This window comes from Leuresthes tenuis, unplaced genomic scaffold, assembly GCF_036924035.1.
Source record: "Leuresthes tenuis unplaced genomic scaffold, fLeuTen1.0.hap1 SCAF_18, whole genome shotgun sequence".
Lineage (NCBI taxonomy): Eukaryota > Metazoa > Chordata > Actinopteri > Atheriniformes > Atherinopsidae > Leuresthes > Leuresthes tenuis.
In genome coordinates, this window is record NW_027325372.1 from 25866096 (window position 1) to 25937940 (window position 71845).

Sequence of the window (71845 nt, forward strand, 5' to 3'; positions counted from 1 at the left end):
AGAGGTGCAAATGCCAACCATACATACCTAAAAGGTGGAGCGGAAGTATTCAGCTGCAAGTAGGTGTGAATGTTCGACCATAATTTGTAAAAAGCGGGTAAGAAAAGGTTCGAATGCCCGACTATATATTAACAAAAGCGGGAGGAGAGGTCTTCGGATGAGAGTGGGTGAGAATTTCCAACCATAATCTATAAAATACGGTGAAAAAAAATATGTGAATGCCTCATAGAACACTAAAAGCGGAAGTGTTCGGCTGCAAGAAGGTGTGAATGTCCGACTATATTTGGTGAAAAGCAGGTGAAGCAAGGTCTGAATGCCCAACCTTACATCATCAAAAGCGAGATCAGAGGTGTTTGGCTGCAAGAAGGCCATAGTTTGCCAAAAGCGGGTAAGGTGCGAATGACCGACTAAATATCAACAAAAGTGGGGGCGGAGGTCTTCGGATGCAAGTGGGTGTGAATATCCAACCATACAAGTATGGTGGAGAGGAAGCTGTGAATGGCCGACCATAGTAAAAGGCGGGTGAGAGAAGGTGCGAATGTCAAACCATACATAATCAAAACAGGGAGCGGAGGTGTTCTGCTGTAAGAAGGTGTGAATGTCCAACCATAGTTGGTAAAAAGCGGGTAAGAAAAGGTTAAAATACCCGACTGTACACAATCAATAGCGGGAGCGGAGTTGTTCGGCTACTAAAAGGTGTGAAAGTCCGACCATGGTTTGTAAAAAGCGGGTAAGAAAAGTTGCGAATGCCCGACAATGTATGATCAAAAGAGGGAGTGGAGGTTTTCGGCTGCAAGAAGGTCTGAATGTCCAACCATAATTGGTAAAAACCGGGGAAGAAAAGGCTCGAATGCCCGACTATACACCATCAAAAGTGGGAGCGGAGGTGTTCAGCTGCAAGACGGTCTGAATGTCCATCAAAAATTGCTAGAAAACATGAAAGAAAATTTTCGAATATCAAACTGCACATGATCATAAGCGGGAGAGGAGGTGTTCAGCTGCAAGAAGGTGTGAATGTCTACCCATAATTACTGAAAAATGGGTAAAAAAAAGGTGCGAATGCCCAACCATACATCATCAAAAGCAGGAGTGCATGTGTTCGGCTACAAGAAGGTGTGAACGTCCAACCAAAGTTTGTAAAAAGCAGTTAAGAAAAGGTTCGAATATCCAACCATACATAATCAAAAGCGGGAGCAGAGCTGTTCGACTGCAAGTAGGTGTGAATGTCAGATCATAATTTGCAAAAAGCTGATGAGAAAGGGTGAGAATGCCCGACTATACACCATCAAATGCGGGAGCGGAGTTGTTCGGCTGTGAGTAGGTGTGAATCTCCAACCATAATTGCTGAAAAATGTGTTAGAAAAGGTAAAAATGCCGGTCCATACATAATCAAAATCGGGAGAGGTGGTGTTCAACTGCAAGAAGGTCTAAATGTCCATCAATAATTGCTAGAAAACATGAAAGAAAATTTCTGAAAATCAAACCACACATGATCATAAGTGGGAGAGGAGGTGTTCAGCTGCAAGAAGGTGTGAATGTCCACCCATAATACCAGAAAAATGGGTAAAAAAAAGGTGCGAATGCCCAACCATACATCATCAAAAGCAGGAGTGCATGTGTTCGGCTACAAGAAGGTGTGAACGTCCAATCAAAGTTTGTAAAAAGCAGTTAAGAAAAGGTTCGAATATCCAACCATACATAATCAAAAGCGGGAGCAGAGCTGTTCGACTGCAAGTAGGTGTGAATGTCAGATCATAATTTGCAAAAAGCTGATGAGAAAGGGTGAGAATGCCCGACTATACACCATCAAATGCGGGAGCGGAGTTGTTCGGCTGTGACTAGGTGTGAATCTCCGACCATAATTGCTGAAAAATGTGTTAGAAAAGGTAAGAATGCCGGTCCATACATCATCAAAAGCGAGAGAGGTTGTGTTTGGCTGCAAGTAGGTGTGAATGTCCAGCCATAATTACTCACAAACGGGTAAGAAAAGGTAGTATTGCCAGACCATATATGATCAAAACAGGGAGCGGAGGTGTTCAGCTGCAAGAAGGTTTGAATGTCCGACTAAAGTTCAAATATATTAACAAAAGCGGGAGGAGAGGTCTTCGGATGAGAGTGGTTGAAAATTTCCAACCATAATGTATAAAATGCGGTGAAAAAAAGGTGTGATAGAACACTAAAAGGTGGAGCGGAAGTGTTCGGCTGCAAGAAGGTGTGAATGTCCGACTATATTTGGTGAAAAGCAGGTGAAGCAAGGTCTGAATTCCCAACCTTACATCATCAAAAGCGAGATCAGAGGTGTTTGGCTGCAAGAAGGCCATAGTTTGCCAAAAGCGGGTAAGGTGCGAATGTCCGACTAAATATCAACAAAATTTGGGGCGGAGGTCTTCGGATGCAAGTGGGTGTGAATGTCCGACTACATTTGGTGAAAAGCAGGTGAAGCAAGGTCTGAATGCCCAACCTTACATCATCAAAAGCGAGATCAGAGGTGTTTGGCTGCAAGAAGGCCATAGTTTGCCAAAAGTGGGGGCGGAGGTCTTCGGATGCAAGTGGGTGTGAATATCCCACCATACAAGTATGGTGGAGAGGAAGCTGTGAATGGCCGACCATAGTAAAAGGCGGGTGAGAGAAGGTGCGAATGTCAAACCATACATAATCAAAACAGGGAGCGGAGGTGTTCTGCTGTAAGAAGGTGTGAATGTCAAACCATAGTTGGTAAAAAGCGGGTAAGAAAAGGTTAAAATACCCGACTGTACACAATCAATAGCGGGAGCGGAGTTGTTCGGCTACTAAAAGGTGTGAAAGTCCGACCATGGTTTGTAAAAAGCGGGTAAGAAAAGGTGCGAATGCCCGACAATGTATGATCAAAAGAGGGAGTGGAGGTTTTCGGCTGCAAGAAGGTCTGAATGTCCAACCATAATTTGTAAAAACCGGGGAAGAAAAGGCTCGAAAGCCCGACTATACACCATCAAAAGTGGGAGCGGAGGTGTTCAGCTGCAAGACGGTCTGAATGTCCATCAATAATTGCTAGAAAACATGAAAGAAAATTTTCGAATATCAAACTGCACATGATCATAAGCGGGAGAGGAGGTGTTCAGCTGAGAGAAGGTGTGAAAGTCCGACCTTGGTTTGTAAAAAGCGGGTAAGAAAAGGTTCGTATGCCCGAATATACACCATCAAAAGCGGAAGCGGAGGTGTTCGGCTGCAAGATATTGTGAACGTCCGACCAAAGTTTGTAAAAAGCAGTTAAGAAAAGGTTCGAATATCTAACCAAACATAATCAAAAGCGGGAGCAGAGCTGTTCGACTGGAAGTAGGTGTGAATGTCAGATCATAATTTGCAAAAAGCTGATGAGAAAGGGTGAGAATGCCCGACTATACACCATCAAATGCGGTAGCGGAGTTATTCGGCTGTGAGTAGGTGTGAATCTCCAACCATAATTGCTGAAAAATGTGTTAGAAAAGGTAAAAATGCCGGTCCATACATCATCAAAATCGGGAGAGGTGGTGTTCAGCTGCAAGAAGGTCTAAATGTCCATCAATAATTGCTAGAAAACATGAAAGAAAATTTTCGAAAATCAAACCACACATGATCATAAGTGGGAGAGGAGGTGTTCAGCTGCAAGAAGGTGTGAATGTCCACCCATAATACCTGAAAAATGGGTAAAAAAAAGGTGCGAATGCCCAACCATACATCATCAAAAGCAGGAGTGCATGTGTTCGGCTACAAGAAGGTGTGAACGTCCAACCAAAGTTTGTAAAAAGCAGTTAAGAAAAGGTTCGAATATCCAACCAAACATAATCAAAAGCGGGAGCAGAGCTGTTCGACTGCAAGTAGGTGTGAATGTCAGATCATAATTTGCAAAAAGCTGATTAGAAAGGGTGAGAATGCCCGACTATACACCATCAAATGCGGGAGCGGAGTTGTTCGGCTATGAGTAGGTGTGAATGTCCGACCATAATTGCTGAAAAATGTGTTAGAAAAGGTAAGAATGCCGGTCCATACATCATCAAAAGCGAGAGAGGTTGTGTTCGGCTGCAAGTAGGTGTGACTGTTCGACTAAAGTTTGTAAAAAGTGGGTAAGACAAGGTGCGAATGCCTGACAATGTATGATCAAAAGCGGGAGCGGAGGTGTTCAGCTGCAAGAAGGTCTACATGTCCATCAATAATTGCTAGAAAACATGAAAGAAACTTTTCGAAAATCAAACCGCACATGATCATAAGCGGGAGAGGAGGTTTTCGGCTGCAAGAAGGTCTGAATGTCCACCCATAATTACTGAAAAATGGGTAAGAAAAGGTGCGAAAGCCCAACCGCACATGATCATAAGTGGATGAGAAGGTGTTCGACTGCAAGTAGGTGTGAATGTAAGATCATAATTTGTAAAAAGCGGGTAAGAAAAGGTAAGAATGCCCAACCATAAATTATCAAAAGCGGCAGCAGAGTTTCGGCTGGTATTTATCAATGTCTAGATAGATTTCAACAAAAAACAACGTTGTACTTTGCAGTAAAAGAAAGTGCAAATCAAAAGTTTTCGGAATCCGAGAATAAGCTTATTTTCTGCACGATTTCGGATTTTATGTATAAAATGAATTTCTTCACGCAAACTAAGTTAACACTGCTTTGTCCTTCATATGTACCCATTTCTACATATATTTCAAGCATAAACTTCCTCATATTACCCTGAATGAGAAAGAGCCACACTTGTGATTAAGCCATACCTCCCTTTTGAGGAGTTCTGCATGATTTGGGATTTTATCTATAAAATTAATTCCTTCACTCAAACTATGTTAAAACGGCTTTTACCTTCATATTTATCAATGTCTCGATAGATTTAAACAAAAAAACAACGTTGTACTTTGCAATAAAAGAAAGAGCAAATCAAAAGTTTTAGGAATCCGAGAATAAGATTATTTTCATGAGTTCTGCACGATTTCGGATTTTATGTATAAAATGAATTCATTCACTCAAACCAAGTTAAAACTGCTTTTTCCTTCATATTTATCAATGTCTAGATCGACTTCAACAAAGAACAACATTGTATTTTGCAGTAGAAGAAAGAGCAAAACTGAAGGATCAGGAATCCGAGAATAAGCTTCTTTTCATACGTTCTGCATGATTTGGGATTTTATGTATAAAATGAATTCCTTCACTCAAACTAAGTTAACACTGCTTTGTCCTTCATATGTACCCATTTCTACATATATTTCAAGCATAAACTTCCTCATACTACCCTGAATGAGAAAGAACCACACTTGTGATTAAGCCATACGCCCCTTTTGAGGAGTTCTGCATGATTTGGGATTTTATCTATAAAATCAATTCCTTCACTCAAACTATGTTAAAACGGCTTTTACCTTCATATTTATCAATGTCTCGATAGATTTAAACAAAAAAACAACGTTGTACTTTGCAGTAAAAGAAAGAGCCAATCAAAAGTTTTAGGAATCCGAGAATAAGCTTATTTTCATGAGTTCTGCACGATTTCGGATTTTATGTATAAAATGAATTCATTCACTCAAACCAAGTTAAAACTGCTTTTTCCTTCATATTTATCAATGTCTAGATCGACTTCAACAAAGAACAACATTGTATTTTGCAGTAGAAGAAAGAGCAACACTGAAGGATCAGGAATCCGAGAATAAGCTTATTTTCTTATGGGCAAGTGGGAACTGCTTTGTCCTTCATATTTATCAATGTGTAGATGGATTTCAACTTCTTCTACTGCAAAGTCCAATGTTTTTCTTTGTTGAAGTCGATCTAGACATTGATGAATATGGAAGGACAAAGCAGTTTTAACTTGGTTTGAGCAAAGCAATTCATTTTATAGAAAAATCCGAAATCGTGCAGAACTCATGAAAGCAGGCTTATACTCGGATTCCTGAAACTTTAGATTTGCTCTTTCTTTTACTGCAAAGTACAACGTTGTTTTTTTGTTTAAATCTTTCTAGACATGGTAAATATGAAGGACAAATCAGTTTTAACATAGTTTGAGTGAAGTAATGCATTTTATAAGCAAAATCCCAAATCATGCAGAACTCACGAAAAGCTTTTTCTCGCTTTTCACTGCTTTTTACAAACTTTGGTCGGACGTTCACACCTTCTTGCATCCGAACACCTCCGCTTCCGCTTTTGATGATGTATATTCGGGCATTCGAACCTTTTTTTACCCGCTTTTTACAAACCATTGTCGGACTTTCACACCTTCTTGCAGCCGAACACCACCTCTCCCGCTTTTGATGATGTATGGTCCAGTATTCTTACCTTTTCTAACACATTTTTCAGCAATTATGGTCGGACATTCACACCTACTCACAGCTGGACACCTCCGCTCCCGCTTTTGATCATACAATGTCGGGACATCGCTCCTTGTCTTACCAGCTTTTTACAAACTTTAGTCGAACATTCACACCTTCTTGCAGCTGAACACCTCCGCTCCCGCTTTTGATGATGTATAGTCGGGCTTTCGAGCCTTTTCTTACCCGGTTTTTACAAATTATGGTTGGACATTCAGACCTTGCAGCCGAACACCTCCGCTCTCTCTTTTGATCATACATTGTCGGGCATTCGCACCTTGTCTTACCCGCTTTTTACAAACTTTAGTAGGACATTCAAATCTTCTTGCAGCTGAACCACCTCCGCTCCCTGTTTTGATCATATATGGTCTGGCTACTACCTTTTCTTACCCGTTTGTGAGTAATTATGGCTGGACATTCACACCTACTTGCAGTCGAACACAACCTCTCTCGCTTTTGATGATGTATGGACCGGCATTTTTACCTTTTCTAACACATTTTTCAGCAATTATGGTCGGAGATTCACACCTACTCACAGCCGAACAACTCCGCTCCCGCATTTGATGATGTATAGTCGGGCATTCTCACCCTTTCTCATCAGCTTTTTACAAATTATGATCTGACATTCACACCTACTTGCAGTCGAACACCTCTGCTCCCGCTTTTGATTATGTTTGGTTGGATATTCGAACCTTTTCTTAACTTCTTTTTACATATTTTGGTTGGACGTTCACACCTTCTTGTAGCCGAACACTTCCACTCCTGCTTTTGATGATGTATGGTTGGGCATTCACACCTTTTTTTTGCCCATTTTTCAGGAATTATGGGTGGACATTCACACCTTGCAGCTGAACACCTCCTATCCCACTTATGATCATGTGCGGTTTGATTTTCGAAAAGTTTCTTTCATGTTTTCTAGCAATTATTGATGGACATGTAGACCTTCTTGCAGCTGAACACCTCCGCTCCCGCTTTTGATCATACATTGTCAGGCATTCGCACCTTGTCTTACCCACTTTTTACAAACTTTAGTCGAACAGTCACACCTTTTTGCAGCCGAACACCACCTCTCCCGCTTTTGATGATGTATGGTCCAGCATTCTTACCTTTTCTAACACATTCTTCAGCAATTATGGTCGGACATTCACACCTACTCAGAGCCGAACACCTCCACTCCCGCATTTGATGGTGTATAGTCGGGCATTCTCACCCTTTCTCATCAGCTTTTTACAAATTATGATCTGACATTCACACCTGCTTTTGATGATGTATTGTTAGGCATTCGCACCTTTTTTTTTACCCATTTTTCAGGAATTATGGGTGGACATTCACACCTTCTTGCAGCCGAACACCTCCTCTCCCGCTTATGATCATGTGCGGTTTGATATTCGAAAATTTACTTTCTTGTTTTAAAGCAATTATTGGTGGACATTCAAAGCTTCTTTTTGATGGTGTATAGTCGGGCTTTCGAGCCTTTTCTTCCTGGTTTTTACAAACCATGGTCGGACTTTCACACCTTCTTGTAGCCGAACAACTCCGCTCCCGCTATTGATTGTGTACAGTCGGGTATTTTAACCTTTTCTTACCCGCTTTTTACCAACTATGGTTGGACATTCACACCATCTTACAGCGGAACACCTCCGCTCCCGCTTTTTATGGTGTATAGTCGGGCATTCGAACCTTTTCTTACCCGCTATTTACAAACTATGGTAGGACATTCAAACTTTCGTGTATCCGAAAACCTCCGCTCTCTCTTTTGATCATACATTGTCGGACATTCGCACCTTTTCTTACCCGCTTTTTACAAACCATGGTCGGACTGTCACATCTTCTTGTAGCCGAACACATTCGCTCCCGCTATTGATTGTGTACAGTCGGGTATATTAACCTTTTCTTACCCGCTTTTTACCAAGTATGGTTGGACATTCACACCTTCGTACAGCGGAACACCTCCGCTCCCTCTTTTGATGGTGTATGTTCGGGCATTCAAACCTTTTCTTACCCGCTTTTTCCAAACTATGGTCGGCTATTCACAGCTTCCTCTCCACCATACTTGTATCGTGGGATATTCACACCCACTTGCATCCGAAGACCTCCACCCCAAATTTTGTTGATATTTAGTCGGACATTCGCACCTTACCCGCTTTTGGCAAACTATGGCCTTCTTGCAGCCAAACAACTCTGCTCTTGCTTTTGATGATGTAAGGTTGGGCATTCAGACCTTGCTTCACCTGCTTTTCACCAAATATAGTCGGACATTCACACCTTCTTGCAGCCGAACACTTCCGCTCCACCTTTTAGTGTTCTATCACACCTTTTTTTTCACCGCATTTTATAGATTATGGTTGGAAATTCTCAACCACTCTCATCCGAAGACCTCTCCTCCCGCTTTTGTTAATATATTTGAACTTTAGTTTGACATTCAAACCTTCTTGCAGCTGAACCACCTCCGCTCCCTGTTTTGATCATATATGGTCTGGCTACTACCTTTTCTTACCCGTTTGTGAGTAATTATGGCTCGACATTCACACCTACTTGCAGTCGAACACAACCTCTCTCGCTTTTGATGATGTATGGACCGGCATTTTTACCTTTTCTAACACATTTTTCAGCAATTATGGTCGGAGATTCACACCTACTCACAGCCGAACAACTCCGCTCCCGCATTTGATGATGTATAGTCGGGCATTCTCACCCTTTCTCATCAGCTTTTTACAAATTATGATCTGACATTCACACCTACTTGCAGTCGAACAGCTCTGCTCCCGCTTTTGATTATGTTTGGTTGGATATTCGAACCTTTTCTTAACTTCTTTTTACATATTTTGGTTGGACGTTCACACCTTCTTGTAGCCGAACACTTCCACTCCTGCTTTTGATGATGTATGGTTGGGCATTCACACCTTTTTTTTGCCCATTTTTCAGGAATTATGGGTGGACATTCACACCTGGCAGCTGAACACCTCCTATCCCACTTATGATCATGTGCGGTTTGATTTTCGAAAAGTTTCTTTCATGTTTTCTAGCAATTATTGATGGACATGTAGACCTTCTTGCAGCTGAACACCTCCGCTCCCGCTTTTGATCATACATTGTCAGGCATTCGCACCTTGTCTTACCCACTTTTTACAAACTTTAGTCGAACAGTCACACCTTTTTGCAGCCGAACACCACCTCTCCCGCTTTTGATGATGTATGGTCCAGCATTCTTACCTTTTCTAACACATTCTTCAGCAATTATGGTCGGACATTCACACCTACTCAGAGCCGAACATCTCCGCTCCCGCATTTGATGGTGTATAGTCGGGCATTCTCACCCTTTCTCATCAGCTTTTTACAAATTATGATCTGACATTCACACCTGCTTTTGATGATGTATTGTTAGGCATTCGCACCTTTTTTTTTACCCATTTTTCATGAATTATGGGTGGACATTCACAACTTCTTGCAGCCGAACACCTCCTCTCCCGCTTATGATCATGTGCGGTTTGATATTCGAAAATTTACTTTCTTGTTTTAAAGCAATTATTGATGGACATTCAAACCTTCTTTTTGATGGTGTATAGTCGGGCTTTCGAGCCTTTTCTTCCTGGTTTTTACAAACCATGGTCGGACTTTCACACCTTCTTGTAGCCGAACAACTCCGCTCCCGCTATTGATTGTGTACAGTCGGGTATTTTAACCTTTTCTTACCCGCTTTTTACCAACTATGGTCGGACATTCACACCGTCTTACAGCGGAACACCTCTGCTCCCGCTTTTGATGGTGTATAGTCGGGCATTCGAAGCTTTTTTTACCCGCTTTTTACAAACTATGGTGGGACATTCAAACCTTCTTGTATCCGAAAACTTCCGCTCTCTCTTTTGATCATACATTGTCGGACATTCGCACCTTTTCTTACCCGCTTTTTACAAACCATGGTCGGACTTTCACATCTTCTTGTAGCCGAACACATCCGCTCCCGCTATTGATTGTGTACAGTCGGGTATTTTAACCTTTTCTTACCCGCTTTTTACCAAGTATGGTCGGACATTCACACCTTCGTACAGCGGAACACCTCCGCTCCCTCTTTTGATGGTGTATGTTCGGGCATTCAAACCTTTTCTTACCCGCTTTTTCCAAACTATGGTCGGCTATTCACAGCTTCCTCTCCACCATACTTGTATGGTGGGATATTCACACCCACTTGCATCCGAAGACCTCCGCCCCAAATTTTGTTGATATTTAGTCGGACATTCGAACCTTACCCGCTTTTGGCAAACTATGGCCTTCTTGCAGCCAAACATCTCTGATCTTGCTTTTGATGATGTAAGGTTGGGCATTCAGACCTTGCTTCACCTGCTTTTCACCAAATATAGTCGGACATTCACACCTTCTTGCAGCCGAACACTTCCGCTCCACCTTTTAGTGTTCTATCACACCTTTTTTTTCACAACATTTTATACATTATGGTTGAAAATTTTCAACCACTCTCATCCGAAGACCTCTCCTCCCGCTTTTGTTATGATATTTGAACTTTAGTTTGACATTCAAACCTTCTTGCAGCTGAACCACCTCCGCTCCCTGTTTTGATCATATATGGTCTGGCTACTACCTTTTCTTACCCGTTTGTGAGTAATTATGGCTGGACATTCACACCTACTTACAGTCGAACACAACCTCTCTCGCTTTTGATGATGTATGGACCGGCATTTTTACCTTTTCTAACACATTTTTCAGCAATTATGGTCAGAGATTCACACTTACTCACAGCCGAACAACTCCGCTCCCGCATTTGATGATGTATAGTCGGGCATTCTCACCCTTTCTCATCAGCTTTTTGCAAATTATGATCTGACATTCACACCTACTTGCAGTCGAACACCTCTGCTCCCGCTTTTGATTATGTTTGGTTGGATATTCGAACCTTTTCTTAACTTCTTTTTACATATTTTGGTTGGACGTTCACACCTTCTTGTAGCCGAACACTTCCACTCCTGCTTTTGATGATGTATGGTTGGGCATTCACACCTTTTTTTTGCCCATTTTTCAGGAATTATGGGTGGACATTCACACCTTGTAGCTGAACACCTCCTATCCCACTTATGATCATGTGCGGTTTGATTTTCGAAAAGTTTCTTTCATGTTTTCTAGCAATTATTGATGGACATGTAGACCTTCTTGCAGCTGAACACCTCCGCTCCCGCTTTTGATCATACATTGTCAGGCATTCGCACCTTGTCTTACCCACTTTTTACAAACTTTAGTCGAACAGTCACACCTTTTTGCAGCCGAACACCACCTCTCCCGCTTTTGATGATGTATGGTCCAGCATTCTTATCTTTTCTAACACATTCTTCAGCAATTATGGTCGGACATTCACACCTACTCAGAGCCGAACACCTCCGCTCCCGCATTTGATGGTGTATAGTCGGGCATTCTCACCCTTTCTCATCAGCTTTTTACAAATTATGATCTGACATTCACACCTGCTTTTGATAATGTATTGTTAGGCATTCGCACCTTTTTTTTTACCCATTTTTCATGAATTATGGGTGGACATTCACACCTTCTTGCAGCCGAACACCTCCTCTCCCGCTTATGATCATGTGCGGTTTGATATTCGAAAATTTACTTTCTTGTTTTAAAGCAATTATTGATGGACATTCAAACCTTCTTTTTGATGGTGTATAGTCGGGCTTTCGAGCCTTTTCTTCCCGGTTTTTACAAACCATGGTCGGACTTTCACACCTTCTTGTAGCCGAACAACTCCGCTCCCGCTTTTGATTGTGTACAGTCGGGTATTTTAACCTTTTCTTACCCGCTTTTTACCAACTATGGTCGGATATTCACACCGTCTTACAGCGGAACACCTCTGCTCCCGCTTTTGATGGTGTATAGTCGGGCATTCGAAGCTTTTCTTACCCGCTTTTTACCAACTATGGTGGGACATTCAAACCTTCTTGTATCCGAAAACCTCCGCTCTCTCTTTTGATCATACATTGTCTGACATTCGCACCTTTTCTTACCCGCTTTTTACAAACCATGGTCGGACTTTCACATCTTCTTGTAGCCGAACACATCCGCTCCCGCTATTGATTGTGTACAGTCGGGTATTTTAACCTTTTCTTACCCGCTTTTTACCAAGTATGGTCGGACATTCACACCTTCGTACAGCGGAACACCTCCGCTCCCTCTTTTGATGGTGTATGTTCGGGCATTCAAACCTTTTCTTACCCGCTTTTTCCAAACCATGGTCGGCTATTCACAGCTTCCTCTCCACCATACTTGTATGGTGGGATATTCACACCCACTTGCATCCGAAGACCTCCGCCCCAAATTTTGTTGATATTTAGTCGGACATTCGCACCTTACCTGCTTTTGGCAAACTATGGCCTTCTTGCAGCCAAACACCTCTGATCTCGCTTTTGATGATGTAAGGTTGGGCATTCAGACCTTGCTTCACCTGCTTTTCACCAAATATAGTCGGACATTCACACCTTCTTGCAGCCGAACACTTCCGCTCCACCTTTTAGTCTTCTATCACACCTTTTTTTCACCGCATTTTATACATTATGGTCGGAAATTTTCAACCACTCTCATCCGAAGACCTCTCCTCCCGCTTTTGTTAATATATTTGAACTTTAGTCGGACATTCAAACCTTCTTGCAGCTGAACCACCTCCGCTCCCTGTTTTGATCATATATGGTCTGGCAATACTACCTTTTCTTACCCGTTTGTGAGTAATTATGGCTGGACATTCACACCTACTTGCAGCCGAACACAACCTCTCTCGCTTTTGATGATGTATGGACCGGCATTTTTACCTTTTCTAACACATTTTTCAGCAATTATGGTTGGAGATTCACACCTACTCACAGCCGAACAACTCCGCTACCGCATTTGATGGTGTATAGTCGGGCATTCTCACCCTTTCTCATCAGCTTTTTGCAAATTATGATCTGACATTCACACCTACTTCCAGTCGAAAAGCTCTGCTCCCGCTTTTGATTATGTTTGGTTAGATATTCGAACCTTTTCTTAACTGCTTTTTACAAACTTTGGTCGGACGTTCACAATATCTTGCAGCCGAACACCTCCGCTTCCGCTTTTGATGGTGTATATTCGGGCATACGAACCTTTTCTTACCCGCTTTTTACAAACCAAGGTCGGACTTTCACACCTTCTCTTAGCTGAACAACTCCGCTCCCTCTTTTGATTGTGTACAGTCGGGTAATTTAACCTTTTCTTACCCGCTTTTTACCATCTATGGTCGGACATTCACACCGTCTTACAACGGAACACCTCCGCTCCCTCTTTTGATGATGTATGGTTAGGCATTCGCACCTTTTCTTACCCATTTTTCAGTAATTATGGGTAGACATTCACACCTTCTTGCAGCTGAACACCTCCTCTCCCGCTTATGATCATGTGCAGTTTGATATTCGAAAATTTTCTTTCATGTTTTCTATTAATTATTGATGGACATTCAGACCGTCTTGCAGCTGAACACCTCCGCTCCCACTTTTGATGGTGTATAGTCGGGCTTTCGAGCCTTTTCTTCCCCGGTTTTTACAAATTTTGGTTGGACATTCAGACCTTCTTGCAGCCGAAAACCTCCACTCCCTCTTTTGATCATACATTGTCGGGCATTCGCACCTTTTCTTACCCGCTTTTTACAAACCATGGTCGGACTTTCACACCTTTTAGTAGCCGAACAACTCCGCTCCCGCTATTGATTGTGTACAGTCGGGTATTTTAACCTTTTCTTACCCGCTTTTTACCAACTATGGTTGGACATTCACACCTTCTTACAGCAGAACACCTCCGCTCCCTGTTTTGATTATGTATGGTTTGACATTCGCACCTTCTCTCACCCGCCTTTTACTATGGTCGGCCATTCACAGCTTCCTCTCCACCATACTTGTATGGTGGGATATTCACACCCACCTGCATCCGAAGACCTCCGCCCCCACTTTTGTTGATATTTAGTTGGTCATTCGCACCTTACCCGCTTTTGGCAAACTATGGCCTTCTTGCAGCCCAACACCTCTGATCTCGCTTTTGATGATTTAAGGTTGGGCATTCAGACCTTGCTTCACCTGCTTTTCACCAAATATAGTCGGACATTCACACCCACTTGCATCCGAAAACCTCCGCCCCCACTTTTGTTGATATTTAGTCGGACATTCGCACCTTACCCGCTTTTGGCAAACTATGGCCTTCTTGCAGCCAAACAACTCTGATCTCGCTTTTGATAATGTAAGGTTGGGCATTCAGACCTTGCTTCACCTGCTTTTCACCAAATATAGTCGGACATTCACACCTTCTTGCAGCCGAACACTTCCGCTCCACCTTTTAGTGTTCTATCACACCTTTTTTTTCACCGCATTTTATACATTATGGTTGGAAATTTTCAACCACTTTCATCCGAAGACCTCTCCTCCCGCTTTTGTTAATATATTTGAACTTTAGTTTGACATTCAAACCTTCTTGCAGCTGAACCACCTCCGCTCCCTGTTTTGATCATATATGGTCTGGCAATACTACCTTTTCTTACCCGTTTGTGAGTAATTATGGCTGGACATTCACACCTACTTGCAGCCGAACACAACCTCTCTCGCTTTTGATGATGTATGGACCGGCATTTTTACCTTTTCTAACACATTTTTCAGCAATTATGGTCGGAGATTCACACCTACTCACAGCCGAACAACTCCGCTCGCGCATTTGATGATGTATAGTCGGGCATTCTCACCCTTTCTCATCAGCTTTTTGCAAATTATGATCTGACATTCACACCTACTTGCAGTCGAACAGCTCTGCTCCCGCTCTTGATTATGTTTGGTTGGATATTCGAACCTTTTCTTAACTTCTTTTTACATATTTTGGTCGGACGTTCACAATATCTTGCAGCCGAACACCTCCGCTTCCGCTTTTGATGGTGTATATTCGGGCATACGAACCTTTTCTCACCCGCTTTTTACAAACCAAGGTCGGACTTTCACACCTTCTCTTAGCTGAACAACTCCGCTCCCTCTTTTGATTGTGTACAGTCGGGTAATTTAACCTTTTCTTACCCGCTTTTTACCATCTATGGTCGGACATTCACACCGTCTTACAGCGGAACACATTCACTCCTGCTTTTGATGATGTATGGTTGAGCATTCGCACCTTTTCTTACCCATTTTTTACAAACTATGGTCGGACATTCACACCTTCTTGCAGCTGAACACCTCCTCTCCCGCTTATGATGATGTGTGGTTTGATATTCGAAAATTTTCTTTCATGTTTTCTAGCAATTATTGATGGACATTCAGACCTTCTTGCAGCTGAACACCTCCGCTCCCGCTTTTGATGATGTATAGTCGGGCTTTAGAGCCTTTTCTTCCCCGGTTTTTACAAAATTATTGTTCGACATTCAGACCTTCTTGCAGCCGAAAACCTCCGCTCCCTCTTTTGATCATACATTGTCGGGCATTCGCACCTTCTCTTACCCGCTTTTTACAAACCAGGGTCGGACTTTCACACCTTTTAGTAGCCGAACAACTCTCGGCTACTAACCTTTTCTTCGTGCTTTACGAGTTATGTATGATCAAAAGAGGGAGCGGAGGTTTTCGGCTGCAAGGTCTGAATGTCCAACCATAATTTGTAAAAACCGGGGAAGAAAAGGCTCGAAAGCCCGACTATACACCATCAAAAGCGGGAGCGGAGGTGTTCGGCTGCAAGTAGGTGTGAATGTTCGACCATAATTTTTAAAAAGCGGGTAAGAAAAGGTTCGAATGCCCGACTATATATTAACCAAAGCAGGAGGAGAGGTCTTCGGATAAGAGTGGGTGAGAATTTACAACCATAATCTATAAAATGCGGTGAAAAAAAAGGTGTGAATACCCCATAGAACACTAAAAGGTAGAGCGGAAGTGTTCGGCTGCAAGAAGGTGTGAATGTCTGACCATAGTTTGTAAAAAGCGGGTAAGAAAGGGTTTGAATGCCCGAACATACACCATCAAAGGAGGGAGCGGAGGTGTTCCGCTGTAAGAAGGTGTGAATGTCCGACCATAGTTGGCAAAAAGCAGGTAAGAAAAGGTTAAAATACCCGATTGTACACAATCAATAGCGGGAGCGGAGTTGTTCCGCTACTAAAAGGTGTGAAAGTCCGACCATGGTTTGTAAAAAGCGGGTAAGAAAAGGTGCGAATGCCCGACAATGTATGATCAAAAGAGGGAGCGGAGGTTTTCGGCTGAAACAAGGTCTGAATGTCCATCCATATTTTGTAAAAATCTGGGAAGAAAAGGCTCGAAAGCCCGACTATACACCATCAACAGCTGGAGCGGAGGTGTTCAGCTGCAAGAAGGTCTGAATGTCCATCAATAATTGCTAGAAAACATGGAAGAGAATTTTCGAATATCAAACCGCACATGATCATAAGCGGGAGAGGAGGTGTTCAAATGCAAGAAGGTGTGAATGTCCACCCATAATTACTGCAAAATGGGTAAGAAAAGGTACGAATGCCCAACCATACATGATCCTAACAAGGAGCGGAGGTGTTTGGCTGCGACAAGGTGTGTATGTCCACCCATAATTAATGAAAAGCGGGCAACAAGTAGGTTTGAATACCCATCATCAAAAGCAGGAGTGGATGCGTTCGGCTAAAAGAAGGTTTGAATGTCTGACCATAGTTTGTAAAAAGCGGGTAAGAAAAGGTTCGAGTGCCCGAACATACACCATCAAAGGAGGGAGCGGAGGTGTTCATCTGCAAGAAGGTCTGAATGTCCATCAATAATTGCTAGAAAACATGGAAGAGAATTTTCGAATATCAAACCGCACATGATCATAAGTGGGAGAGGAGGTGTTAAAATGCAAAAAGGTGTGAATGTCCACCCATAATTACTGCAAAATGGGTAAGAAAAGGTACGAATGCCAAACCATACATCATCAAAAGCAGGAGTGGATGTGTTCGGCTACAAGAAGGTTTTAATGTCCGACCATAGTTTGTAAAAAGCGGGTAAGAAAAGGTTCGAATGCCCGAACATACACCATCAAAAGAGGGAGCGGAGGTGTTCCACTGTAAGAAGGTGTGAATGTCTGACCATAGTTGGTAAAAAGCAGGTAAGAAAAGGTGAAAATACCCGACTGTACACAATCAATAGCGGGAGCGGAGTTGTTCGGCTACTAAAAGGTGTGAAAGTCCGACCCTGGTTTGTATTAAGCGGGTAAGAGAAGGTGCGAATGCCCGACAATGTATGATCAAAAGAGGGAGCGGAGGTTTTCGGCTGCAAGAAGGTCTGAATGTCCAACAATAATTTTTGTAAAAACCGGGGAAGAAAAGGCTCGAAAGCCCGACTATACATCATCAAAAGCGGGAGCGGAGGTGTTCAGCTGCAAGAAGGTCTGAATGTCCATCAATAATTGCTAGAAAACATGAAAGAAAATTTTCGAATATCAAACCACACATCATCATAAGCGGGAGAGGAGGTGTTCAGCTGCAAGAAGGTGTAAATGTCCGACCATAGTTTGTAAAAAATGGGTAAGAAAAGGTGCGAATGCTCAACCATACATCATCAAAAGCAGGAGTAGATGTGTTCGGCTAAAAGAAGGTTTGAATGTCCGACCATAGTTCGTAAAATGCAGGTAAGAAAAGGTTCGAATGCCCGAACATACACCATCAAAAGAGGGAGCGGAGTTGTTCCGCTGTAAGACGGTGTGAATGTCCAACAATAGTTGGTAAAAAGCGGGTAAGAAAAGGTTAAAATACCCGACTGTACACAATCAATAGCGGGAGCGGAGTTGTTCGGCTAAGAGAAGGTGTGAAAGTCCGACCATGGTTTGTAAAAAGCGGGTAAGAAAAGGTTCGAATGCCCGAATATATACCATCAAAAGCGGAAGCGGAGGTGTTCGGCTGCAAGAAGGTGTGAACGTCCGACCAAAGTTTGTAAAAAGCAGTGAAGAAAAGTTTCGAATATCCAACCAAACATAATCAAAAGCGGGAGCAGAGCTGTTCGACTGCAAGTAGGTGTGAATGTCAGATCATAATTTGCAAAAAGCTGATAAGAAAGGGTGAGAATGCCCGACTATACACCATCAAATGCGGGAGCGGAAGTGTTCGGCTGTGAGTAGGTGTGAATGTCAAACCATAATTGCTGAAAAATGTGTTAGAAAAGACTAGAATGCCGGACCATACATCATCAAAAGCGGGAAAAGTGGTGTTCGGCTGCAAGTAGGTGTGAATGTCCAGCCATAATTACTCACAAACCCGTAAGAAAAGGTAGTATTGCCAGACCATACATTATCAAAACAGGGAGCGGAGGTGGTTCAGCTGCAAGGTGTGAATGTCTGACTAAAGTTTATAAAAAGCGGGTAAGACAAGGTGTGAATGCCTGACAATGTATGATCAAATGAGGGAGCGGAGGTTTTCAGCTGCAAGGTCTGAATGTACAACCATAATTTGTAAAAACCGGGGAAGAAAAGGCTCGAAAGCCCGACTGTACACCATCAAAAGCGGGAGCGGAGGTGTTCGGCTGCAAGTAGGTGTGAATGTTCGACCATAATTTGTAAAAAGCGGGTAAGAAAAGGTTTGAATGCCCGACTATATATTAACAAAAGCAGGAGGAGAGGTCTTCGGATAAGAGTGGGTGAGAATTTCCAACCATAATCAATAAAATGCGGTGAAAAAAAAGGTGTGAATACCCCATAGAACACTAAAAGGTGGAGCAGAAGTGTTCGGCTGCAAGAAGGTGTGAATGTTCGACTATATTTGGTGAAAAGCAGGTGAAGCAAGGTCTGAATACCCAACCTTACATCATCAAAAACGAGATCAGAGGTGTTTGGCTGCAAGAAGGCCATAGTTTGCCAAAAGCGGGTAAGGTGCGAATGACCGACTAAATATCAACAAAAGTGGGGGCGGAGGTCTTCGGATGCAAGTGGGTGTGAATATCCCACCATACAAGTATGGTGGAGAGGAAGCTGTGAATGGCCGACCATAGTAAAAAGCGGGTGAGAAAAGGTGCGAATGTCCAATCATACATGATCAAAACAGGGAGCGGAGGTGTTTGGCTGCGACAAGGTGTGTATGTCCACCCATAATTAATGAAAAGCGGGCAACAAGTAGGTTTAAATACCCATCATCAAAAGCAGGAGTGGATGTGTTCGGCTACAAGAAGGTTTGAATGTCTGACCATAGTTTGTAAAAAGCGGGTAAGAAAAGGTGCGAATGCCCGACAATGTATGATCAAAAGAGGGAGTGGAGGTTTTCGGCTGCAAGAAGGTCTGAATGTCCAACCATAATTTGTAAAAACCGGGGAAGAAAAGGCTCGAAAGCCCGACTATACACCATCAAAAGTGGTAGCGGGGGTGTTCAGCTTCAAGACGGTCTGAATGTCCATCAATAATTGCTAGAAAACATGAAAGAAAATTTTCGAATATCAAACTGCACATGATCATAAGCAGGAGAGGAGGTGTTCAGCTGCAAGAAGGTGTGAATGTCTACCCATAATTACTGAAAAATGGGTAAGAAAAGGTGCGAATGCCTAACCATACATCATCAAAAGAGGGAGCGGAGGTGTTCCGCTGTAAGACGGTGTGAATGTCCGACCATAGATGGTAAAAAGCGGTTAAGAAAAGGTTAAATTACCCGACTGCACACAATCAAAAGAGGGAGCGGAGTTGTTCAGCTAAGAGAAGGTGTGAAAGTCCGACCTTGGTTTGTAAAAAGCGGGTAAGAAAAAGTTCGTATGCCCGAATATACACCATCAAAAGCGGAAGCGGAGGTGTTCGGCTGCAAGATATTGTGAACGTCCGACCAAAGTTTGTAAAAAGCAGTTAAGAAAAGGTTCGAATATCTAACCAAACATAAGAATGAGTCTTTTCCGCTGTAGAATGCCCGACTATAGACCATCAAATGCGGGAGCGGAGGTGTTCGGCTCTGAGTAGGTGTGAATGTCCGACCATAATTGCTGAAAAATGTATTAGAAAAGGTAAGAATACTGGACCATACATCATCAAAAGCGGGAGAGGTGGTGTTCGGCTGCAAGAAGGTGTGAAAGTCCGACAATGGTTTTTAAAAAGCGGGTAAAAAAAGGTTCTAATGCCCGACTATACACCATCAAAAGCGGAAGCGGAGGTGTTCGGATGCCAGAAGGTGTGAACGTCCGACCAAAGTTTGTAAAAAGCAGTGAAAAGCGAGAAAAAGCATTTCGTGAGTTCTGCATGACTTGGGATTTTGCTTATAAAATGCATTACTTCACTCAAACTATGTTAAAACTGATTTGTCCTTCATATTTACCATGTCTAGAAATATTTAAACAAAAAACAACGTTGTACTTTGCAGTAAAAGAAAGAGCAAATCTAAAGTTTCAGGAATCCGAGTATAAGCCTGCTTTCATGAGTTCTGCACGATTTCGGATTTTGCTATAAAATGAATTGCTTTGCTCAAACCAAGTTAAAACTGCTTTGTCCTTCCATATTCATCAATGTCTAGATCGACTTCAACAAAGAAAAACATTGGACTTTGCAGTAGAAGAAGTTGAAATCCATCTACACATTGATAAATATGAAGGACAAAGCAGTTCCCACTTGCCCATAAGAAAATAAGCTTATTCTCGGATTCCTGATCCTTCAGTGTTGCTCTTTCTTCTACTGCAAAATACAATGTTGTTCTTTGTTGAAGTCGATCTAGACATTGATAAATATGAAGGAAAAAGCAGTTTTAACTTGGTTTGAGTGAATGAATTCATTTTATACATAAAATCCGAAATCGTGCAGAACTCATGAAAATAAGCTTATTCTCGGATTCCTAAAACTTTTGATTGGCTCTTTCTTTTACTGCAAAGTACAACGTTGTTTTTTTGTTTAAATCTATCGAGACATTGATAAATATGAAGGTAAAAGCCGTTTTAACATAGTTTGAGTGAAGGAATTAATTTTATAGATAAAATCCCAAATCATGCAGAACTCCTCAAAAGGGGCGTATGGCTTAATCACAAGTGTGGTTCTTTCTCATTCAGGGTAGTATGAGGAAGTTTATGCTTGAAATATATGTAGAAATGGGTACATATGAAGGACAAAGCAGTGTTAACTTAGTTTGAGTAAAGGAATTAATTTTATACATAAAATCCCAAATCATGCAGAACGTATGAAAAGAAGCTTATTCTCGGATTCCTGATCCTTCAGTTTTGCTCTTTCTTCTACTGCAAAATACAATGTTGTTCTTTGTTGAAGTCGATCTAGACATTGATAAATATGAAGGAAAAAGCAGTTTTAACTTGGTTTGAGTGAATGAATTTATTTTATACATAAAATCCGAAATCGTGCAGAACTCATGAAAATAAGCTTATTCTCGGATTCCTAAAACTTTTGATTTGCTCTTTCTTTTATTGCAAAGTACAACGTTGTTTTTTTGTTTAAATCTATCGAGACATTGATAAATATGAAGGTAAAAGCCGTTTTAACATAGTTTGAGTGAAGGAATTAATTTTATAGATAAAATCCCAAATCATGCAGAACTCCTCAAAAGGGAGGTATGGCTTAATCACAAGTGTGGCTCTTTCTCATTCAGGGTAATATGAGGAAGTTTATGCTTGAAATATATGTAGAAATGGGTACATATGAAGGACAAAGCAGTGTTAACTTAGTTTGCGTGAAGAAATTCATTTTATACATAAAATCCGAAATCGTGCAGAACTCATGAAAATAAGCTTATTCTCGGATTCCTAAAACTTTTACTGCAAAGTACAACGTTGTTTTTTGTTGAAATCTATCTAGACATTGATAAATACCAGCCGAAACTCTGCTGCCGCTTTTGATAATTTATGGTTGGGCATTCTTACCTTTTCTTACCCGCTTTTTACAAATTATGATCTTACATTCACACCTACTTGCAGTCGAACACCTTCTCATCCACTTATGATCATGTGCGGTTGGGCTTTTGCACCTTTTCTTACCCATTTTTCAGTAATTATGGGTGGACATTCAGACCTTCTTGCAGCCGAAAACCTCCGCTCCTCTTTTGATCATACATTGTCGGGCATTCACACCTTGTCTTACCCGCTTTTTACAAACTTTAGTCGGACATTCAAACCTTCTTGCAGCTGAACCACCTCCGCTCCCTGTTTTGATCATATATGGTCTGGCAATAGTACCTTTTCTTACCCGTTTGTGAGTAATTATGGCTGGACATTCACACCTTCTTGCAGCCAAACACAACCTCTCCCGCTTTTGATGATATATGGTCCGGCATTCTTACCTTTTCTAACACATTTTTCAGCAATTATGGTCGGACATTCACACCTACTCACAGACGAACACCTCCACTCCCACATTTGATAGTGTATAGTCGGGCATTCTCACCCTTTCTCATCAGCTTTTTGTAAATTATGATCTGATATTCACACCTACTTGCAGTCGAACAGCTCTGCTCCCGCTTTTGATTATGTTTGGTTGGATATTCGAACATTTTCTTAATGCTTTTTACAAACTTTGGTCGGACGTTCACACCGTCTTGCAGCCGAACACCTCCGCTTCCGCTTTTGATGGTGTATAGTTGGGCATTCGCACCTTTTTTTTACCAATTTTTCAGGTATTATGGGTGGACATTCACACCTTCTTGCAGCTGAACACCTCCTCTCCCACTTATGATCATGTGTGGTTTGATTTTCGAAAATTTTCTTTCATGTTTTCTAGCAATTATTGATGGACATTTAGACCTTCTTGCAGCTGAACACCACCTCTCCCGATTTTGATGATGTATGGACCGGATTTTTTACCTTTTCTAACACATTTTTCAGCAATTATGGTTAGAGATTCACACCTACTCACAGCCGAATAACTCCGCTACCGCATTTGATGGTGTATAGTCGGGATTTCTCACCCTTTCTCATCAGCTTTTTGCAAATTATGATCTGACATTCACACCTACTTCCAGTTGAACAGCTCTGCTCCCGCTTTTGATTATGTTTGGTTAGATATTCGAACCTTTTCTTAACTACTTTTTACAAACTTTGGTCGGACGTTCACACCTTCTTGTAGCCGAACACATGCACTCCTGCTTTTGATGATGTATGGTTGGGCATTCGCACCTTTTTTTTACCCATTTTTCAGGTATTATGGGTGGACATTCACACCTTCTTGCAGCTGAACACCTCCTCTCCCACTTATGATCATGTGTGGTTTGATTTTCGAAAATTTTCTTTCATGTTTTCTAGCAATTATTGATGGACATGTAGACCTTCTTGCAGCTGAACACCACCTCTCCCGATTTTGATTATGTATGGACCGGCATTTTTACCTTTTCTAACACATTTTTCAGCAATTATGGTTGGAGATTCACACCTACTCACAGCCGAACAACTCCGCTACCGCATTTGATGGTGTATAGTCGGGCATTCTCACCCTTTCTCATCAGCTTTTTGCAAATTATGATCTGACATTCACACCTACTTCCAGTCGAACAGCTCTGCTCCCGCTTTTGATTATGTTTGGTTAGATATTCGAACCTTTTCTTAACTGCTTTTTACAAACTTTGGTCGGACGTTCACAATATCTTGCAGCCGAACACCTCCGCTTCCGCTTTTGATGGTGTATATTCGGGCATACGAACCTTTTCTTACCCGCTTTTTACAAACCAAGGTCGGACTTTCACACCTTCTCTTAGCTGAACAACTCCGCTCCCTCTTTTGATTGTGTACAGTCGGGTAATTTAACCTTTTCTTACCCGCTTTTTACCATCTATGGTCGGACATTCACACCGTGTTACAGCGGAACACCTCCGCTCCCTCTTTTGATGATGTATGGTTAGGCATTCGCACCTTTTCTTACCCATTTTTCAGTAATTATGGGTAGACATTCACACCTTCTTGCAGCTGAACACCTCCTCTCCCGCTCAGGATCATGTGCAGTTTGATATTCGAAAATTTTCTTTCATGTTTTCTAGCAATTATTGATGGACATTCAGACCGTCTTGCAGCTGAACACCTCCGCTCCCACTTTTGATGGTGTATAGTCGGGCTTTCGAGCCTTTTCTTCCCCAGTTTTTACAAATTATGGTTGGACATTCAGACCTTCTTGCAGCCGAAAACCTCCACTCCCTCTTTTGATCATACATTGTCGGGCATTCGCACCTTTTCTTACCCGCTTTTTACAAACCAAATTTTGGACTTTCACACCTTTTAGTAGCCGAACAACTCCGCTCCCGTTATTGATTGCGTACAGTCGGGTATTTTAACCTTTTCTTACCCGCTTTTTACCAACTATGGTTGGACATTCACACCTTCTTACAGCAGAACACCTCCGCTCCCTGTTTTGATTATGTATGGTTTGACATTCACACCTTCTCTCACCCGCCTTTTACTATGGTCGGCCATTCACAGCTTCCTCTCCACCATACTTGTATGGTGGGATATTCACACCCACCTGCATCCGAAGACCTCCGCCCCCACTTTTGTTGATATTTAGTCGGTCATTCGCACCTTACCCGCTTTTGGCAAACTATGGCCTTCTTGCAGCCCAACACCTCTGATCTCGCTTTTGATGATGTAAGGTTGGGCATTCAGACCTTGCTTCACCTGCTTTTCACCAAATATAGTCGGACATTCACACCCACTTGCATCCGAAGACCTCCGCCCCAAATTTAGTTGATATTTAGTCGGACATTCGCACCTTACCCGCTTTTGGCAAACTATGGCCTTCTTGCAGCCAAACACCTCTGATCTCGCTTTTGATGATGTAAGGTTGGGCATTCAGACCTTGCTTCACCTGCTTTTCACCAAATATAGTCGGACATTCACACCTTCTTGCAGCCGAACACTTCCGCTTTTAGTGTTCTATGAGGCATTCACATATTTTTTTTCACCGTATTTTATAGATTATGGTTGGAAATTCTCACCCACTCTCATCCGAAGACCTCTCCTCCCGCTTTTGTTAATATATAGTCGGGCATTCGAACCTTTTCTTACCCGCTTTTTACAAATTATGGTCGAACATTCACACCTACTTGCAGCTGAATACTTCCGCTCCACCTTTTAGGTATGTATGGTTGGCATTTGCACCTCTTTTTAATACTGATTGCTGAAGATTAAGTTGTTCTTTCTCAAACTACAAATTTTTTTTAATTGTTGAAACTTGATTTGAAGTGGATAAATAAGGAGGACAAAAAGTTTTAAGTCAGGCTGATAGAAGGAATTAATTTTATAGCAAAATCTGTATTTCGTCATATGTCGAGAGATGCTTATTGCTGAAGAAGTTCTTTCTCATTCTACAAAGTACAACGTTGTTTATCGTTGAAACTTGATTAGACATGAATAAATATGAAGGACAAAGCAGTCTTAACTTGGTTTGAGTTAATGAATTTGTTTTATAGGAGAATCCGAATTCGTGCATAACCCATAAAATAGAGCTTATTTTCGGATTCCTGAAGAATGAGTCTGGTTCTTTCTCATAATACAAAGTTTGTTGTTTATTGTTGAAACTTCATCAGAAGTGAAGAAATAAATGAATGCCTATCAACAAATGTGGGATCTAAACTCTAGTGCTTCCTCTAAAATAATTTCCTTTCTCAATTTAGAAATGTGTGTGTGTAAGTCACAACACCCGTGACACCAAAACGGCTTTCTTTTCTCTACACTCTGCACTATGAGCACACACACCAAATCAGAAAGGCTTTTTTCTCTCTTTTCTACATTATGGACTGTGGGGACACAAAACCGCTCTCTCTCTCTTTTTTTTTTATCGTGTGCCAGGGCGTTGTCTCACGTATTAGATTATGCTTAAGATATGAATGGGTTTATCAGTCACATCAGAATCCATACATACTGATCCTCCCGTAATAAAATGGTCGGATCTTATCAAACACACTTTGTTTCTTGTGACAATCAAGTCAGCGAAACAGCGTATACACGTCAAGACACTGAATCAAGTTTGCCACAAGAACTCATAAGTTTGGCAGTATTGCTCTGCCGTCAGCAATCATACACCCATTTTATTTTCGTGAGACATGTGCAAGCACCTGTTCATCTACTGTTCTATCACTATGAATTAGTGATCTATTATCAATAAGGATACTTCTACAACTACTATCAAAGTATGTCCGGACTTCTTACGTTGTCAGTTGCTATATATGAATAAGTGGGTAGCTACTGACAAGCATTAAGCATGTCACACAGCCCAAACATATAACATTTCAGGACACACCACACAGTTAACAACCACAGTGAAGCGTGTCAAAGCCCAAACATGTAACATTCAACAGGACACTTACACAACACATTCAAATCAAACAGTCAGACAACATACAAGAACATATACCCCAGCCGGCATTGCTCCCTGCCTATTTTCGTACAGCACACTATGTGTGCGCACACCTTTATTCACAAACTCTTCAACTTATACTCTTTTACCGAAGCTGCTACAGCTCGATTGGCCGAATACCCTTTGATCCTATTTCGGTGAATTTGACATCTGCCTTACATATAACAGATTAGCGGTTTAGCAGTTTTAATTTAGTTTGAGTTGTTTTTTTTGTTTAAATCTTTCTAGACATGGTAAATATTAAGGACAAAGCAGTTTTCACATAGTTTGAGTGAAGGAATTCATTTTATAGATAAAATCCCAAGAGTCTGCTGAGAAAAGAGAGTGAATGCAAAGTAGACTTTAACACGGCTATGGGAGCGAGCCGAGTGTGGGCTAACCGGGAGAATTGCTTGAAAGAAACGCGACACCGAATGAGCGATCAGAACAAAGCCTCAATACGGGATTCTCGTGGTGTTTTTGTTGCTGCCTTGTCTTTTGCACAGAGTAAAAGACAAGGCAGCCATCGAATAGGGCCCGATTGTTCCTACTTGGTCAGCCGAGGAGCAAGGGGGGGGGAGCAAGCGGCTCAACCAAGCAAAGCTCACCATGGGGAAGGTGGCTATGCCAACTAGCCTGATGCCCTGCTCCCGCAGTGACGGATAATCGTACTCTGGTTTCTCTTCATAACGTACAAGTCTTTCGCCTTTTACTAAAGATTTCTGTGGAGAGCAGCACTAATGAGTTGTTTCTATTTTTGGCAGGCTTTACCTTTGCGGGTGAAGCCCTTTCTGTCTGTGCAAAAGAAATATTCTTACTGTGCAGAGTGACTTCTCTGAGTAGAATCGCCTTACTTGTTGCGACTGTGCCGATGTTCGAAGCTGGAGTGCAAAGTTGTTGCTTGAATGGTGCTTGCTGGAGCGTGCGGGAGTGCAAAGTTATACCATTTAAAAGGGCTGAAGAGTGCTCAGTGCAGCGGGTGGGCGACACTCTGGCCACCTTGAAAACCGAGGTTACATCCACTACCAGGGGCAGCCCAAGTACTGCCGCAAGTGTGGTGAGCATGGGCACCTGGTTGAGGCTTGTACCAAGGTGTTATGTGGGAAGAGCAGAGAAATTGGGCAAACTTTTGGAGAGTGTCCAAATGGCAGGAAATGTAATCTCTGTGGAGAATTAAATCACCTCTTCAGAGATTGCCCTAAATCTTTTGCCAACAAATTAAAGACGGTAAAGCCACAGTCAAGCCAACAAAGAGAAGGACCAAAGGTGGCAGTTGGTGAACAAAGTGAAGAGGTTGACCCAATAAATTCAAACTTCCCGCCAAAAGCTTGGATTGGAAGTGAGGAGCAAAAAGGGGAGGGGCCTGTAGAGGCCTCACCACTCAGTGTTGAAGTCTGTGAGAATTCACAGGCAGAGGGTGGAGCTACGCTAAATGAGGAGGAAGAGCAGACAGGTGAGTCTAGTGAAGATACTCACCTCCCCGAAGGTCAACAGCCGAAGAGGACGGCATCTGAGCCTCTGATTCCCCAGTGGTATCAGAGAAGAGGGGAAGGGTTAGGTCCCTTTCAGACAGTTCTTCAGTGGAAGAACCTAGAGTCTTCCCCTCCGACTCACGAAATGAGGTCTCCTTTTTAACTTCAGCTCTGCAATCAACCCCCAGGGACTCAAAGTTAAATGCAACATTGCGTCAGAGGCCAACACCGAGAGTCCGAAAAGGAAATATAGATCACCCTACTCACTTTTCACCTAAAGAAATGAAGGAAGAGCTAGTTTCCCAAGAAATAACCTGTGTGTAATTTGTTTTGATAACTTAGAAAAACGAAAATGACATACCTACTTTCCTTTATGCTTTTAATGGTTCTCACCTTCTCAACACTAAATGTGAGAAGTGTGAAATCAAAGACAAGAGCCCAGAGTATTTTATCCTTCTTAGACTCCATTAAATCAGATGTGTTTTTAATACAAGAATGTGGACTACCTTTTTTAAAAAACCATAGACAATGGGAGGAAATGTGGCCCCATTTATCGATATGGAGTGGCTCAAATCAAAATAAAAATGATGGTGTGGCCATTCTAATTAAAAATCCGCATGTTCTGGTGAAAGGTAGCACAGTGGTGAGAGACGGACGGGCACTTTTAGCACACTTGAATTTTATGGGGCAAGACTTTAACCTCTTAAATATTTATGGTTTCAATGGAAAAAATGAAAGGTATGACCTTTTAGAAGATATACAGCTTTACATGCTAGGGCAAGTACCTTTAGTTGTAGGAGGGGATTTTAACTGTATCTTGAGCAGGAAAGATAGAAAAAGAGCAGGGGTAGATTTTAAAGTGGATAAGACTTCGATTTTACTTCAGGGCATATGCAGGGATTTTAAGCTTACTGACTGTTTTAAAACCATGCATCCCAGAGAGGAGGGCTTCACCTGGTTTAGTCATGATGGCACCAGAGCCTCTCGCATTGATTATTTCTTTACTAGAGATTGCCCACCCACTGATGTTAGATTAACCCCTGTTTTCTTTTCAGACCACCTTATGCTCTCCTGCACCCTTTCACCCCCTTCTGGTGTGACGGTAGGAAGTGGTCTGTGGAAACTCAACTGTTCCCTGTTGGAGGATGAAATCATAGTCAGTCAGTACAGGGAATGTTATAAAGAGTGGCAGACCCTTCAAGACCTCTACGAAACACATGCACAATGGTGGGAAATGGTGAAGGAAACGACCCAGACTTTTTTTAAACAGCAAGGTAAACGTAAAAAAAGGAAAGAGAATAGATGTATGATGGGACTACATAAACGCTTACAGCGCTACTTTAAACTAAATCAGTGTGGCATAGACTTTAAAGAAGAAATCAAAGATGTCAAAAAGGAAATGTCAGTTTTAGCAGAAATAAAGAGTAAAGGAATTTTTGTAAGAAGCAGGGAGCAGGAAATTGAGGAAGGTGAAAAAGAAAGAAAGTTATAAATAAAAAGGAGTGTAATCAAAATCTAAAAAGAGAAGATGGGTTTTTAACAAAATCCACACAAGAGATGATTGAAACTGTACATACCTTTTATAGTAACATGTACAAAGAGAAACCAGTGCACTTGGAAACATCGGCAGAAATCTTAAAATTCGTTGACAAAACCGTAAAAGAGAATGCACACTTGACACAGAATTTTACTGCTTTAGAGTTAAAAAAATGCCTAACAGGTTTTAAGAGAAGTCGAGCTCCGGGTTTAGATGGGCTTCCTGCAGAATTCTATCTGACCTATTGGGACCTTTTATCATCAGACATTTTAGATGTTTTTAAAGATTTTGAAAAACTCGACCGACTGCCTGACAGTTTTAGAGTGGGAATAGTGACTCTACTTTATAAAAAAAATGATAAGACTGACCTAAAGAATTGGAGGCCAATCACACTTTTAAACTTTGACTGTAAACTTTTTAGCAAGGTTTTAGCGACACGGATGTCCTCTGTTTTAGAGGAGGTAATTCACCCAGACCAAGCTTGTGCCATCTCAGGGAGACAACTCACCGACAGCCTCGTACTGATTCGAGACATCATTGATTACGCTAGAGACAGAAACACCCGGCTTGTCATCTTAAATTTAGACTTTGAAAAAGCATTTGATCGGGTCTCGCATCAATATCTCTTTCAGGTGTTGCAGCCATCGAAAAGGGCCCGATTGTTCCTACTTGGTGAGCTTTGCTTGGTTGAGACGCTTGCCCCCCCCCCCTGCTCCTCGGCTGACCAAGTAGAAACAATCTATTCGATGGCTGCCTTGTCTTTTACTCTGTGAAAAAGACAAGGCAGCCACAAACACCACGGGAACACCGTATTGAGGCTTTGTTCTGACCACTCATTCGGTGTCGCGTTTCTTTCAAGCAATTCTCCCGGTTAGCCCGCACTCGGCTCGCTCCCAGAGCCGTGTTAAAGTCCACTTCGCATTCACTCTCTTTTCTCAGCAGATTAAAAGAAAGTTTCATCTTGGGCTCCCTGAAACTTCCATCCTGCACCGCTGTTTGCTTTTTCACAAGAGCAGAGGAGAGCGCACCGTTCCCAGCGGCACTGCAGTACCGGGTCGAGGCTTGGAGTGAACGGAGCAAGCTTCTTTTTCAACTCCTATTCTTAAAAATCCATTTAATATGTTGTCCTCGTATAGAGGACATATTAAACTGATAAGAACAGATACTACACTTGATATTAGCCAAAAGGCCGAGAAGCGATAACTGTCCACTGTTTCAGGTCCGAGGGCCCTTGCTGGCACAATGCGCACTTGTAGCAGTGTTCTTTTTATGGCCATAGGTGGCCAGAGTGTCACGTTGCCCCTCCGCCCACCCGCTGCACTGAGCACTCTTCAGCCCTTTTAAATGGTATAACTTTGCACTCCCGCATGCTCCAGCAAGCACCATTCAAGCAACAACTTTGCACTCCAGCTTCGAACATCGGCACAGTCGCAACAAGTAAGGCGACTCTACTCAGAGAAGTCACTCTGCAAAGTAGCAAGATTTCTTTTGCACAGAGAGAAAGGGCTTCACCCGCAAAGGTAAAGCCTGCCAATAATAGAAACAACTCATTAGTGCTGCTCTCCACGGAAGTCTTTAGTAAAAGGCGAAAGACTTGTATGTTATGAAGAGAAACCAGAGTACGATTATCCGTCACTGCGGGAGCAGGGCATCAGGCTAGTTGCCATAGCCACCTTCCCCATGGTGAGCTTTGCTTGGTTGAGACGCTTGCTCCCCCCCTTGCTCCTCGGCTGACCAAGTAGGAACAATCGGGCCCTATTCGATGGCTGCCTTGTCTTTTACTCTGTGCAAAAGACAAGGCAGCAACAAAAACACCACGAGAATCCCGTATTGAGGCTTTGTTCTGACCGCTCATTCGGTGTCGCGTTTCTTTCAAGCAATTCTCCCGGTTAGCCCGCACTCGGCTCGCTCCCAGAGCCGTGTTAAAGTCTACTTCGCATTCACTCTCTTTTCTCAGCAGACTCTTGGGATTTTATCAATAAAATGAATAAATTCACTCAAACTATGTTAAAACTGCTTTGTCCTTCATATTTACCATGTCTTGAAAGATTTAAACAAAAAAAACAACGTTGTACTTTGCAGTAAAAGAAATAGCAAATCTAAAGTTTCAGGAATCCGAGAATAAGCTTACTTTCATGAGTTCTTCACGATTTCGGATTTTGCTATAAAATGAATTCCTTCACTCAAACTAAATTAAAACTGCTAAACCGCTAATCTGTTACATGTAAGGCAGATGTCAAATTCACCGAATTAGGATTATTCGGTATTCGGCCAATCGAGCTATAGCAGCTTCGGTAAAAGAGTATAAGTTGAAGAGTTTGTGAATAAAGGTGTGCGCACACATAGTGAGCTGTAGGAAAATAGGCAGGGAGCAATGCCGGCTGGCGTATATGTTCTTGTATGTTGTCTGACTGTTTGATTTGAATGTGTTGTGTAAGTGTCCTGTTGAATGTTACATGTTTGGGCTTTGACACGCTTCACTGTGGTTGTTAACTGTGTGGTGTGTCCTGAAATGTTATATGTTTGGGCTGTGTGACATGCTTAATGCTTGTCAGTAGCTACCCACTTATTCATATATAGCAACTGACAACGTAAGAAGTCCGGACATACTTTGATAGAGTAGTTGTAGAAGTATCCTTATTGATAATAGATAAACTAATTCATAGTGATAGAACAGTAGATGAACAGGTGCCTGCACATGTCTCACGAAAATAAAATGGGTGTATCATTGCTGATGGCAGAGCAATACTGCCAAACTTATGAGTTCTTGTGGCAAACTTGATTCAGTGTCTTGACGTGTATACGCTGTTTCGCTGACTTGATTGTCACAAGAAACAAAGTGTGTTTGATAAGATCCGACCATTTTATTACGGGAGGATCAGTATGTATGGATTCTGATGTGACTGATAAACCCATTCGTATCTTAAGCACAATCTAATACGTGAGACAACGCCCTGGCACACGATAAAAAAAAAAAGAGAGAGCGGTTTTGTGTCCCCACAGTCCATAATGTAGAAAAGAAAGAAAAAAGCCTTTCTGATTTGGTGTGTGTGCTCATAGTGCAGAGTGTAGAGAAAAGAAAGCCGTTTTGGTGTCACGGGTGTTGTGACTTACACACACACATTTCTAAATTGTGAAAGGAAATTATTTTAGAGGAAGCACTAGAGTTTAGATCCCACATTTGTTGATAGGCATTCATTTATTTCTTCACTTCTGATAAAAATGATAAGACTGACCTAAAGAATTGGAGGCCCATCACACTTTTAAACTTTGACTGTAAACTTTTTAGCAAGGTTTTAACGACACGGATGTCCTCTGTTTTAGAGGAGGTAATTCACCCAGACCAGGCTTGTGCCATCTCAGAGAGACAACTCACCGACAGCCTCGTACTGATTCGAGACATCATTGATTACGCTAGAGACAGAAACACCCGGCTTGTCATCTTAAATTTAGACTTTGAAAAAGCTTTTGATCGGGTCTCGCATCAATATCTCTTTCAGGTGTTGCAGCCATCGAATAGGGCCCGATTGTTCCTACTTGGTGAGATTTGCTTGGTTGAGACGCTTGCTCCCCCCCCCTTGCTCCTCGGCTGACCAAGTAGGAACAATCGGGCCCTATTCGATGGCTGCCTTGTCTTTTACTCTGTGCAAAAGACAAGGCAGCCACAAACACCACGGGAACACCGTATTGAGGCTTTGTTCTGACCACTCATTCGGTGTCGCGTTTCTTTCAAGCAATTCTCCCGGTTAGCCCACACTCGGCTCGCTCCCAGAGCTGTGTTAAAGTCTACTTCGCATTCACTCTCTTTTCTCAGCAGATTAAAAGAAAGTTTCATCTTGGGCTCCCTGAAACTTCAATCCTGCACCGCTGTTTGCTTTTTCACAAGAGCAGAGAAGAGCGCACCGTTCCCAGCGGCACTGCAGTACCGGGTCGATGCTTGGAGTGAACGGAGCAAGCTTCTTTTTCAACTCCTATTCTTAAAAATCCATTTAATATGTAGTCCTCGTATAGAGGACATATTAAACTGATAAGAACAGATACTACACTTGATCTTAGCCAAAAGGCCGAGAAGCGATAACTGTCCACTGTTTCAGGTCCGAGGGCCCTTGCTGGCACAATGCGCACTTGTAGCAGTGTTCTTTTTATGGCCATAGGTGGCCAGAGTGTCACGTTGCCCCTCCGCCCACCCGCTGCACTGAGCACTCTTCAGCCCTTTTAAATGGTATAACTTTGCACTCCCGCATGCTCCAGCAAGCACCATTCAAGCAACATCGGCACAGTCGCAACAAGTAAGGCGACTCTACTCAGAGAAGTCACTCTGCAAAGTAGCAAGATTTCTTTTGCACAGACAGAAAGGGCTTCACCCGCAAAGGTAAAGCCTGCCAATAATAGAAACAACTCATTAGTGCTGCTCTCCACGGAAGTCTTTAGTAAAAGGCGAAAGACTTGTATGTTATGAAGAGAAACCAGAGTACGATTATCCGTCACTGCGGGAGCAGGGCATCAGGCTAGTTGCCATAGCCACCTTCCCCATGGTGAGCTTTGCTTGGTTGAGACGCTTGCTCCCCCCCTTGCTCCTCGGCTGACCAAGTAGGAACAATCGGGCCCTATTCGATGGCTGCCTTGTCTTTTACTCTGTGCAAAAGACAAGGCAGCAACAAAAACACCACGAGAATCCCGTATTGAGGCTTTGTTCTGACCGCTCATTCGGTGTCGCGTTTCTTTCAAGCAATTCTCCCGGTTAGCCCGCACTCGGCTCGCTCCCAGAGCCGTGTTAAAGTCTACTTCGCATTCACTCTCTTTTCTCAGCAGACTCTTGGGATTTTATCAATAAAATGAATAAATTCACTCAAACTATGTTAAAACTGCTTTGTCCTTCATATTTACCATGTCTTGAAAGATTTAAACAAAAAAACCAACGTTGTACTTTGCAGTAAAAGAAATAGCAAATCTAAAGTTTCAGGAATCCGAGAATAAGCTTACTTTCATGAGTTCTTCACGATTTCGGATTTTGCTATAAAATGAATTCCTTCACTCAAACTAAATTAAAACTGCTAAACCGCTAATCTGTTACATGTAAGGCAGATGTCAAATTCACCGAATTAGGATTATTCGGTATTCGGCCAATCGAGCTATAGCAGCTTCGGTAAAAGAGTATAAGTTGAAGAGTTTGTGAATAAAGGTGTGCGCACACATAGTGAGCTGTAGGAAAATAGGCAGGGAGCAATGCCGGCTGGCGTATATGTTCTTGTATGTTGTCTGACTGTTTGATTTGAATGTGTTGTGTAAGTGTCCTGTTGAATGTTACATGTTTGGGCTTTGACACGCTTCACTGTGGTTGTTAACTGTGTGGTGTGTCCTGAAATGTTATATGTTTGGGCTGTGTGACATGCTTAATGCTTGTCAGTAGCTACCCACTTATTCATATATAGCAACTGACAACGTAAGAAGTCCGGACATACTTTGATAGAGTAGTTGTAGAAGTATCCTTATTGATAATAGATAAACTAATTCATAGTGATAGAACAGTAGATGAACAGGTGCCTGCACATGTCTCACGAAAATAAAATGGGTGTATCATTGCTGATGGCAGAGCAATACTGCCAAACTTATGAGTTCTTGTGGCAAACTTGATTCAGTGTCTTGACGTGTATACGCTGTTTCGCTGACTTGATTGTCACAAGAAACAAAGTGTGTTTGATAAGATCCGACCATTTTATTACGGGAGGATCAGTATGTATGGATTCTGATGTGACTGATAAACCCATTCGTATCTTAAGCACAATCTAATACGTGAGACAACGCCCTGGCACACGATAAAAAAAAAAAGAGAGAGCGGTTTTGTGTCCCCACAGTCCATAATGTAGAAAAGAAAGAAAAAAGCCTTTCTGATTTGGTGTGTGTGCTCATAGTGCAGAGTGTAGAGAAAAGAAAGCCGTTTTGGTGTCACGGGTGTTGTGACTTACACACACACATTTCTAAATTGTGAAAGGAAATTATTTTAGAGGAAGCACTAGAGTTTAGATCCCACATTTGTTGATAGGCATTCATTTATTTCTTCACTTCTGATAAAAATGATAAGACTGACCTAAAGAATTGGAGGCCCATCACACTTTTAAACTTTGACTGTAAACTTTTTAGCAAGGTTTTAACGACACGGATGTCCTCTGTTTTAGAGGAGGTAATTCACCCAGACCAGGCTTGTGCCATCTCAGAGAGACAACTCACCGACAGCCTCGTACTGATTCGAGACATCATTGATTACGCTAGAGACAGAAACACCCGGCTTGTCATCTTAAATTTAGACTTTGAAAAAGCTTTTGATCGGGTCTCGCATCAATATCTCTTTCAGGTGTTGCAGCCATCGAATAGGGCCCGATTGTTCCTACTTGGTGAGATTTGCTTGGTTGAGACGCTTGCTCCCCCCCCCTTGCTCCTCGGCTGACCAAGTAGGAACAATCGGGCCCTATTCGATGGCTGCCTTGTCTTTTACTCTGTGCAAAAGACAAGGCAGCCACAAACACCACGGGAACACCGTATTGAGGCTTTGTTCTGACCACTCATTCGGTGTCGCGTTTCTTTCAAGCAATTCTCCCGGTTAGCCCACACTCGGCTCGCTCCCAGAGCTGTGTTAAAGTCTACTTCGCATTCACTCTCTTTTCTCAGCAGATTAAAAGAAAGTTTCATCTTGGGCTCCCTGAAACTTCCATCCTGCACCGCTGTTTGCTTTTTCACAAGAGCAGAGAAGAGCGCACCGTTCCCAGCGGCACTGCAGTACCGGGTCGATGCTTGGAGTGAACGGAGCAAGCTTCTTTTTCAACTCCTATTCTTAAAAATCCATTTAATATGTAGTCCTCGTATAGAGGACATATTAAACTGATAAGAACAGATACTACACTTGATCTTAGCCAAAAGGCCGAGAAGCGATAACTGTCCACTGTTTCAGGTCCGAGGGCCCTTGCTGGCACAATGCGCACTTGTAGCAGTGTTCTTTTTATGGCCATAGGTGGCCAGAGTGTCACGTTGCACCTCCGCCCACCCGCTGCACTGAGCACTCTTCAGCCCTTTTAAATGGTATAACTTTGCACTCCCGCATGCTCCAGCAAGCACCATTCAAGCAACAACTTTGCACTCCAGCTTCGAACATCGGCACAATCGCAACAAGTAAGGCGACTCTACTCAGAGAAGTCACTCTGCACAGTAACAAGATTTCTTTTGCACAGACAGAAAGGGCTTCACCCACAAAGGTAAAGCCTGCCAAAAATAGAAACAACTCATTAGTGCTGCTCTCCACGAAAGTCTTTAGTAAAAGGCGAAAGACTTGTATGTTATGAAGAGAAACCAGAGTACGATTATCCGTCACTGCGGGAGCAGGGCATCAGGCTAGTTGCCATAGCCACCTTCCCCATGGTGAGCGTTGCTTGGTTGAAACGCTTGCCCCTGTGCAATCGACAAGGCAGCAACAAAAACACCACGGGAACACCGTATTGAGGCTTTGTTCTGACCGCTCATTCGGTGTCGCGTTTCTTTCAAGCAATTCTCCTGGTTAGCCCACACTCGGCTCGCTCCCAGAGCCGTGTTAAAGTCTACTTCGCATTCACTCTCTTTTCTCAGCAGACTCTTGGGATTTTATCTATAAAATGAATTCCTTCACTCAAACTATGTTAAAACTGCTTTGTCGTTCATATTTACCATGTCTAGAAAGATTTAAACAAAAAAAAAAACAACGTTGTACTTGGCAGTAAAAGAAAGAGCAAATCTAAAGTTTCAGGAATCCGAGAATAAGCTTACTTTCATGAGTTCTTCACGATTTCGGATTTTGCTATAAAATGAATTCCTTCACTCAAACTAAATTAAAACTGCTAAACCGCTAATCTGTTACATGTAAGGCAGATGTCAAATTCACCGAAATAGGATCTAAGGGTATTCGGCCAATCGAGCTGTAGCAGCTTTGGTAAAAGAGTATAAGTTGAAGAGTTTGTGAATAAAGGTGTGCGCACACATAGTGAGCTGTAGGAAAATAGGCAGGGAGCAATGCCGGCTGGGGTATATGTTCTTGTATGTTGTCTGACTGTTTGATTTGAATGTGTTGTGTAAGTGTCCTGTTGAATGTTACATGTTTGGGCTTTGACACGCTTCACTGTGGTTGTTAACTGTGTGGTGTGTCCTGAAATGTTATATGTTTGGGCTGTGTGACATGCTTAATGCTTGTCAGTAGCTACCCACTTATTCATATATAGCAACTGACAACATAAGAAGTCTGGACATACTTTGATAGTAGTTGTAGAAGTATCCTTATTAATAATAGATAAACTAATTCATAGTGATAGAACAGTAGATGAACAGGTGCCTGCACATGTCTCACGAAAATAAAATGGGTGTATGATTGCTGACAGCAGAGCAATACTGCCAAACCTATGAGTTCTTGTGGCAAACTTGATTCAGTGTCTTGACGTGTATACGCTGTTTCGCTGACTTGATTGTCACAAGAAACAAAGTGTGTTTGATAAGATCCGACCATTTTATTACGGGAGGATCAGTATGTATGGATTCTGATGTGACTGATAAACCCATTCGTATCGTAAGCATAATCTAATACGTGAGACAACGCCCTGGCACACAATCAAAAAAAAAAAGAGAGAGCGGTTTTGTGTCCCCACAGTCCATAATGTAGAAAAGAGAGAAAAAAGCCTTTCTGATTTGGTGTGTGTGCTCATAGTGCAGAGTGTAGAGAAAAGAAAGCCGTTTTGGTGTCACGGGTGTTGTGACTTACACACACACATTTCTAAATTGTGAAAGGAAATTATTTTAGAGGAAGCACTAGAGTTTAGATCCCACATTTGTTGATAGGCATTCATTTATTTCTTCACTTCTGATAAAAATGATAAGACTGACCTAAAGAATTGGAGGCCCATCACACTTTTAAACTTTGACTGTAAACTTTTTAGCAAGGTTTTAACGACACGGATGTCCTCTGTTTTAGAGGAGGTAATTCACCCAGACCAGGCTTGTGCCATCTCAGAGAGACAACTCACCGACAGCCTCGTACTGATTCGAGACATCATTGATTACGCTAGAGACAGAAACACCCGGCTTGTCATCTTAAATTTAGACTTTGAAAAAGCTTTTGATCGGGTCTCGCATCAATATCTCTTTCAGGTGTTGCAGCCATCGAATAGGGCCCGATTGTTCCTACTTGGTGAGATTTGCTTGGTTGAGACGCTTGCTCCCCCCCCTTGCTCCTCGGCTGACCAAGTAGGAACAATCGGGCCCTATTCGATGGCTGCCTTGTCTTTTACTCTGTGCAAAAGACAAGGCAGCCACAAACACCACGGGAACACCGTATTGAGGCTTTGTTCTGACCACTCATTCGGTGTCGCGTTTCTTTCAAGCAATTCTCCCGGTTAGCCCACACTCGGCTCGCTCCCAGAGCTGTGTTAAAGTCTACTTCGCATTCACTCTCTTTTCTCAGCAGATTAAAAGAAAGTTTCATCTTGGGCTCCCTGAAACTTCCATCCTGCACCGCTGTTTGCTTTTTCACAAGAGCAGAGAAGAGCGCACCGTTCCCAGCGGCACTGCAGTACCGGGTCGATGCTTGGAGTGAACGGAGCAAGCTTCTTTTTCAACTCCTATTCTTAAAAATCCATTTAATATGTAGTCCTCGTATAGAGGACATATTAAACTGATAAGAACAGATACTACACTTGATCTTAGCCAAAAGGCCGAGAAGCGATAACTGTCCACTGTTTCAGGTCCGAGGGCCCTTGCTGGCACAATGCGCACTTGTAGCAGTGTTCTTTTTATGGCCATAGGTGGCCAGAGTGTCACGTTGCACCTCCGCCCACCCGCTGCACTGAGCACTCTTCAGCCCTTTTAAATGGTATAACTTTGCACTCCCGCATGCTCCAGCAAGCACCATTCAAGCAACAACTTTGCACTCCAGCTTCGAACATCGGCACAATCGCAACAAGTAAGGCGACTCTACTCAGAGAAGTCACTCTGCACAGTAACAAGATTTCTTTTGCACAGACAGAAAGGGCTTCACCCGCAAAGGTAAAGCCTGCCAAAAATAGAAACAACTCATTAGTGCTGCTCTCCACGAAAGTCTTTAGTAAAAGGCGAAAGACTTGTATGTTATGAAGAGAAACCAGAGTACGATTATCCGTCACTGCGGGAGCAGGGCATCAGGCTAGTTGCCATAGCCACCTTCCCCATGGTGAGCGTTGCTTGGTTGAAACGCTTGCCCCTGTGCAATCGACAAGGCAGCAACAAAAACACCACGGGAACACCGTATTGAGGCTTTGTTCTGACCGCTCATTCGGTGTCGCGTTTCTTTCAAGCAATTCTCCCGGTCAGCCCACACTCGGCTCGCTCCCAGAGCCGTGTTAAAGTCTACTTCGCATTCACTCTCTTTTCTCAGCAGACTCTTGGGATTTTATCTATAAAATGAATTCCTTCACTCAAACTATGTTAAAACTGCTTTGTCCTTCATATTTACCATATCTAGAAAGATTTAAACAAAAAAAAAAACAACGTTGTACTTTGCAGTAAAAGAAAGAGCAAATCTAAAGTTTCAGGAATCCGAGAATAAGCTTACTTTCATGAGTTCTTCACGATTTCGGATTTAGCTATAAAATGAATTCCTTCACTCAAACTAAATTAAAACTGCTAAACCGCTAATCTGTTACATGTAAGGCAGATGTCAAATTCACCGAAATAGGATCTAAGGGTATTCGGCCAATCGAGCTGTAGCAGCTTTGGTAAAAGAGTATAAGTTGAAGAGTTTGTGAATAAAGGTGTGCGCACACATAGTGAGCTGTAGGAAAATAGGCAGGGAGCAATGCCGGCTGGGGTATATGTTCTTGTATGTTGTCTGACTGTTTGATTTGAATGTGTTGTGTAAGTGTCCTGTTGAATGTTACATGTTTGGGCTTTGACACGCTTCACTGTGGTTGTTAACTGTGTGGTGTGTCCTGAAATGTTATATGTTTGGGCTGTGTGACATGCTTAATGCTTGTCAGTAGCTACCCACTTATTCATATATAGCAACTGACAACATAAGAAGTCTGGACATACTTTGATAGTAGTTGTAGAAGTATCCTTATTAATAATAGATAAACTAATTCATAGTGATAGAACAGTAGATGAACAGGTGCCTGCACATGTCTCACGAAAATAAAATGGGTGTATGATTGCTGACAGCAGAGCAATACTGCCAAACCTATGAGTTCTTGTGGCAAACTTGATTCAGTGTCTTGACGTGTATACGCTGTTTCGCTGACTTGATTGTCACAAGAAACAAAGTGTGTTTGATAAGATCCGACCATTTTATTACGGGAGGATCAGTATGTATGGATTCTGATGTGACTGATAAACCCATTCGTATCGTAAGCATAATCTAATACGTGAGACAACGCCCTGGCACACAATCAAAAAAAAAAAGAGAGAGCGGTTTTGTGTCCCCACAGTCCATAATGTAGAAAAGAGAGAAAAAAGCCTTTCTGATTTGGTGTGTGTGCTCATAGTGCAGAGTGTAGAGAAAAGAAAGCCGTTTTGGTGTCACGGGTGTTGTGACTTACACACACACATTTCTAAATTGTGAAAGGAAATTATTTTAGAGGAAGCACTAGAGTTTAGATCCCACATTTGTTGATAGGCATTCATTTATTTCTTCACTTCTGATAAAAATGATAAGACTGACCTAAAGAATTGGAGGCCCATCACACTTTTAAACTTTGACTGTAAACTTTTTAGCAAGGTTTTAACGACACGGATGTCCTCTGTTTTAGAGGAGGTAATTCACCCAGACCAGGCTTGTGCCATCTCAGAGAGACAACTCACCGACAGCCTCGTACTGATTCGAGACATCATTGATTACGCTAGAGACAGAAACACCCGGCTTGTCATCTTAAATTTAGACTTTGAAAAAGCTTTTGATCGGGTCTCGCATCAATATCTCTTTCAGGTGTTGCAGCCATCGAATAGGGCCCGATTGTTCCTACTTGGTGAGATTTGCTTGGTTGAGACGCTTGCTCCCCCCCCTTGCTCCTCGGCTGACCAAGTAGGAACAATCGGGCCCTATTCGATGGCTGCCTTGTCTTTTACTCTGTGCAAAAGACAAGGCAGCCACAAACACCACGGGAACACCGTATTGAGGCTTTGTTCTGACCACTCATTCGGTGTCGCGTTTCTTTCAAGCAATTCTCCCGGTTAGCCCACACTCGGCTCGCTCCCAGAGCTGTGTTAAAGTCTACTTCGCATTCACTCTCTTTTCTCAGCAGATTAAAAGAAAGTTTCATCTTGGGCTCCCTGAAACTTCCATCCTGCACCGCTGTTTGCTTTTTCACAAGAGCAGAGAAGAGCGCACCGTTCCCAGCGGCACTGCAGTACCGGGTCGATGCTTGGAGTGAACGGAGCAAGCTTCTTTTTCAACTCCTATTCTTAAAAATCCATTTAATATGTAGTCCTCGTATAGAGGACATATTAAACTGATAAGAACAGATACTACACTTGATCTTAGCCAAAAGGCCGAGAAGCGATAACTGTCCACTGTTTCAGGTCCGAGGGCCCTTGCTGGCACAATGCGCACTTGTAGCAGTGTTCTTTTTATGGCCATAGGTGGCCAGAGTGTCACGTTGCACCTCCGCCCACCCGCTGCACTGAGCACTCTTCAGCCCTTTTAAATGGTATAACTTTGCACTCCCGCATGCTCCAGCAAGCACCATTCAAGCAACAACTTTGCACTCCAGCTTCGAACATCGGCACAATCGCAACAAGTAAGGCGACTCTACTCAGAGAAGTCACTCTGCACAGTAACAAGATTTCTTTTGCACAGACAGAAAGGGCTTCACCCGCAAAGGTAAAGCCTGCCAAAAATAGAAACAACTCATTAGTGCTGCTCTCCACGAAAGTCTTTAGTAAAAGGCGAAAGACTTGTATGTTATGAAGAGAAACCAGAGTACGATTATCCGTCACTGCGGGAGCAGGGCATCAGGCTAGTTGCCATAGCCACCTTCCCCATGGTGAGCGTTGCTTGGTTGAAACGCTTGCCCCTGTGCAATCGACAAGGCAGCAACAAAAACACCACGGGAACACCGTATTGAGGCTTTGTTCTGACCGCTCATTCGGTGTCGCGTTTCTTTCAAGCAATTCTCCCGGTCAGCCCACACTCGGCTCGCTCCCAGAGCCGTGTTAAAGTCTACTTCGCATTCACTCTCTTTTCTCAGCAGACTCTTGGGATTTTATCTATAAAATGAATTCCTTCACTCAAACTATGTTAAAACTGCTTTGTCCTTCATATTTACCATATCTAGAAAGATTTAAACAAAAAAAAAAACAACGTTGTACTTTGCAGTAAAAGAAAGAGCAAATCTAAAGTTTCAGGAATCCGAGAATAAGCTTACTTTCATGAGTTCTTCACGATTTCGGATTTAGCTATAAAATGAATTCCTTCACTCAAACTAAATTAAAACTGCTAAACCGCTAATCTGTTACATGTAAGGCAGATGTCAAATTCACCGAAATAGGATCTAAGGGTATTCGGCCAATCGAGCTGTAGCAGCTTTGGTAAAAGAGTATAAGTTGAAGAGTTTGTGAATAAAGGTGTGCGCACACATAGTGAGCTGTAGGAAAATAGGCAGGGAGCAATGCCGGCTGGGGTATATGTTCTTGTATGTTGTCTGACTGTTTGATTTGAATGTGTTGTGTAAGTGTACTGTTGAATGTTACATGTTTGGGCTTTGACACTTCACTGTGGTTGTTAACTGTGTGGTGTGTCCTGAAATGTTATATGTTTGGGCTGTGTGACATGCTTAATGCTTGTCAGTAGCTACCCACTTATTCATATATAGCAACTGACAACATAAGAAGTCTGGACATACTTTGATAGTAGTTGTAGAAGTATCCTTATTAATAATAGATAAACTAATTCATAGTGATAGAACAGTAGATGAACAGGTGCCTGCACATGTCTCACGAAAATAAAATGGGTGTATGATTGCTGACGGCAGAGCAATACTGCCAAACTTATGAGTTCTTGTGGCAAACTTGATTCAGTGTCTTGACGTGTATACGCTGTTTCGCTGACTTGATTGTCACAAGAAACAAAGTGTGTTTGATAAGATCCGACCATTTTATTACGGGAGGATCAGTATGTATGGATTCTGATGTGACTGATAAACCCATTCGTATCGTAAGCATAATCTAATACGTGAGACAACGCCCTGGCACACAATCAAAAAAAAAAAGAGAGAGCGGTTTTGTGTCCCCACAGTCCATAATGTAGAAAAGAGAGAAAAAAGCCTTTCTGATTTGGTGTGTGTGCTCACAGTGCAGAGTGTAGAGAAAAGAGAGAAAAGAAAGCCGTTTTGGTGTCACGGGTGTTGTGACTTACACACACACATTTCTGAATTGAGAAAGGAAATTATTTTAGAGGAAGCACTAGAGTTTAGATCCCACATTTGTTGATAGGCATTCATTTATTTCTTCACTTCTGATGAAGTTTCAACAATAAACAACAAACTTTGTATTATGAGAAAGAACCAGACTCATTCTTCAGGAATCCGAAAATAAGCTCTATTTTACGAGTTATGCACGAATTCGGATTCTCCTATAAAACGAATTCCTTAACTCTAACCAAGTTAAGACTGCTTTGTCCTTCATATTTATTCATGTCTAATCAAGTTTCAACGATAAACAACGTTGTACTTTGTACTTCTTCAGCAATAAGCATCTCTCGACATATGACGAAATACAGATTTTGCTATAAAATGAATTCCTTCTATTAGCCTGACTTAAAACTGTTTGTCCTCCTTATTTATCCACTTCAAATCAAGTTTCAACAATTAAAAAAATGTTGTAGTTTGAGAAAAAACAACTTAATCTTAAGCAATCAGTAGGGTAAGAAAGGGTAAGAAAAGGTGCAAATGCCAACCATACATCACTAAAAGGTGGAGCGGAAGTATTCGGCTGCAAGTAGGTGCGAATGCCTGACAATGTATGATCAAAAGAGGGAGCGGAGGTTTTCGACTGCAAGGTCTGAATGTCCAACCATAATTTGTAAAAACCGGGGAAGAAAAGGCTCGAAAGCCCGACTATACACCATCAAAAGCGGGAGCGGAGGTGTTCGGCTGCAAGTAGGTGTGAATGTTCGACCATAATTTGTAAAAAGCGGGTAAGAAAAGGTTCGAATGCCCGACTATATATTAACCAAAGCAGGAGGAGAGGTCTTCGGATAAGAGTGGGTGAGAATTTACAACCATAATCTATAAAATGCGGTGAAAAAAAAGGTGTGAATACCCCATAGAACACTAAAAGGTAGAGCGGAAGTGTTCGGCTGCAAGAAGGTGTGAATGTCTGACCATAGTTTTTAAAAAGCGGGTAAGAAAAGGTTTGAATGCCCGAACATACACCATCAAAGGAGGGAGCGGAGGTGTTCCGCTGTAAGAAGGTGTGAATGTCCGACCATAGTTGGCAAAAAGCAGGTAAGAAAAGGTTAAAATACCCGATTGTACACAATCAATAGCGGGAGCAGAGTTGTTCCGCTACTAAAAGGTGTGAAAGTCCGACCATGGTTTGTAAAAAGCGGGTAAGAAAAGGTGCGAATGCCCGACAATGTATGATCAAAAGAGGGAGCGGAGGTTTTCGGCTGAAACAAGGTCTGAATGTCCATCCATATTTTGTAAAAATCTGGGAAGAAAAGGCTCGAAAGCCCGACTATACACCATCAACAGCTGGAGCGGAGGTGTTCAGCTGCAAGAAGGTCTGAATGTCCATCAATAATTGCTAGAAAACATGGAAGAGAATTTTCGAATATCAAACCGCACATGATCATAAGCGGGAGAGGAGGTGTTCAAATGCAAGAAGGTGTGAATGTCCACCCATAATTACTGCAAAATGGGTAAGAAAAGGTACGAATGCCCAACAATACATGATCCTAACAGGGAGCGGAGGTGTTTGGCTGCGACAAGGTGTGTATGTCCACCCATAATTAATGAAAAGCGGGCAACAAGTAGGTTTGAATACCCATCATCAAAAGCAGGAGTGGATGTGTTCGGCTACAAGAAGGTTTGAATGTCTGACCATAGTTTGTAAAAAGCGGGTAAGAAAAGGTTTGAATGCCCGAACATACACCATCAAAGGAGGGAGCGGAGGTGTTCCGCTGTAAGAAGGTGTGAATGTCCAACCATAATTGGCAAAAAGCAGGTAAGAAAAGGTTAAAATACCCTATTGTACAGAATCAATAGCGGGAGCAGAGTTGTTCCGCTACTAAAAGGTGTGAAAGTCCGACCATGAATTGTAAAAAGCGGGTAAGAAAAGGTGCGAATGCCCGACAATGTATGATCAAAAGAGGGAGTGGAGGTTTTCGGCTGAAAGAAGGTCTGAATGTCCATCCATAATTTGTAAAAATCGGGGAAGAAAAGGCTCGAAAGCCCGACTATACACCATCAACAGCTAGAGCGGAGGTGTTCAGCTGCAAGAAGGTCTGAATGTCCATCAATAATTGCTAGAAAACATGGAAGAGAATTTTCGAATATCAAACCGCACATGATCATAAGCGGGAGAGGAGGTGTTAAAATGCAAAAAGGTGTGAATGTCCACCCATAATTACTGCAAAATGGGTAAGAAAAGGTACGAATGCCCAACCATACATCATCAAAAGCAGGAGTGGATGTGTTCGGCTACAAGAAGGTTTTAATGTCCGACCATAGTTTGTAAAAAGCGGGTAAGAAAAGGTTCGAATGCCCGAACATACACCATCAAAAGAGGAAGCGGAGGTGTTCCACTGTAAGAAGGTGTGAATGTCTGACCATAGTTGGTAAAAAGCGGGTAAGAAAAGGTGAAAATACCCGACTGTACACAATAAATAGCGGGAGCGGAGTTGTTCGGCTACTAAAAGGTGTGAAAGTCCGACCCTGGTTTGTAAAAAGCGGGTAAGAGAAGGTGCGAATGCCCGACAATGTATGATCAAAAGAGGGAGCGGAGGTTTTCGGCTGCAAGAAGGTCTGAATGTCCAACAATAATTTTGTAAAAACCGGGGAAGAAAAGGCTCGAAAGCCCGACTATACATCATCAAAAGCGGGAGCGGAGGTGTTCAGCTGCAAGAAGGTCTGAATGTCCATCAATAATTGCTAGAAAACATGAAAGAAAATTTTCGAATATCAAACCACACATCATCATAAGCGGGAGAGGAGGTGTTCAGCTGCAAGAAGGTGTGAATGTCCGACCATAGTTTGTAAAAAATGGGTAAGAAAAGGTGCGAATGCTCAACCATACATCATCAAAAGCAGGAGTGGATGTGTTCGGCTAAAAGAAGGTTTGAATGTCCGACCATAGTTCGTAAAATGCCGGTAAGAAAAGGTTCGAATTCCCGAACATACACCATCAAAACAGGGAGCGGAGGTGTTCCGCTGTAAGACGGTGTGAATGTCCAACAATAGTTGGTAAAAAGCGGGTAAGAAAAGGTTAAAATACCCGACTGTACACAATCAATAGCGGGAGCGGAGTTGTTCGGCTACAAAAAGGTGTGAAAGTCCGACCATGGTTTGTAAAAAGCGGGTAAGAAAAGGTTCGAATGCCCGAATATATACCATCAAAAGCGGAAGCGGAGGTGTTCGGCTGAGAGAAGGTGTGAACGTCCGACCAAAGTTTGTAAAAAGCAGTGAAGAAAAGTTTCGAATATCCAACCAAACATAATCAAAAGCGGGAGCAGAGCTGTTCGACTGCAAGTAGGTGTGAATCTCCGACCATAATTGCTGAAAAATGTGTTAGAAAAGACAAGAATGCCGGACCATACATCATCAAAAGCGGGAAAAGTGGTGTTCGGCTGCAAGTAGGTGTGAATGTCCAGCCATAATTACTCACAAACCGGTAAGAAAAGGTAGTATTGCCAGACCATACATTATCAAAACAGGGAGCGGAGGTGGTTCAGCTGCAAGGTGTGAATGTCTGACTAAAGTTTATAAAAAGCGGGTAAGACAAGGTGCGAATGCCTGACAATGTATGATCAAATGAGGGAGCGGAGGTTTTCGGCTGCAAGGTCTGAATATACAACCATAATTTGTAAAAACCGGGGAAGAAAAGGCTCGAAAGCCCGACTATACACCATCAAAAGCGGGAGCGGAGGTGTTCGGCTGCAAGTAGGTGTGAATGTTCGACCATAATTTGTAAAAAGCGGGTAAGAAAAGGTTTGAATGCTCGACTATATATTAACAAAAGCAGGAGGAGAGGTCTTCGGATAAGAGTGGGTGAGAATTTCCAACCATAATCAATAAAATGCGGTGAAAAAAAAGGTGTGAATACCCCATAGAACACTAAAAGATGGAGCAGAAGTGTTCGGCTGCAAGAAGGTGTGACTGTTCGACTATATTTGGTGAAAAGCAGGTGAAGCAAGGTCTGAATGCCCAACCTTACATCATCAAAAACGAGATCAGAGGTGTTTGGCTGCAAGAAGGCCATAGTTTGCCAAAAGCGGGTAAGCTGCGAATGACCGACTAAATATCAACAAAAGTGGGGGCGGATGTCTTCGGATGCAAGTGGGTGTGAATATCCCACCATACAAGTATGGTGGAGAGGAAGCTGTGAATGGCCGACCATAGTAAAAAGCGGGTGAGAAAAGGTGCGAATGTCCAATCATACATGATCAAAACAGGGAGCGGAGGTGTTTGGCTGCGACAAGGTGTGTATGTCCACCCATAATTAATGAAAATCGGGCAACAAGTAGGTTTGAATACCCATCATCAAAAGCAGGAGTGGATGTGTTCGGCTACAAGAAGGTTTGAATGTCTGACCATAGTTTGTAAAAAGCGGGTAAGAAAAGGTTCGAGTGCCCGAACATACACCATCAAAAGAGGGAGCGGAGGTGTTCCGCTGTAAGACGGTGTGAATGTCCAACAATAGTTGGTAAAAAGCGGGTAAGAAAAGGTTAAAATACCCGACTGTACACAATCAATAGCGGGAGCAGAGTTGTTCGGCTACAAGAAGGTGTGAAAGTCCGACCATGGTTTGTAAAAAGCGGGTAAGAAAAGGTGCGAATGCCCGACAATGTATGATCAAAAGAGGGAGTGGAGGTTTTCGGCTGCAAGAAGGTCTGAATGTCCAACCATAATTTGTAAAAACCGGGGAAGAAAAGGCTCGAAAGCCCGACTATACACCATCAAAAGTGGGAGCGGAGGTGTTCAGCTTCAAGACGGTCTGAATGTCCATCAATAATTGCTAGAAAACATGAAAGAAAATTTTCAAATATCAAACTGCACATGATCATAAGCAGGAGAGGAGGATTTCAGCTGCAAGAAGGTCTACCCATAATTACTGAAAAATGGGTAAGAAAAGGTGCGAATGCCTAACCATACATCATCAAAAGAGGGAGCGGAGTTGTTCCGCTGTAAGACGGTGTGAATGTCCGACCATAGATGGTAAAAAGCGGGTAAGAAAAGGTTAAATTACCCGACTGTACACAATCAAAAGAGGGAGCGGAGTTGTTCAGCTAAGAGAAGGTGTGAAAGTCCGACCTTGGTTTGTAAAAAGTGGGTAAGAAAAGGTTCGTATGCCCGAATATACACCATCAAAAGCGGAAGCGGAGGTGTTCGGCTGCAAGATACTGTGAACGTCCGACCAAAGTTTGTAAAAAGCAGTTAAGAAAAGGTTTGAATATCTAACCAAACATAAGAATGAGTCTTTTCCGCTGTAGAATGCCCGACTATAGACCATCAACTGCGGGAGCGGAGGTGTTCGGCTCTGAGTAGGTGTGAATATCCGACCATAATTGCTGAAGAATGTGTTGGAAAAGGTAAGAATGCTGGACCATACATCATCAAAAGCGGTAGAGGTGGTGTTCGGCTGCAAAAAGGTGTGACTGTTCGACTAAAGTTTGTAAAAAGTGGGTAAGACAAGGTGCGAATGCCTGACAATGTATGATCAAAAGCGGGAGCGGAGGTGTTCAGCTGCAAGAAGGTCTACATGTCCATTAATAATTGCTAGAAAACATGAAAGAAACTTTTCGAAAATCAAACCGCACATGATCATAAGTGGGATAGGAGGTGTTCAGCTGCAAGGTGTGAATGTCCACCCATAATTCCTGAAAAATGGGCAAAAAAAAGGTGTGAATGCCCAACCATACATCATCAAAAGCAGGAGTGGAAGTGTTTGGCTACAAGAAGGTGTGAACGTCCAACCAAAATATGTAAAAAGAAGTTAAGAAAAGGTTCGAATATCCAACCAAACATAATCAAAAGCGGGAGCAGAGCTGTTCGACGGCAAGTAGGTGTGAATGTCAGATCATAATTTGCAAAAAGCTGATGAGAAAGGGTGAGAATGCCCGACTATACATCATCAAATGCGGGAGCGGAGTTGTTCGGCTGTGAGTAGGTGTGAATCTCCGACCATAATTGCTGAAAAATGTGTTAGAAAAGGTAAAAATGCCGGTCCATACATCATCAAAAGCGAGAGAGGTTGTGTTCGGCTGCAAGTAGGTGTGAATGTCCAGCCATAATTACTCACAAACGGGTAAGAAAAGGTAGTATTGCCAGACCATATATGATCAAAACAGGGAGCGGAGGTGGTTCAGCTGCAAGAAGGTTTGAATGTCAAACTAAAGTTCAAATATATTAACAAAAGCGGGAGGAGAGGTCTTCGGATGAAAGTGGTTGAAAATTTCCAACCATAATGTATAAAATGCGGTGAAAAAAAAGGTGTGATAGAACACTAAAAGGTGGAGCGGAAGTGTTCGGCTGCAAGAAGGTGTGAATGTCCGACTATATTTGGTGAAAAGCAGGTGAAGCAAGGTCTGAATGCCCAACCTTACATCATCAAAAGCAAGATCAGAGTTGTTAGGCTGCAAGAAGGCCATAGTTTGCCAAAAGCAGGTAAGGTGCGAATGTCCGACTGAATATCAACAAAATTTGGGGCGGAGGTTTTCGGATGCAAGTGGGTGTGAATATCCCACCATACAAGTATGGTGGAGAGGAAGCTGTGAATAGCTGACCATAGTTTGGAAAAAGCGGGTAAGAAAAGGTTTGAATGCCCGAACATACACCATCAAAAGAGGGAGCGGAGGTGTTCCGCTGTACGAAGGTGTGAATGTCCGACCATACTTGGTAAAAAGCGGGTAAGAAAAGGTTAAAATACCCGACTGTACACAATCAATAGCGGGAGCGGATGTGTTCGGCTACAAGAAGGTGTGACAGTCCGACCATGTTTTGTAAAAAGCGGGTAAGAAAAGGTGCGAATGTCCGACAATGTATGATCAAAAGAGAGAGCGGAGGTTTTCGGATACACGAAGGTTTGAATGTCCTACCATAGTTTGTAAATAGCGGGTAAGAAAAGGTTCGAATGCCCGACTATACACCATAAAAAGCGGGAGCGGAGGTGTTCCGCTGTAAGACGGTGTGAATGTCCGACCATAGTTGGTAAAAAGCGGGTAAGAAAAGGTTAAAATACCCGACTGTACACAATCAATAGCGGGAGCGGAGTTGTTCGGCTACAAGAAGGTGTGAAAGTCCGACCATGGTTTGTAAAAAGCAGTTAAGAAAAGGTTCGAATATCCAACCAAACATAATCAAAAGCGGGAGCAGAGCTGTTCGACTGCAAGTAGGTGTGAATGTCCAGCCATAATTACTCACAAACGGGGGAAGAAAAGGTAGTATTGCCAGACCATACATGATCAAAACAGGGAGCAGAGGTTCAGCTGCAAGGTGTTAATGTCTGACTATAGTTTGTAAAAAGCGGGTAAGACAAGGTGCGAATGCCCAACAATGTATGATCAAAAGAGAGAGCGGAGGTGTTCGGCTGCAAGGTCTGAATGTCCAACCATAATTTGTAAAAACCGGGTAAGAAAAGGCTCGAAAGCCCGACTATACATCATCAAAAGCGGGAGCGGAGGTGTTCAGCTGCAAGAAGGTGTGAATGTTCGACTAAAGTTTGTAAAAAGCTGGTAAGACAAGGAGCGATGTCCCGACATTGTATGATCAAAAGCGGGAGCGGAGGTGTCCAGCTGTGAGTAGATGTGAATGTCCGACCATAATTGCTGAAAAATGTGTTAGAAAAGGTAAGAATACTGGACCATACATCATCAAAAGCGGGAGAGGTGGTGTTCGGCTGCAAGAAGGTGTGAAAGTCCGACAATGGTTTTTAAAAAGCGGGTAAAAAAAGGTTCAAATGCCCGAATATACATCATCAAAAGCGGAAGCGGAGGTGTTCGGATGGAAGAAGGTGTGAACGTCCGACCAAAGTTTGTAAAAAGCAGTGAAAAGCGAGAAAAAGCATTTCGTGAGTTCTGCATGATTTGGGATTTTGCTTATAAAATGCATTACTTCACTCAAACTATGTTAAAACTGATTTGTCCTTCATATTTACCATGTCTAGAAATATTTAAACAAAAAAACAACGTTGTACTTTGCAGTAAAAGAAAGAGCAAATCTAGTTTCAGGAATCCGAGTATAAGCCTGCTTTCATGAGTTCTGCACGATTTCGGATTTTGCTATAAAATGAATTGCTTTGCTCAAACCAAGTTAAAACTGCTTTGTCCTTCCATATTCATCAATGTCTAGATCGACTTCAACAAAGAAAAACATTGGACTTTGCAGTAGAAGAAGTTGAAATCCATCTACACATTGATAAATATGAAGGACAAAGCAGTTCCTACTTGCCCATAAGAAAATAAGCTTATTCTCGGATTCCTGATCTTTCAGTGTTGCTCTTTCTTCTACTGCAAAATACAATGTTGTTCTTTGTTGAAGTCGATCTAGACATTGATAAATATGAAGGAAAAAGCAGTTTTAACTTGGTTTGAGTGAATTAATTCATTTTATACATAAAATCCGAAATCGTGCAGAACTCATATAAATAAGCTTATTCTCGGATTCCTAAAACTTTTGATTAGCTCTTTCTTTTACTGCAAAGTACAACGTTGTTTTTTTTGTTTAAATCTATCGAGACATTGATAAATATGAAGGTAAAAGCCGTTTTAACATAGTTTGAGTGAAGGAATTGATTTTATAGATAAAATCCCAAATCATGCAGAACTCCTCAAAAGGGGCGTATGGCTTAATCACAAGTGTGGTTCTTTCTCATTCAGGGTAGTATGAGGAAGTTTATGCTTGAAATATATGTAGAAATGGGTACATATGAAGGACAAAGCAGTGTTAACTTAGTTTGAGTGAAGGAATTCATTTTATACATAAAATCCCATATCATGCAGAACGTATGAAAAGAAGCTTATTCTCGGATTCCTGATCCTTCAGTTTTGCTCTTTCTTCTACTGCAAAATACAATGTTGTTCTTTGTTGAAGTCGATCTAGACATTGATAAATATGAAGGAAAAAGCAGTTTTAACTTGGTTTGAGTGAATTAATTCATTTTATACATAAAATCCGAAATCGTGCAGAACTCATGAAAATAAGCTTATTCTCGGATTCCTAAAACTTTTGATTTGCTCTTTCTTTTATTGCAAAGTACAACGTTGTTTATTTTTGTTTAAATCTATCGAGACATTGATATATATGAAGGTAAAAGCCGTTTTAACATAGTTTGAGTGAAGGAATTAATTTTATAGATAAAATCCCAAATCATGCAGAACTCCTCAAAAGGGAGGTATGGCTTAATCACAAGTGTGGCTCTTTCTCATTCTGGGTAATATGAGGAAGTTTATGCTTGAAATATATGTAGAAATGGGTACATATGAAGGACAAAGCAGTGTTAACTTAGTTTGAGTGAAGGAATTCATTTTATACATAAAATCCCAAATCATGCAGAACGTATGAAAAGAAGCTTATTCTCGGATTCCTGATCCTTCAGTTTTGCTCTTTCTATCTACTGCAAAATACAATGTTGTTCTTTGTTGAAGTCGATCTAGACATTGATAAATATGAAGGAAAAACAGTTTTAACTTGGTTTGAGTGAATGAATTCATTTTATACATAAAATCCGAAATCGTGCAGAACTCATGAAAATAAGCTTATTCTCGGATTCCTAAAACTTTTGATTTGCTATTTCTTTTATTGCAAAGTACAACGTTGTTTTTTTTTGTTTAAATCTATCGAGACATTGATATATATGAAGGTAAAAGCCATTTTAACATAGTTTGAGTGAAGGAATTAATTTTATAGATAAAATCCCAAATCATGCAGAACTCCTCAAAAGGGAGGTATGGCTTAATCACAAGTGTGGCTCTTTCTCATTCAGGGTAATATGAGGAAGTTTATGCTTGAAATATATGTAGAAATGGGTACATATGAAGGACAAAGCAGTGTTAACTTAGTTTGCGTGAAGAAATTCATTTTATACATAAAATCCGAAATCGTGCAGAACTCATGAAAATAAGCTTATTCTCGGATTCCTAAAACTTTTGATGTGCACTTTCTTTTACTGCAAAGTACAACGTTGTTTTTTGTTGAAATCTATCTAGACATTGATTACATTAAAACCTACTTGCAGTCGAACACCTTCTCATCCACTTATGATCATGTGCGGTTGGGCTTTCGCACCTTTTCTTACCCGTTTTTCAGTAATTATGGGTGGACATTCAGACCTTCTTGCAGCCGAAAACCTCCGCTCCTCTTTTGATCATACATTGTCGGGCATTCACACCTTGTCTTACCCGCTTTTTACAAACTTTAGTCGGACATTCAAACCTTCTTGCAGCTGAACCACCTCCGCTCCCTGTTTTGATCATATATGGTCTGGCAATAGTACCTTTTCTTACCCGTTTGTGACTAATATTTGGCTGGACATTCACACCTTCTTGCAGCCGAACACAACCTCTCCCGCTTTTGATGATATATGGTCCGGCCTTCTTACCTTTTCTAACACATTTTTCAGCAATTATGGTCGGACATTCACACCTACTCACAGACGAACACCTCCGCTCCCACATTTGATAGTGTATAGTCGGGCATTCTCACCCTTTCTCATCAGCTTTTTGCAAATTATGATCTGATATTCACACCTACTTGAAGTCGAGCAGCTCTGCTCCCGCTTTTGATTATGTTTGGTTTGATATTCGAACATTTTCTTAACTGCTTTTTACAAACTTTGGTCGGACGTTCACACCGTCTTCCAGCAGAACACCTCCGCTTCCGCTTTTGATGGTGTATAGTCGGGCATTCGAGCCTTTTCTTACCCACCTATTACTTACTATGGGTGGACATTCAAACCTTCTTGTAGCCGAACACATCCGCTCCTGCTTTTGATGATGTATGATTTGGCATTCTTACCTTTTCTTACCCATTTTTCAGTAATTATTGGTCGGACATTCAGACCTTCTTGCACCTGAACACCTCTGCTCCCTCTTTTGATGGTGTATAGTCGGGCTTTCGAGCCTTTTCTTCCCCGATTTTTACAAATTATGGTTGGACATTCAGACCTTGCAGCCGAAAACCTCCGTTCCCTCTTTTGATGATACATTGTCGGGCATTCGCCCCTTGTCTTACAAGGTTTTTACAAACTTTAGTCAGACATTCACACCTTGCAGCTGAACCACCTCCATTCCCTGTTTTGATCATGTGTGGTCTGGAAATACTACCTTTTCTTCCCCCGTTTGTGAGTAATTATGGCTGGACATTCACACCTACTTGCAGCCGAAAAACCACCTCTCCCGCTTTTGATGATGTATTGTCCGTTATTCTAGTCTTTTCTATCACATTTTTCAACAATTATGATCTGACATTTACACCTACTTGCAGTCGAACAGCTCTGCTCCCGCTTTTGATTATGTTCGGTTGGATATTCAAACCTTTTCTTAACTGCTTTTTACAAACTTTGGTCGGACGTTCACACCTTCTTGCAGCTTAACACCCTCGCTTCCGCTTTTGATGGTATATATTCGGGTATTCGAACCTTCTCTTACCCGCTTTTTACAAACCATGGTTGGACTTTCATACCTTCTTGTAGCTGAACAACTCCACTCCTGCTTTTGATGATTTATGGTTGGACATTCGCATCTTTTCCTACCCATTTTTCAGTAATTATAGGTGGATATTCACATCTTCTTGCAGCTGAACACCTCCTCTCCCGCTAATGATCATGTAAGGTTTGATATTCGAAAATTTTCTTTCATGTTTTAAAGCAATTATTAATGGACATTCACACCTACTTGCAGCCGAACACCACCTCTCCCGCTTTTGATGATGTATGGACCGGCATTCTTACCTTTTCTAACACATTTTTCAGCAATTATGGTTGGAGAATCACACCTACTCACAGCCGAACAACTCCGCTACCGCATTTGATGGTGTATAGTCGGGATTTCTCACCCTTTCTCATCAGCTTTTTGCAAATTATTCTCTGACATTCACACCTACTTGCAGTCGAACAGCTCTCTTCCCGCTTTTGATTATGTTTGGTTAGATATTCGAACCTTTTCTTAACTGCTTTTTTACAAACTTTGGTCGGACGTTCACACCTTCTCTTAGCTGAACAACTCCGCTCCCTCTTTTGATTGTGTACAGTCGGGTATTTTAACCTTTTCTTACCCGCTTTTTACCAACTATGATCGGACATTCACACCGTCTTACAGCGGAACACCTCCGCTCCCTCTTTTGATGGTGTATGTTCGGGCATTCGAACCTTTTCTTACCCGCTTTTTACAAACCAGGGTCGGACTTTCACACCTTTTAGTAGCCAAACAACTCCGCTCCCGCTATTGATTGTGTACAGTCGGGTATTTTAACCTTTTCTTACCCGCTTTTTACCAACTATGGTCGGACATTCACACCGTCTTACAGCGGAACACCTCCTCTCCCGCTTATGATCATGTACGGTTTGATATTCGAAAATTTACTTTCTTGTTTTAAAGCAATTATTGATGGACATTCAAACCTTCTTTTTGATGGTGTATAGTCGGGCTTTCGAGCCTTTTCTTCCCGCTTTTTACAAACCATGGTCGGACTTTCACACCTTCTCTTAGCTGAACAACTCCGCTCCCTCTTTTGATTGTGTACAGTCGGGTATTTTAACCTTTTCTTACCCGCTTTTTACCAACTATGATTGGACATTCACACCGTCTTACAGCGGAACACCTCCGCTCCCTCTTTTGATGGTGTATGTTCGGGCATTCGAACCTTTTCTTACCCGCTTTTTACAAACCAGGTTCGGACTTTCACACATTTTAGTAGCCGAACAACTCCGCTCCCGCTATTGATTGTGTACAGTCGGGTATTTTAACCTTTTCTTACCCGCTTTTTACCAACTATGGTCGGACATTCACACCGTCTTACAGCGGAACACCTCCTCTCCCGCTTATGATCATGTACGGTTTGATATTCGAAAATTTACTTTCTTGTTTTAAAGCAATTATTGATGGACATTCAAACCTTCTTTTTGATGGTGTATAGTCGGGCTTTCGAGCCTTTTCTTCCCGGTTTTTACAAACCATGGTCGGACTTTCACACCTTCTTGTAGCCGAACAACTCCGCTCCTGATATTGATTGTGTACAGTCGGGTATTTTAACCTTTTCTTACCCGCTTTTTGCCAACTATGGTCGGACATTCACACCGTCTTACAGCGGAACACCTCTGCTCCCGCTTTTGATGGTGTATAGTCGGGCATTCAAACCTTTTCTTATCCGCTTTTTACAAACTATGGTGGGACATTCAAACCTTCTTGTATCCGAAAACCTCCGCTCTCTCTTTTGATCATACATTGTCGGACATTCGCACCTTTTCTTACCCGCTTTTTACAAACCATGGTCGGACTTTCACACCTTCTTGTAGCCGAACAACTCTGCTCCCGCTATTGATTGTGTACAGTCGGGTATTTTAACCTTTTCTTACCCGCTTTTTGCCAACTATGGTCGGACATTCACACCGTCTTACAGCGGAACACCTCTGCTCCCGCTTTTGATGGTGTATAGTCGGGCATTCAAACCTTTTCTTATCCGCTTTTTACAAACTATGGTGGGACATTCACACCTTCTTGTAGCCGAACACATCCGCTCCCGCTATTGATTGTGTACAGTCGGGTATTTTAACCTTTTCTTACCCGCTTTTTACCAGCTATGGTAGGCTATTCACAGCTTCCTCTCCACCATACTTGTATGGTTGGATATTCACACCCACTTGCATCCGAAGACCTCTGCCCCAAATTTCGCACCTTACCCGCTTTTGGCAAACTATGGCCTTCTTGCAGCCAAACACCTCTGATCTCGCATTTGATGATGTAAGGTTTGGCATTCAGACCTTGCTTCACCTGCTTTTCACCAAATATAGTCGGACATTCACACCTTCTTGCAGCCGAACACTTCCGCTCCACCTTTTAGTGTTCTATCACACCTTTTTTTCACCGCATTTTATACATTATGGTCGGAAATTTTCAACCACTCTCATCCGAAGACCTCTCCTCCCGCTTTCTTTAATATATTTGAACTTTAGTCGGACATTCAAACCTTCTTGCAGCTGAACCACCTCCGCTCCCTGTTTTGATCATATATGGTCTGGCAATACTACCTTTTCTTACCCGTTTGTGAGTAATTATGGCTGGACATTCACACCTACTTGCAGCCGAACACAACCCCTCTCGCTTTTGATGATGTATGGACCGGCATTTTTACCTTTTCTAACACATTTTTCAGCAATTATGGTTGGAGATTCACACCTACTCACAGCCGAACAACTCCGCTACCGCATTTGATGGTGTATAGTTGGGCATTCTCACCCTTTCTCATCAGCTTTTTGCAAATTATGATCTGACATTCACACCAACTTGCAGTCGAACAGCTCTGCTCCCGCTTTTGATTATGTTTGGTTGGATATTCGAACCTTTTCTTAACTTCTTTTTACATATTTTGGTTGGACGTTCACACCTTCTTGTAGCCAAACACTTCCACTCCTGCTTTTGATGATGTATGGTTGGGCATTCACACCTTTTTTTTGCCCATTTTTCAGGAATTATGGGTGGACATTCACACCATGCAGCTGAACACCTCCTATCCCACTTATGATCATGTGCGGTTTGATTTTCGAAAAGTTTCTTTCATGTTTTCTAGCAATTATTGATGGACATGTAGACCTTCTTGCAGCTGAACACCTCCGCTCCCGCTTTTGATCATACATTGTCAGGCATTCGCACCTTGTCTTACCCACTTTTTACAAACTTTAGTCGAACAGTCACACCTACTTGCAGCCGAACACAACCTCTCTCGCTTTTGATGATGTATGGACCGGCATTCTTACCTTTTCTAACACATTTTTCAGCAATTATGGTCGGAGATTCACACCTACTCACAGCCGAACAACTCCGCTCCCGCATTTGATGGTGTATAGTCGGGCATTCTCACCCTTTCTCATCACCTTTTTGCAAATTATGATCTGACATTCACACCTACTTGCAGTCGAACAGCTCTGCTCCTGCTTTTGATTATGTTTGGTATGATATTCGAACCTTTTCTTAACTGCTTTTTACAAACTTTGGTTGGACGTTCACACCTTCTTGTAGCCGAACACATGCACTCCTGCTTTTGATGATGTATGGTTGGGCATTCGCACCTTTTTTTTACCCATTTTTCAGGTATTATGGGTGGACATTCACACCGTCTTGCAGCTGAACACCTCCTCTCCCACTTATGATCATGTGTGGTTTGATTTTCGAAAATTTTCTTTCATGTTTTCTAGCAATTATTGATGGACATTTAGACCTTCTTGCAGCTGAACACCACCTCTCCCGATTTTGATGATGTATGGACCGGCATTTTTACCTTTTCTAACACATTTTTCAGCAATTATGGTTGGAGATTCACACCTACTCACAGCCGAACAACTCCGCTACCGCATTTGATGGTGTATAGTCGGGCATTCTGACCCTTTCTCATCAGCTTTTTGCAAATTATGATCTGACATTCACACCTACTTGCAGTCGAACAGCTCTGCTCCCGCTTTTGATTATGTATGGTTAGATATTCGAACCTTTTCTTAACTGCTTTTTACAAACTTTGGTTGGACGTTCACAATATCTTGCAGCCGAACACCTCTGCTTCCGCTTTTGATGGTGTATATTCGGGCATATGAACTTTTTCTTACCCGCTTTTTACAAACCAAGGTCGGACTTTCACACCTTCTCTTAGCTGAACAACTCCGCTCCCTCTTTTGATTGTGTACAGTCGGGTAATTTAACCTTTTCTTACCCGCTTTTTACCATCTATGGTCGGACATTCACACCGTCTTACAGCGGAACACCTCCGCTCCCTATTTTGATGATGTATGGTTAGGCATTCGCACCTTTTCTTACCCATTTTTCAGTAATTATGGGTAGACATTCACACCTTCTTGCAGCTGAACACCTCCTCTCCCGCTTATGATCATGTGCAGTTTGATATTCGAAAATTTTCTTTCATGTTTTCTAGCAATTATTGATGGACATTCAGACCGTCTTGCAGCTGAACACCTCCGCTCCCACTTTTGATGGTGTATAGTCGGGCTTTCGAGCCTTTTCTTCCCCGGTTTTTACAAATTATGGTTGGACATTCAGACCTTCTTGCAGCCGAAAACCTCCACTCCCTCTTTTGATCATACATTGTCGGGCATTCGCACCTTTTCTTACCCGCTTTTTACAAACCATGGTCGGACTTTCACACCTTTTAGTAGCCGAACAACTCCGCTCCCGCTATTGATTGTGTACAGTCGGGTATTTTAACCTTTTCTTACCCGCTTTTTACCAACTATGGTTGGACATTCACACCTTCTTACAGCAGAACACCTCCGCTCCCTGTTTTGATTATGTATGGTTTGACATTCGCACCTTCTCTCACCCGCCTTTTACTATGGTCGGCCATTCACAGCTTCCTCTCCACCATACTTGTATGGTGGGATATTCACACCCACTTGCATCCGAAGACCTCCGCCCCCACTTTTGTTGATATTTAGTCGGTCATTCGCACCTTACCCGCTTTTGGCAAACTATGGCCTTCTTGCAGCCAAAAACCTCTGATCTCGCTTTTGATGATGTAAGGTTGGGCATTCAGACCTTGCTTCACCTGCTTTTCACCAAATATAGTCGGACATTCACACCCACTTGCATCCGAAGACCTCCGCCCCAAATTTTGTTGATATTTAGTCGGACATTCGCACCTTACCCGCTTTTGGCAAACTATGGCCTTCTTGCAGCCAAACACCTCTTTTCTCGCTTTTGATGATGTAAGGTTGGGCATTCAGACCTTGCTTCACCTGCTTTTCACCAAATATAGTCGGACATTCACACCTTCTTGCAGCCGAACACTTCCGCTCCACCTTTTAGTGTTCCATCACACCTTTTTTTCACCGCATTTTATACATTATGGTTGGAAATTTTCAACCACTCTCATCCGAAGACCTCTCCTCCCGCTTTTGTTAATATATTTGAACTTTAGTCGGACATTCAAACCTTCTTGCAGCTGAACCACCTCCGCTCCCTGTTTTTATCATATATGGTCTGGCAATACTACCTTTTCTTACCCGTTTGTGAGTAATTATGGCTGGACATTCACACCTACTTGCAGCCGAACACAACCTCTCTCGCTTTTGATGATGTATGGACCGGCATTCTTACCTTTTCTAACACATTTTTCAGCAATTATGGTCGGACATTCAAACCTACTCACAGCCGAACAACTCCGCTCCCACTTATGATCATGTGTGGTTTGATTTTCGAAAATTTTCTTTCATGTTTTCTAGCAATTATTGATGGACATTTAGACCTTCTTGCAACTGAACACCACCTCTCCCGATTTTGATTATGTATGGACCGGCATTTTTACCTTTTCTAACACATTTTTCAGCAATTATGGTTGGAGATTCACACCTACTCACAGCCGAACAACTCCGCTACCGCATTTGATGGTGTATAGTCGGGCATTCTCACCCTTTCTCATCAGCTTTTTGCAAATTATGATCTGACATTCACACCTACTTGCAGTCGAACAGCTCTGCTCCCGCTTTTGATTATGTATGGTTGGATATTCGAACCTTTTCTTAACTGCTTTTTACAAACTTTGGTTGGACGTTCACACCTTCTTGTAGCCGAACACATGCACTCCTGCTTTTGATGATGTAAGGTTGGGCATTCAGACCTTGCTTCACCTGCTTTTCACCAAATATAGTCGGACATTCACACCTTCTTGCAGCCGAACACTTCCGCTTTTAGTGTTCTATGAGGCATTCACATATTTTTTTTCACCGTATTTTATAGATTATGGTTGGAAATTCTCACCCACTCTCATCCGAAGACCTCTCCTCCCGCTTTTGTTAATATATAGTCGGGCATTCGAACCTTTTCTTACCCGCTTTTTACAAATTATGGTCGAACATTCACACCTACTTGCAGCTGAATACTTCCGCTCCACCTTTTAGGTATGTTTGGTTGGCATTTGCACCTCTTTTTATACTGATTGCTGAAGATTAAGTTGTTCTTTCTCAAACTACAAATTTTTTTTAATTGTTGAAACTTGATTTGAAGTGGATAAATAAGGAGGACAAACAGTTTTAAGTCAGGCTGATAGAAGGTATTAATTTTATAGCAAAATCTGTATTTCGTCATATGTCGAGAGATGCTTATTGCTGAAGAAGTTCTTTCTCATTCTACAAAGTACAACGTTGTTTATCGTTGAAACTTGATTAGACATGAATAAATATGAAGGACAAAGCAGTCTTAACTTGGTTTGAGTTAATGAATTCGTTTTATAGGAGAATCCGAATTCGTGCATAACTCATAAAATAGAGCTTATTTTCGGATTCCTGAAGAATGAGTCTGGTTCTTTCTCATAATACAAAGTTTGTTGTTTATTGTTGAAACTTCATCAGAAGTGAAGAAATAAATGAATGCCTATCAACAAATGTGGGATCTAAACTCTAGTGCTTCCTCTAAAATAATTTCCTTTCTCAATTTAGAAATGTGTGTGTGTAAGTCACAACACCCGTGACACCAAAACGGCTTTCTTTTCTCTACACTCTGCACTATGAGCACACACACCAAATCAGAAAGGCTTTTTTCTCTCTTTTCTACATTATGGACTGTGGGGACACAAAACCGCTCTCTCTCTTTTTTTTTTTTTATCGTGTGCCAGGGCGTTGTCTCACGTATTAGATTATGCTTAAGATACGACTGGGTTTATCAGTCACATCAGAATCCATACATACTGATCCTCCCGTAATAAAATGGTCGGATCTTATCAAACACACTTTGTTTCTTGTGACAATCAAGTCAGCGAAACAGCGTATACACGTCAAGACACTGAATCAAGTTTGCCACAAGAACTCATAAGTTTGGCAGTATTGCTCTGCCGTCAGCAATGATACACACATTTTATTTTCGTAAGACATGTGCAAGCACCTGTTCATCTACTGTTCTATCACTATGAATTAGTGATCTATTATCAATAAGGATACTTCTACAACTACTATCAAAGTATGTCCGGACTTCTTATGTTGTCAGTTGCTATATATGAATAAGTGGGTAGCTACTGACAAGCATTAAGCATGTCACACAGCCCAAACATATAACATTTCAGGACACACCACACAGTTAACAACCACAGTGAAGCGTGTCAAAGCCCAAACATGTAACATTCAACAGGACACTTACACAACACATTCAAATCAAACAGTCAGACAACATACAAGAACATATACCCCAGCCGGCATTGCTCCCTGCCTATTTTCGTACAGCACACTATGTGTGCGCACACCTTTATTCACAAACTCTTCAACTTATACTCTTTTACCGAAGCTGCTACAGCTCGATTGGCCGAATACCCTTTGATCCTATTTCGGTGAATTTGACATCTGCCTTACATATAACAGATTAGCGGTTTAGCAGTTTTAATTTAGTTTGAGTGAAGGAATTCATTTTATAGCAAAATCCGAAATCGTGAAGCACTCATGAAAGTAAGCTTATTCTCGGATTCCTGAAACTTTAGATTTGCTCTTTCTTTTACTGCAAAGTACAACGTTGTTTTTTTTGTTTAAATCTTTCTAGACATGGTAAATATTAAGGACAAAGCATTTTTCACATAGTTTGAGTGAAGGAATTCATTTTATAGATAAAATCCCAAGAGTCTGCTGAGAAAAGAGAGTGAATGCGAAGTAGACTTTAACACGGCTATGGGAGCGAGCCGAGTGTGGGCTAACCGGGAGAATTGCTTGAAAGAAACGCGACACCGAATGAGCGGTCAGAACAAAGCCTCAATACGGGATTCTCGTGGTGATTTTGTTGCTGCCTTGTCTTTTGCACAGAGTAAAAGACAAGGCAGCCATCGAATAGGGCCCGATTGTTCCTACTTGGTCAGCCGAGGAGCAAGGGGGGGGGGAGCAAGCGGCTCAACCAAGCAAAGCCCACCATGGGGAAGGTGGCTATGCCAACAAGCCTTATGCCCCGCTCCCGCAGTGACGGATAATCGTACTCTGGTTTCTCTTCATAACGTACAAGTCTTTCGCCTTTTACTAAAGATTTCTGTGGAGAGCAGCACTAATGAGTTGTTTCTATTTTTGGCAGGCTTTACCTTTGCGGGTGAAGCCCTTTCTGTCTGTGCAAAAGAAATCTTCTTACTGTGCAGAGTGACTTCTCTGAGTAGAGTCGCCTTACTTGTTGCGACTGTGCCGATGTTCGAAGCTGGAGTGCAAAGTTGTTGCTTGAATGGTGCTTGCTGGAGCGTGCGGGAGTGCAAAGTTATACCATTTAAAAGGGCTGAAGAGTGCTCAGTGCAGCGGGTGGGCGACACTCTGGCCACCTTGAAAACCGAGGTTACATCCACTACCAGGGGCAGCCCAAGTTCTGCCGCAAGTGTGGTGAGCATGGGCACCTGGTTGAGGCTTGTACCAAGGTGTTATGTGGGAAGAGCAGAGAAATTGGGCAAACTTTTGGAGAGTGTCCAAATGGCAGGAAATGTAATCTCTGTGGAGAATTAAATCACCTCTTCAGAGATTGCCCTAAATCTTTTGCCAACAAATTAAAGACGGTAAAGCCACAGTCAAGCCAACAAAGAGAAGGACCAAAGGTGGCAGTTGGTGAACAAAGTGAAGAGGTTGACCCAATAAATTCAAACTTCCCGCCAAAAGCTTGGATTGGAAGTGAGGAGCAAAAAGGGGAGGGGCCTGTAGAGGCCTCACCACTCAGTGTTGAAGTCTGTGAGAATTCACAGGCAGAGGGTGGAGCTACGCTAAATGAGGAGGAAGAGCAGACAGGTGAGTCTAGTGAAGATACTCACCTCCCCGAAGGTCAACAGAAGGTCAATTTGTTGATAGGCATTCATTTATTTCTTCACTTCTGATGAAGTTTCAACAATAAACAACAAACTTTGTATTATGAGAAAGAACCCGAATCATTCTTCAGGAATCCGAAAATAAGCTCTATTTTATGAGTTATGCACGAATTCGGATTCTCCTATAAAACGAATTCCTTAACTCAAACCAAGTTAAGACTGCTTTGTCCTTCATATTTATTCATGTCTAATCAAGTTTCAACGATAAACAACGTTGTACTTTGTAGAATGAGAAAGAACTTCTTCAGCAATAAGCATCTCTCGACATATGACGAAGTACAGATTTTGCTATAAAATTAATACCTTCTATCAGCCTGACTTAAAACTGTTTGTCCTCCTTATTTATCCACTTCAAATCAAGTTTCAACAAATAAAAAAATGTTGTAGTTTGAGAAAGTACAACTTAATCTTCAGCAATCAGTATAAAAAGAGGTGCAAATGCCAACCATACATACCTAAAAGGTGGAGCGGAAGTATTCAGCTGCAAGTAGGTGTGAATGTTCGACTATAATTTGTAAAAAGCGGGTAAGAAAAGGTTTGAATGCCCAACTATATATTAACAAAAGCGGGAGGAGAGGTCTTCGGATGAGAGTGGGTGAGAATTTCCAACCATAATCTATAAAATACGGTGAAAAAAAATATGTGAATGCCTCATAGAACACTAAAAGCGGAAGTGTTCGGCTGCAAGAAGGTGTGAATGTCCGACTATATTTGGTGAAAAGCAGGTGAAGCAAGGTCTGAATGCCCAACCTTACATCATCAAAAGCGAGATCAGAGGTGTTTGGCTGCAAGAAGGCCATAGTTTTCCAAAAGCGGGTAAGGTGCGAATGTCCGACTAAATATCAACAAAATTTGGGGCGGAGGTCTTCGGATGCAAGAAGGTGTGAATGTCCACCCATAATTCATGAAAAATGGGTAAAAAAAGGTGCGAATGCCTAACAATACATTATCAAAAGCAGGTGTGAATGTCAGATCATAATTTGTAAAAAGCTGATGAGAAAGGGTGAGAATGCCCGACTATACACCATCAAATGCGGGAGCGGAGGTGTTCGGCTCTGAGTAGGTGTGAATGTCCGACCATAATTGCTGAAGAATGTGTTAGAAAAGGTAAGAATGCTGGACCATACATCATCAAAAGCGGGAGAGGTGGTGTTCGGCTGAAAAAAGGTGTGACTGTTCGACTAAAGTTTGTAAAAAGTGGGTAAGACAAGGTGCGAATGCCTGACAATGTATGATCAAAAGCGGGAGCGGAGGTGTTCAGCTGCAAGAAGGTCTACATGTCCATCAATAATTGCTAGAAAACATGAAAGAAACTTTTCGAAAATCAAACCGCACATGATCATTAGTGGGATAGGAGGTGTTCAGCTGCAAGGTGTGAATGTCCACCCATAATTCCTGAAAAATGGGCAAAAAAAAGGTGTGAATGCCCAACGATACATCATCAAAATCAGGAGTGGAAGTGTTCGGCTACAAGAAGGTGTGAACGTCCAACCAAAATATGTAAAAAGAAGTTAAGAAAAGGTTCGAATATCCAACCAAACATAATCAAAAGCGGGAGCAGAGCTGTTCGACTGCAAGTAGGTGTGAATGTCAGATCATAATTTGCAAAAAGCTGATGAGAAAGGGTGAGAATGCCCGACTATACACCATCAAATGCGGGAGCGGAGTTGTTCGGCTGTGAGTAGGTGTGAATCTCCGACCATAATTGCTGAAAAATGTGTTAGAAAAGGTAAGAATGCCGGTCCATACATCATCAAAATCGAGAGAGGTTGTGTTCGGCTGCAAGTAGGTGTGAATGTCCAGCCATAATTACTCACAAACGGGTAAGAAAAGGTAGTATTGCCAGACCATATATGATCAAAACAGGGAGCGGAGGTGGTTCAGCTGCAAGAAGGTTTGAATGTCCGACTAAAGTTCAAATATATTAACAAAAGCGGGAGGAGAGGTCTTCCGATGAGAGTGGTTGAAAATTTCCGACCATAATGTATAAAATGCGGTGAAAAAAAGGTGTGATAGAATACTAAAAGGTGGAGCGGAAGTGTTTGGCTGCAAGAAGGTGTGAATGTCCGACTATATTTGGTGAAAAGCAGGTGAAGCAAGGTCTGAATGCCCAACCTTACATCATCAAAAGCGAGATCAGAGGTGTTTGGCTGCAAGAAGGCCATAGTTTGCCAAAAGCGTGTAAGAAAAGGTTTGAATGCCCGAACATACACCATCAAAAGAGGGAGCGGAGGTGTTCCGCTGTACGAAGGTGTGAATGTCCGACCATACTTGGTAAAAAGCGGGTAAGAAAAGGTTAAAATACCCGACTGTACACAATCAATAGCGGGAGCGGATGTGTTCGGCTACAAGAAGATGTGAAAGTCCGACCATGGTTTGTAAAAAGCGGGTAAGAAAAGGTGCGAATGTCCGACAATGTATGATCAAAAGAGAGAGCGGAGGTTTTCGGATACAAGAAGGTTTGAATGTCCCACCATAGTTTGTAAAAAGCGGGTAAGAAAAGGTTCGAATGCCCGACTATACACCATCAAAAGCGGGAGCAGAGGTGTTCCGCTGTAAGACGGTGTGAATGTCCGACCATAGTTGGTAAAAAGCGGGTAAGAAAAGGTTAAAATACCCGACTGTACACAATCAATAGCGGGAGCGGAGTTGTTCGGCTACAAGAAGGTGTGAAAGTCCGACCATGGTTTGTAAAAACCGGGAAGAAAAGGCTCGAAAGCCCGACTATACACCATCAAAAAGAAGGTTTGAATGTCCATCAATAATTGCTTTAAAACAAGAAAGTAAATTTTCGAATATCAAACCGCACATGATCATAAGCGGGAGAGGAGGTGTTCGGCTGCAAGAAGGTGTGAATGTCCACCCATAATTCATGAAAAATGGGTAAAAAAAAAAGGTGCGAATGCCTAACAATACATTATCAAAAGCAGGTGTGAATGTCAGATCATAATTTGTAAAAAGCTGATGAGAAAGGGTGAGAATGCCCGACTATACACCATCAAATGCGGGAGCGGAGGTGTTCGGCTCTGAGTAGGTGTGAATGTCCGACCATAATTGCTGAAGAATGTGTTAGAAAAGGTAAGAATGCTGGACCATACATCATCAAAAGCGGGAGAGGTGGTGTTCGGCTGCAAAAAGGTGTGACTGTTCGACTAAAGTTTGTAAAAAGTGGGTAAGACAAGGTGCGAATGCCTGACAATGTATGATCAAAAGCGGGAGCGGAGGTGTTCAGCTGCAAGAAGGTCTACATGTCCATCAATAATTGCTAGAAAACATGAAAGAAACTTTTCGAAAATCAAACCGCACATGATCATAAGTGGGATAGGAGGTGTTCAGCTGCAAGGTGTGAATGTCCACCCATAATTCCTGAAAAATGGGCAAAAAAAAGGTGTGAATGCCCAACCATACATCATCAAAAGCAGGAGTGGAAGTGTTCGGCTACAAGAAGGTGTGAACGTCCAACCAAAATATGTAAAAAGAAGTTAAGAAAAGGTTCGAATATCCAACCAAACATAATCAAAAGCGGGAGCAGAGCTGTTCGACTGCAAGTAGGTGTGAATGTCAGATCATAATTTGCAAAAAGCTGATGAGAAAGGGTGAGAATGCCCGACTATACATCATCCAATGCGGGAGCGGAGTTGTTCGGCTGTGAGTAGGTGTGAATCTCCGACCATAATTGCTGAAAAATGTGTTAGAAAAGGTAAAAATGCCGGTCCATACATCATCAAAAGCGAGACAGGTTGTGTTCGACTGCAAGTAGGTGTGAATGTCCAGCCATAATTACTCACAAACGTGTAAGAAAAGGTAGTAGCCAGACCATATATGATCAAAACAGGGAGCGGAGGTGGTTCAGCTGCAAGAAGGTTTGAATGTCAAACTAAAGTTCAAATATATTAACAAAAGCGGGAGGAGAGGTCTTCGGATGAGAGTGGTTGAAAATTTCCGACCATAATGTATAAAATGCGGTGAAAAAAAGGTGTGATAGAACACTAAAAGGTGGAGCGGAAGTGTTCGGCTGCAAGAAGGTGTGAATGTCCGACTATATTTGGTGAAAAGCAGGTGAAGCAAGGTCTGAATGCCCAACCTTACATCATCAAAAGCGAGATCAGAGGTGTTTGGCTGCAAGAAGGCCATAGTTTGCCAAAAGCGGGTAAGGTGCGAATGTCCGACTAAATATCAACAAAATTTGGGGCGGAGGTCTTCGGATGCAAGTGGGTGTGAATATCCCACCATACAAGTATGGTGGAGAGGAAGCTGTGAATAGTCGACCATAGTTTGGAAAAAGCGGGTAAGAAAAGGTTTGAATGCCCGAACATACACCATCAAAAGAGGGAGCGGAGGTGTTCCGCTGTACGAAGGTGTGAATGTCCGACCATACTTGGTAAAAAGCGGGTAAGAAAAGGTTAAAATACCCGACTGTACACAATCAATAGCGGGAGCGGATGTGTTCGGCTACAAGAAGATGTGAAAGTCCGACCATGGTTTGTAAAAAGCGGGTAAGAAAAGGTGCGAATGTCCGACAATGTATGATCAAAAGAGAGAGCGGAGGTTTTCGGATACAAGAAGGTTTGAATGTCCCACCATAGTTTGTAAAAAGCGGATAAGAAAAGGTTCGAATGCCCGACTATACACCATGAAAAGCGGGAGCAGAGGTGTTCCGCTGTAAGACGGTGTGAATGTCCGACCATAGTTGGTAAAAAGCGGGTAAGAAAAGGTTAAAATACCCGACTGTACACAATCAATAGCGGGAGCGGAGTTGTTCGGCTACAAGAAGGTTTGAATGTCAAACTAAAGTTCAAATATATTAACAAAAGCGGGAGGAGAGGTCTTCGGATGAGAGTGGTTGAAAATTTCCGACCATAATGTATAAAATGCGGTGAAAAAAAGGTGTGATAGAACACTAAAAGGTGGAGCGGAAGTGTTCGGCTGCAAGAAGGTGTGAATGTCCGACTATATTTGGTGAAAAGAAGGTGAAGCAAGGTCTGAATGCCCAACCTTACATCATCAAAAGCGAGATCAGAGGTGTTTGGCTGCAAGAAGGCTATAGTTTGCCAAAAGCGGGTAAGGTGCGAATGTCCGACTAAATATCAACAAAATTTGGGGCGGAGGTCTTCGGATGCAAGTGGGTGTGAACATCCCACCATACAAGTATGGTGGAGAGGAAGCTGTGAATAGCCGACCATAGTTTGGAAAAAGCGGGTAAGAAAAGGTTTGACTGCCCGAACATACACCATCAAAACAGGGAGCGGAGGTGTTCTGCTGTACGAAGGTGTGAATGTCCGACCATACTTGGTAAAAAGCGGGTAAGAAAAGGTTAAAATACCCGACTGTACACAATCAATAGCGGGAGCGGATGTGTTCGGCTACAAGAAGATGTGAAAGTCCGACCATGGTTTGTAAAAAGCGGGTAAGAAAAGGTGCGAATGTCCGACAATGTATGATCAAAAGAGAGAGCGGAGGTTTTCGGATACAAGAAGGTTTGAATGTCCCACCATAGTTTGTAAAAAGCGGGTAAGAAAAGGTTCGAATGCCCGACTATACACCATCAAAAGCGGGAGCAGAGGTGTTCCGCTGTAAGACGGTGTGAATGTCCGACCATAGTTGGTAAAAAGCGGGTAAGAAAAGGTTAAAATACCCGACTGTACACAATCAATAGCGGGAGCGGAGTTGTTCGGCTACAAGAAGGTGTGAAAGTCCGACCATGGTTTGTAAAAACCGGGAAGAAAAGGCTCGAAAGCCCGACTATACACCATCAAAAAGAAGGTTTGAATGTCCATCAATAATTGCTTTAAAACAAGAAAGTAAATTTTCGAATATCAAACCGCACATGATCATAAGCGGGAGAGGAGGTGTTCGGCTGCAAGAAGGTGTGAATGTCCACCCATAATTCATGAAAAATGGGTAAAAAAAAAAAGGTGCGAATGCCTAACAATACATTATAAAAAGCAGGTGTGAATGTCAGATCATAATTTGTAAAAAGCTGATGAGAAAGGGTGAGAATGCCCGACTATACACCATCAAATGCGGGAGCGGAGGTGTTCGGCTCTGAGTAGGTGTGAATGTCCGACCATAATTGCTGAAGAATGTGTTAGAAAAGGTAAGAATGCTGGACCATACATCATCAAAAGCGGGAGAGGTGGTGTTCGGCTGCAAAAAGGTGTGACTGTTCGACTAAAGTTTGTAAAAAGTGGGTAAGACAAGGTGCGAATGCCTGACAATGTATGATCAAAAGCGGGAGCGGAGGTGTTCAGCTGCAAGAAGGTCTACATGTCCATCAATAATTGCTAGAAAACACGAAAGAAACTTTTCGAAAATCAAACCGCACATGATCATAAGTGGGATAGGAGGTGTTCAGCTGCAAGGTGTGAATGTCCACCCATAATTCCTGAAAAATGGGAAAAAAAAAGGTGTGAATGCCCAACCATACATCATCAAAAGCAGGAGTGGAAGTGTTCGGCTACAAGAAGGTGTGAACGTCCAACCAAAATATGTAAAAAGAAGTTAAGAAAAGGTTAGAATATCCAACCAAACATAATCAAAAGCGGGAGCAGAGCTGTTCGACTGCAAGTAGGTGTGAATGTCAGATCATAATTTGCAAAAAGCTGATGAGAAAGGGTGAGAATGCCCGACTATACATCATCAAATGCGGGAGCGGAGTTGTTCGGCTGTGAGTAGGTGTGAATCTCCGACCATAATTGCTGAAAAATGTGTTAGAAAAGGTAAAAATGCCGGTCCATACATCATCAAAAGCGAGAGAGGTTGTGTTCGACTGCAAGTAGGTGTGAATGTCCAGCCATAATTACTCACAAACGTGTAAGAAAAGGTAGTAGCCAGACCATATATGATCAAAACAGGGAGCGGAGGTGGTTCAGCTGCAAGAAGGTTTGAATGTCAAACTAAAGTTCAAATATATTAACAAAAGCGGGAGGAGAGGTCTTCGGATGAGAGTGGTTGAAAATTTCCGACCATAATGTATAAAATGCGGTGAAAAACAGGTGTGATAGAACACTAAAAGGTGGAGCGGAAGTGTTCGGCTGCAAGAAGGTGTGAATGTCCGACTATATTTGGTG

The 71845-nt window shown here is 42.2% G+C and overlaps 12 non-coding genes across 12 annotated transcripts; 2 read left to right on the forward strand and 10 right to left on the reverse strand.

Moving 5' to 3' along the window:
- Positions 1-27218: 27218 nt before the first annotated feature.
- LOC140276347 (U5 spliceosomal RNA) lies at positions 27219-27332 on the forward strand. The gene has a single exon (XR_011908948.1). It is a non-coding gene; the product is annotated as a U5 spliceosomal RNA (small nuclear RNA).
- A 3244-nt stretch (positions 27333-30576) lies between these two features.
- On the reverse strand, positions 30577-30760 carry LOC140276167 (U2 spliceosomal RNA). The gene has a single exon (XR_011908846.1). It is a non-coding gene; the product is annotated as a U2 spliceosomal RNA (small nuclear RNA).
- Positions 30761-31068: 308 nt separating this feature from the next.
- LOC140276332 (U5 spliceosomal RNA) lies at positions 31069-31182 on the reverse strand. Its single transcript, XR_011908934.1, has one exon. It is a non-coding gene; the product is annotated as a U5 spliceosomal RNA (small nuclear RNA).
- Positions 31183-33451: 2269 nt separating this feature from the next.
- On the reverse strand, positions 33452-33635 carry LOC140276011 (U2 spliceosomal RNA). Its single transcript, XR_011908704.1, has one exon. It is a non-coding gene; the product is annotated as a U2 spliceosomal RNA (small nuclear RNA).
- A 285-nt stretch (positions 33636-33920) lies between these two features.
- On the reverse strand, positions 33921-34034 carry LOC140276333 (U5 spliceosomal RNA). The gene has a single exon (XR_011908935.1). It is a non-coding gene; the product is annotated as a U5 spliceosomal RNA (small nuclear RNA).
- Positions 34035-36303: 2269 nt separating this feature from the next.
- LOC140276012 (U2 spliceosomal RNA) lies at positions 36304-36487 on the reverse strand. The gene has a single exon (XR_011908705.1). It is a non-coding gene; the product is annotated as a U2 spliceosomal RNA (small nuclear RNA).
- A 308-nt stretch (positions 36488-36795) lies between these two features.
- LOC140276327 (U5 spliceosomal RNA) lies at positions 36796-36909 on the reverse strand. The gene has a single exon (XR_011908930.1). It is a non-coding gene; the product is annotated as a U5 spliceosomal RNA (small nuclear RNA).
- Positions 36910-39109: 2200 nt separating this feature from the next.
- LOC140276013 (U2 spliceosomal RNA) lies at positions 39110-39293 on the reverse strand. Its single transcript, XR_011908706.1, has one exon. It is a non-coding gene; the product is annotated as a U2 spliceosomal RNA (small nuclear RNA).
- A 308-nt stretch (positions 39294-39601) lies between these two features.
- On the reverse strand, positions 39602-39715 carry LOC140276427 (U5 spliceosomal RNA). Its single transcript, XR_011909022.1, has one exon. It is a non-coding gene; the product is annotated as a U5 spliceosomal RNA (small nuclear RNA).
- A 2200-nt stretch (positions 39716-41915) lies between these two features.
- LOC140276014 (U2 spliceosomal RNA) lies at positions 41916-42099 on the reverse strand. The gene has a single exon (XR_011908707.1). It is a non-coding gene; the product is annotated as a U2 spliceosomal RNA (small nuclear RNA).
- A 308-nt stretch (positions 42100-42407) lies between these two features.
- LOC140276428 (U5 spliceosomal RNA) lies at positions 42408-42521 on the reverse strand. The gene has a single exon (XR_011909023.1). It is a non-coding gene; the product is annotated as a U5 spliceosomal RNA (small nuclear RNA).
- Positions 42522-63913: 21392 nt separating this feature from the next.
- LOC140276348 (U5 spliceosomal RNA) lies at positions 63914-64027 on the forward strand. The gene has a single exon (XR_011908949.1). It is a non-coding gene; the product is annotated as a U5 spliceosomal RNA (small nuclear RNA).
- Positions 64028-71845: the final 7818 nt, after the last annotated feature.